Source organism: Benincasa hispida, chromosome 2, assembly GCF_009727055.1.
Source record: "Benincasa hispida cultivar B227 chromosome 2, ASM972705v1, whole genome shotgun sequence".
NCBI lineage: Eukaryota > Viridiplantae > Streptophyta > Magnoliopsida > Cucurbitales > Cucurbitaceae > Benincasa > Benincasa hispida.
The window spans coordinates 33,659,808-33,731,896 of NC_052350.1; the positions used below are offsets into that span (position 1 = coordinate 33,659,808).

Consider the following 72,089-nt stretch of genomic DNA (forward strand, 5'->3'; position numbering starts at 1 on the left):
AGAAGCCAACCAAAATTTTCGTAGACAACAGATCAGCAATTGTCTTGGCCAAGAATTCAGTCTTCCACAATTGGAGTAAGCACATTGATACACGTTATCATTATGTTAGAGTGTGTATCTAAAGAAAGCATGTGCAATTAGAGTATGTGAAGACAAATGTTCAAGTAGCTGACATCTTCACTAAGCCTCTTAAAAAAAAAGACTTCACAAGATTGAGAGATTTGTTGGGAGTAATAAAATCAAGTTTAAGAGGGGGTGTTGAAATGTAAACTTGATTTTGGGTAAGTAATTGGGCCTAACCCAAAAGAAAGCCCAAGTTCTAGAAATATCAAATATTAGAATATTCTAGAGAAATTACATGTAGGAAATATTAGAGCATTTGGTAGGATTCTCTAAAAAGTATAAGAAAAATAAGTAATTGCAGAGAATAGTCTTAATAAACATTTGTAATCATTAGATCATGAATGTGTTGGCAAAATCCTAGCCATAGATTTAGGGGAGCCATGTACTATAAATAGGAGGTATGTCTTAACATTTGTATCGAGCCAAAAAATTAGAAGTGCTCAATAACACAAGTAGCCTCTTTCTCAAATTTCTCTTCAAATTTCCTCCAACCTCCAAAATTTATTTCCAATATGCTCTTCGTGCACAAATTTCAACTTCCGTCTCTTGCCAGAATCTTGGATTTGGGGCTAATTTGATTATCTTGATAAGTTAAGGTGGGTTTTCCTAAGGATATTTATTACCCACAATTTTTTGTTTCAATTTATTAATACCCATTACGTTTTAGTATTAGACTAAAGGGTAGAGGTGTGGTTGGCTACTGTCCAACAGGTTCGAGATCGGTTTTGAGAAGATTTTTTAAGGTATGTGAGGTTTATCTTGAATGCCCATTAGCTATTAGTTTTTGTGCTGAAAATTGGACGTTAAATTCTTCCTTATCGATGTTGTGTAGTTTGGTACTACCATGCTAAGTTTGGGATCGAGTTTGGATCAAGTGACAGTTTGGGTAAGTTAGTTGGAGACATCTGAAATAAATTTGGTTAATTGGAATGAGACCCTAAAGGTTTAATTTAATTTTAGCACATGTTTTAGGATTTACTTCAAGATTTTCAAGAGCCTAAACGGAGTTTAGTTGCTTGAATAAAATATTTGGATTTAATTTTGAGGTAAGTAGTTTTACTACTGCAATGTCCTCATATCAAGCAATTAATTGATAATGTTTGTTATGTATGATGATTGAAGCATCATTTTCTTTATATGATTGATGATTGACCCAGAAATGCATGTCGTTATCACACATCCAAGGACCAAATAAATTTATAACTCCAATCTAACAACCCACTTAAGACGTAGTATAGAGCGCAAGAAAAGGATCGTCCAAAGAGAACCATCGACTAGCCTTAAAACAATTATTTAACTCCATTGTGATAGGGGGTTTTGTTGTAAAAATTGATAAAATTGTGCAAGAATGTAAGGTCTGGAATGTAAATGCATAAATGTAAAGATAGAAACTCAATTTTTAAAATGTTCTAGCCTAGTTAGGTTTCCTCCTCATTTTTCTTGGTACACATAGGCATTTAACATAATCAAGATTCTTGCTAATTATTCATTTAACCTATGCAACTTAAAAGCCTATAATTTCATAACCTCAATTTCATGATTAAACAGTTCATTGAATCCTAAGTGACACAACTAATTGGGTTCGATAGCATCCATATTAATTGTGCATTTGCATTAAGAGGGGCAATCTTGACTAAGATTGAATTAGTAGTTCGGAATGTCTAGGTTACTAATTCAATTATTCTTGAATTTAATTAATCATGCATAATTGTAAACAAGATTAATCCCAATAACCTAAATTCACAAATTTGCAATTTTTAGTTTTGTTGCCCTAAGAAATTTAATTAATTATTCATGTACCATGGGAGCTTCAAGCTATAGGTCCATGAAGTCCCCTTGATAGCTCAATAGGATTTAGTTGAGAATCAGTTTTTGAATTAATTTGAATTGTTCAAATTAATAGAGAGATTTAATTCTATATGATATAATTAAGTTCTTCCAATTATATGTGATATAATTGTCATAATATATTCGATACATTATAGCTTAATGAGAGGAAATGAGTATTTGAATGAGATTCAAATACAGTTTCTATGAACTGGATTCATAGTTGTTAAATTTAATATAAATATGATTTATATGAAATGCCATATAATAGAGAAAATAAACTATAGCTTATATTGTATGTGATACAATATTAAAACTATAGATTATATGTTATATTTGACATAACATATAATTTAATATATATATAATATGATAAGTTAGTTATCAAGTTAGTTATCATATTTATATTTTTATTATTATTATTTTAATAATAAGGAAGGGAATTATAACCAAAATATTTTTCTTCTTCTTCTTCTAAGTTGTTGGTTGGACGATTGAGAAAAAAAAATACAGAAGTACTCTATGTGTTTTTGTCTTGGGTTTTCTACAGTTCTCAATCTTCCTCCTCTACATCAAGTTTTCCCTCTTAACCAAAATAGTCAGAGCCGACCACTCCTAGGTTCTCACCTTGAGAATAACAAGGTAACTTTTGTGGTAGTGTCCGATTTTTGTTCGAGATTAATCTTGAAGAAGGTCTTCAAAGAGTTCGTGGTTTGTTCAAGAGAAAACGAGAAGAAAAGTTCTTCAAACGTGAGGTTTCTTGAAACCCTTTAATTCTTTCTAAAGGATGCTTTAATTTAGAATTAAATGTATATCTTGCTTATTGTTTACTGTAAACTTTGTATTTAATGAAAATAGAATTTGGTCGATCTACTTCCGCCCAAGGTTCTCTCCCTGTTAGAGTTCCTTCATTAAGCACTCTAATTTCATTAATTTTAGAGATTAAGCATGCATGTTCTAAAGACAAAAAATAGGATTTGAAGAGAATATCCTTTGTAGAATCTCTTCAAACCTCCAATCTCAAGCTCAAATCTCCTCTCTAACAAGATGTAGACCACCACAAGTGTCTTTTCTACTATCCTCTGGTCTTAGATTGGATTGTAGAATCCAAAATGAGAATGAAATTGAGGGATTTTTTTAGATGAGAAAGTTTGGTGTGAAGAGTTTGAGAGAACACTTTTTTCTCTACAAAACTCAATTGCATAAATTATTTTTTCAAACTAAAAACTTCTTTTTATCAAAATTAATCATGCAATTGAAAATCATTAGAAATTGATACCAAACACTTCAAAAAGAAAGTGAAATTGAAAGTGGTAAACTTGGGAGAAATCCACTTTCATTAATTTTCTAACTTAAAATGATTTTCATAAGAATCGTTAAAAATTGAAAATCAATTTTAATTTTGAAATTACAAAATGAAAATTTAGATTTTAAATAAAATTAATTCAAATAATTAATTTTAGATAAAATTAATTTTAAATAAATAATTAAATAGTTTGATTAATTAAAATAATTTAATATCAAATATTAAATCATTAAACCACTAATTCCTTATATGAATCCCTATTCATCTTTAAATCATATTCAAATATTTTTCAATACTCAAATTTCATTTAATTCAATAATTAAACATTTAATAATATCGTTAATAATTCTCGTAATTCGATTTTGAACACTTCAAATTTTCTCATCACATTATTCTAAGGTTTAGTTCGTTTATGAGATAGTAGGGGAACCTAATGGCCATACAGATTATGAGCTCCAACGATCGTGATTAATTGGCTAAACTCTTTTAACCGAATTAACCAATATTCGTTAACTATCGGGTCACTCCATTAAAGCCCGTAGCTGCACTTTCCTTACTGTAGATATATTTCTATCCACACTATTTAACAATGATCAATAAGTCAATCCTTCATAGGTTATTCATATTAACAGCTTAGTCAAAATTATTGTTTTACCCCTGTAATACATCTTGCTCCTTAAGCCTCCATTGATCCACAAATGAACAATTAGTTTATGGTCCTAACAATAAACCAAGTTCCTCTCAGTCATTGAGAGGGCGGGGCCCCTTGTTCAAGACTAGGAGTCAGTACTTAAGGCAACAACCTATCTACTATTCCTAAAGTGGGTAGGAGTGGGTTTCATCTTACAAGACTATGACCTCAGCTATCCACCCAGTCTTACCCCTAAAATGGGAGGCTTATTAAGCAGCGATGTTGAGTCACTCTCACTCATACAGATTAAAAGATAATCCCGAACAAATAGGAGGTCATATTTAACTCAGGATTGAGATCAAGTTACCTTAGGTCTAAAATAGTCAATTTTAACAGTAAACGACGTTATAAAGAAAAGTGACAATTTCGTAGTCCGATCTTATGCAAACATCTTTTGCATAGGATGCCCCCACTCACATGTCTCTACATGAACAATTTTGGGATCACATCGTTTGTATCAAATACAAAGGGGGCCGCATCCATAGTGTCTCCAGGATAAGGTATCCAAACCTATCCTTCTACTTGTAGACCATTTTGGCTATATAGTCAAACTTGATCCTCTTTGATGTCTCCACATAAAGTTTAAGTATACATGATATAGCCAGAGGTTTGTAAGTTTATTGGATTTAGACTTCACAACTGCAATTTACATGTTCAATAACAACTTTATTGAATAAACCTTAATAACAACTTTACTGTAAATAGAATATGTTTAAATATTACAAACTGTGAGTTTTAGGACATACATCCCAACAGTGTGATGGGCAAAGACATATTTGGAATGACTTCCAAATCTATCAAGAACTTCCTAAGGCATACAACCTCCTTAGCAGCTTCCCAAGCAGCTACATATTAAGCCTCTATGGTAAGTCAGCAATGCACTCTTACTTGATGGTTGTCAAACCGTTGCTCCTTCATTTAGAGTTAAACATTGATCCTAATATAGATTTTCTAGAATCTTTATCATTCTAAAAATTAGAGTCAGTGTATCCTTGAACCTACGCTACGCAAATAAAATTTGTATGTACCGATAACCCCTTATACTAACTAGTAGTACAAGTAGCAAGTCCGGAGTCGAACCACAGAGAGCCGATTTGGCTTCCTCAAAATTGGAACTTGTAGGAAGTAACCAAAAAGGGGGTTTCTTTTGTGAAAAATTGTGAAATAAAATTTCCAAAAAAAAAAAAAAAGTGCACAATGCAAACTAATGCGTGAATAATCAATCGAAAAAAAATACTTAGCTTAGGTATTTATAGTTTAATCTTTCCTCATCAATTCTATCATAGACTATTCAAAAGATGAGAATATTTGAATTAAAACTTAGCCTACTCAATTAGTATCCTAATCGGTAGTCCACAAAATCAAGTTAATTAACAGAAAGGCGAGAATTCTCAACCAATCAATCAATTAATGGGGATTAAGATTTAAGGCAAAGCTATGCCAATTAATCGATTTCCATAGTCTAACCAATTAATTGAGTGAGATTTATCTAAGTTAGAAAGTAAATGCTTGCTAAATGGAATCCCAATTTAAACTAAATTAACTAATGTTTCAATGTGACGACTACTTACGATTACAAATTAGGGTCAATCAAATAAATCAATTAAACATGTGACGTTCGCCTGACGTTGTGTTGCGTGCGTGCTGAGGTTGAATGTCCGTCAAACCATGTAGTGTTGCAACGCTCTGAAGGAGTGTTGCAACGCTGGTCTATTCTGCCCTAGAGCGTTGGAGGGCAGCATTGATGAGCGGTGCAACAGTGGCGTTGGGGTATCTCCAGAACGTTTCAACAGACCACATCGTAGTATCCTTCATTCCTTCGTCATTTGATCAATTTAGCTCCTAACTTCGCCATTTATTGCCTTTTTGTCACGAACACTTAATCTTATTGCTTGTACACTCAAGTCCTACAAAATAATCAATTTAACAGAATTAAGTAGGGACAGTTGCAAATATAGACATTAGACCCAAAGTATTAACAGATATAACATAACGTAAAAAAAATTGCAAATATGACCAAATTTAAATAGTCTATTAGTGATAGACCATATTATTGGTAGGAGTTTATCACTGATAAACTATATCACTTGTAAGAGTCTATCAACGATAGAAGTCTATTACTGATAGACTTGTCTATATTTGCAATTTTTTTAAATGGTGTTATACATTTGGTTATTATTCCTAAAAATGCTACCAATTGCAATTACCTAATTAAGTAGTTAAACAACCCTAAGTTAAATGGGAGAAGATAGTACATTTTCAGTGCTATCAAACACCCCCAACTTAATTCTTGATCGTTCTCGAGGAAATTAAAACAAGCAATCATGCAAAATTAATCAGTTTGTCAAACTAGAATGTTCCTTACTCAAGCCTCCACAATCAACTAGAATAAATTTCAGAATCGATTAGGTAATCAAAAAGAATTCCATCATTTCAACAATGGTTTGAAAATTCACTTTAAGATTTGTTATGCATGTCCAAGCTCTAAGTTATTTATTTTTAACAAGGGTGAGCCCAGAATGACCTTATGAATCTTCCATTTATTTTCTCCCTACACTGGCTCGTGGTAATTCCTAAATTCCAGAATTGGATCGGTCAAAATCTAATCATCCATCACCCTTACTACATGCTTTTCTTTCTCGTTTATTTATTATTTTTTTCTTTTTCTAAAAGCTCAAAAGAGAAACAAAATCTAGGAAATTGACTTTCGTTTTGGCTTGCCCACACGGGTGTCATGCGAGTCATCCAACTAAGGGCTAATTTCCCTTCAAAAGTGCCTAAGCTTACTCATACCCCTAGGATACTTTAGCTTAGAGGGAAACCACGAGTGTCATGGCCGCCCCAGGTTAATAATACCTTTGAAAAAGAGGAGTAGATCCCTAAAATGCATAAATGAAAATCCTCTCTACTTTTTTTTTTTTTTACTAGGCGACAGTGATATCAATTGACTACATCTCAAGCATGCATTACTAAATTGAACCGCAAAAAGACTAATATCTATCACCAAGGCCTATCGGAGTGACAACAAACTTATGGTTTCATAATTTAATTCTAAGCAAGCATATAGGGTCAAGATAGATATGCAAAGGGCTTGGAGATGTAATAAAAAAATTAAGCAGAATTTTTCAAAAATATTATGAAAATTATGAATCCTTTCATCCAACTTATTCTAATGCAAAAACAATTCATATGAGTGCGTCATAGACTAGTCATCGTAAGGAACAAAATAGCAAGACAGACTCAATCAAGCAATCATTGTCCAAGCACAGCGCTCAAGGACCCCAAATAATATCATTAAATTAAAAGAAAAAAGTTAAGCAAAAAAAGCCCAAAAAAATCAAAACATCCTTCAATTTGGTCGGTCGTCGGATTCACCGTCGCTCGTGAACTCGTGCCTATGTAAATAAAATTTGTATATACCGAACTAACCTCTTATACTAGCTAGTAGTACAAGTAGCAAGTCTAGGGTCTAACCATAGAGAATCGATTTAGATTCCTTAGAAGTGGAACTTGTAGGAAGTAACCAGGGGGGGGGGGGTGTTTGTGAAAAATTGTGAAATAAAATTGTCAAAACAAAAAATGCACAATGCAAACTAATGCGTGAATAATCAATCCAACAAAATACTTAGCTTGGGTATTTATAGTTTAATTCATTCCTCATCAATTCTATCATAGACTATTCAAAAGATGCGTGGGAATATTTGAACTAAAACTTAGCCTACTCAATTAGAATCATAACCAGTAGTCCACAATATCAAGTAATTAACAAAAAGGCGAGAATCCTCAACCAATCAATCAATCAACGGGTATTAAGATTCAAGGAAAAGCTAAACCACTTAATTGATTTCCATCGTCTAACCAATTAATTGAGCGAGATTTATCTAAGTTAGAAAGTGATTGCTTGCTAAATGGAATTCCAATTTAACATAACAAACTAACTTAACTCATGCTTCTAGGTGACGACTATTTAACGATTATAAATTAGGGCCAATCAAAGCAATCAATTAAACATACATAGCTAATTTGTCAGATTATCCCATACACGAAAATTGAAGAATATGCTCAAGATAAATTCTCATAAATTCATAATAAACTAACAGAATTACAATACAAGTCTCAAGAATCAAATTGCAACGAAATTAAACTAACTAACCCACATGTTTGAAATCGGTATAATTGGCAAAAGGATATAAATTTTTACATAATTTTGGTGAAAAAAGGGGTTAAAACTGAACTGGAACAGGGTGGCGGCGCTCAAAATCGAGTGTACTTGATATCCTGTAATTGGTTGACCCAAATTGTTCTTTTATAAAACTTTCATAGCGTCGTAATGCTAGGAGGAGTGTTGCAACAATGTGGCACAAATTGACCAAGCGTCAGGCGAGCGTCACAACGCTACCTTGACGCTGTGTTACGCACGCGTTAAGGTTGAATGTCTGTCAAACCACGTAGTGTTGCAATGCTCTGGGGGAGCATTGCAAAGCTACCTATTCTGTCCTAGAGCATTTGAGGGCAACGTTGAAAAGAAGTATTGTTGACTGAAATTTGAATAAATTGATTCGAAAATTCGTTGTATGTATTGCGCCAACAACTTGTAAGGTTGATGACATAGGCGCTTTGCGATAATGATAATATGCGATACTATGTTCTGAATTATGTATGCGGTGATGCTTAGATGCTTTCATAGTATGCATTCCTGTAGTGTGCGCGTGTCACAAATTTTCTTACGCTGAAACCAAGTATAATTCCAACGCAAGTTTCTCAGAGTGATCTGAGGTCGAACACGAGGATTACAGTGATTAATACGCTACTGATGTGATATATGCGACTAAAAAACAAAAAGAATAATGAATTGGATTTAAAAAGTAAAATGCGGTAATCGATAAAATGCGGTAATAAAGTAAAATGCGATGATAAATAAAGTGTGATAATAAAATGTGGCGATAAATAAATTGCGGTAAAATAAATTGTGGTGATAAAGTAAGATGCGGTAATAAAGTCGAATGCGGTAACAAATAAATGAATAAACAATTAAATATACAAAGTGAGGACTAGCTGTGAAGATGTGCAAAAGTATATGATGAATGCAGTGGCAAGTCTTGTGAAATGTGTCAGAAAGAGAATAGGTTGAAGGAAAAGACATCGCAAGTTCGTTAATCTTGTTGAGGACGCAACTAAGGTTCCGCTTTCCCTTGGCTTGCACCTTTCAGTGGTCAGCCACGTTCCTATATGTCTATGGTGAAACAGGGATGAACGTGGTGAACGCATGGTTGTTTCCATCTTTGGAAATACTTCTCGCTTTAGTTAACGCATTCTTCCAACCTTCTTTCGAGAGGTGGAATAACATCTTCACTTCTGCTCTCACAGGTGAAGATGTCATTGAGCATGCGTTAGCTAAACTTAGCTGATTTCTTCAACAAGTATTAACTTACTCGCTTAATCCTTCCCCTTTACCATGGGGGATTAGTTACACATGGTGGAAGAAATGGATGATGAATGTATGGTGAAGAACAGAGAGATAATGATGAATACGATAATGACATTGAAATCTAAAGATAAGCGTTTGTTACAGATAGTGAATGAAAGATTAGAGATGAACATAGTAGATGGATAGAAAATGAGAACAAATACGGAAAGAATGTCAATGTCTTGACACAGATCCCAATCGGAGACGATGTGCTTGCCGGCGTGTGGAAGGAATGGAGTGGAGAACTTCCCTCTCAGTCTTGTTTTCCAGGTAGAAGTGATCTTTGAACAGAGCTTCTTCTTCGGGAATAGGAATGAATTGCTTGCTCCAGAGACTTACCTTTCGGTCTTGTCTCGTCTTTCTCTTTGAATTTTCTTTAAGTTGTCTCTTTAGACCAACTCCACTCTTTGAATTTGATGTAGCTAGTTATAGACCTCGGCAACTTCTGCATCAGTTGTCCCACTCTGAAAAACTAATTTTTCCTACCATGGCTTACTGGAAACGTCTGTTCTGCACCACATTTAATTTGTCAGAATCATACAATAGAAAACCTGTATAATTCAGAAGTCCTTGCGAATGCATCGCTCTTTACATCTACGATCAATCGCCGTATGCGGTGTAATTTCTTTGATCTTTTTATCGATTGCCACATGTGTTACAAATGCGTTGGTCGTTTGCATCCATGATTGATCATCACATGCGCTACAATTGCATTGTTCTTTTTTTGTTCTTGATCGATTACCGTATTCAGTAATAATGCGTTGTTCTTTCTTTATCCTCGAGCAGTTGTCGCATGCGGTGACCTGTTTCCTGCAAAAAAAGACTTGGACATTCCATTTTGCCATCGCAATGGGGTTAGCGGGTGTGCTTATGTCACTTTACAATTTTTTCGTTTCTAAGCCAATTTTTATACGGTCGATGCAACTTTGCCTTTTCTTTGCCGCATAATCTAAATATAATGGTATAAATAACTTGTATTTCTACAAGTTATTAGGTACAACGGTGGCATTGGGGCATCTCCAGAGTGTTGCAACAGACGGCAAGGCAACATCCTTCATTTCTTCATCATTTGATCAATTTAGCTCCTAACTTCGTTATTTTAGCACCTTTTTGTCTCGAACGCTTAATCCAACTGCTTGTACACTCGAGTCGTAAAAAATAATCAATTTAACCAAATTTAGTAGCGAAACAACCCTGAATTAAGCGAAAGAAGATAGCACATTTCCAGTATTATCAATCCTGTAAGGATCAAATCCTTAGCTCCATACACAAGCATACAGTTCCTCATTCTCCTAAGATATTTGAGGATTGCTTTGATTGTAGTCCTACAATCAAATCCTTAGATGGATTGATATCTCTGACAATCACAACTGCATGCATATGAATGGCATACATAAGTTTGTCCACAGTTGAATCATAGGGAATCCGTCTCATATCCTATATTTCTTGAGGTGTCTTAGAACCCTGTTCATTATACAAAGAAATTTCATGCCTGAAAGGTAGCAAACCCTTCTTGAAATTCAGCATCGAATATCTGATAAGCATTTTGTCAATATAAGATGCTTGAGACAAGACTAACATTTTTTTCTTGCAATTTCTAATTATTTGAATTCCAAGAACAAATTGTGCTCCTCCTAAATCTTTTATTTGAAAATAAGCAGATAGCCAATTCTTAATGTCAGTAAGAAAATTTACATCTTTCCCAATGTGTAGGATATCATATATCTACAATACAAGAAAAGCTACAATACCTTTGTTCATTTTCTTGTATACACAAGATTCATCAATATTTTGATCAAAACCATAAGCTTTGACCGCAGTGTCAAACCTTAACTAGCTTAATCAATCAGTCATATAGTATGCATTTTAATCACATTAAAATGCACATCTCTCTTATAACCTATAGTTTTAATATGAATCATATTCATATTAATTTTGTATTTATATGAATCTAATTCATATAAATATTTGAATCTTATTCAAATATTTATCGCTCACGTATTATATAGTTTTAATTATAAATCATATCTATAATTAACTATATACTACAATGTACCATTATATGCTATACTTTATATTAATTATATTACTAATATTATATTAATATAATCAATACCTTTTAATTCTCTAAATAATTTGAACAATTCAAATTATTTCAAATACAATTATCCCTTGTTTTATCCTTAGTGAGCTAGCAAGAGAACCTTATGAACCTACAAATCTGAAGCTTCAATAATACGAGTTTAGTTAATTAAACTATTTTAATCAATATTCATTAACTGCTGATCACTTCACTAGAGACCTAGAGTTTCACTCTTGGCACTATAGATATTTTTCTGTATTCATGGATATAACCAATCAACAGTAAATCAACCCTTCATGAATTTCTTGTAACTACAGTTGGATCAAATTACCGTTTTACTCCTATAGTTACATCTAACTCGTTAAGTACTATTGATCCCTCTAATGAACAATTAATTAACATCTAACTATAAACTAGATCTCTTTCTGGCCAGTGAAAGGGTGAGGCACCTCATTATTCAAGACCCGGAATCAGCCTTTAAAGGAACAATTCATCTACTTACGCTCAAAATGGAAGGAGCGAATTCCATCTTGTGTAGCTACATTCCCAACTCTCCACTCAAAAAAATCCCCAAAATGGTAGGCTTACTTATTCGACGAATCTAGCCACTCTCACCCATATAGATCAAAGAATTTCCCTCATATGCAAGTGTTCACAACTCACGCAGGATTAAGGTCAAATTACCTATGGTCATTCTAGTGAAATGTAAGTCTCTTTATGTAACGGCATTATAAAGAAAGACTAATAATTTCGTGGTTCGGTCTTATACAAACTCTTTGTATAGAACATCTTCGCTCACATGGCTCCACATGAATGATTAGGATCAAATTGTTTGTAACATTTTACGACCATTGTAACAATTACAAAGTGAGTCGCGTCCATAGTTTCACCAAGATAAGGCACCCAACCTTATCCATATACCATAGACTATTTAGGTTATTACTTAAACATTATCCACTTGTATGTCAACAACATGCTTAGATTACAGAAAATAACTTTGGACCTTAGTTTATTGGATTAGGTTAATGCAAACTAAATTGTCAAATAAAATAACATTTTATTTTATTAAATAATTTGTGTTAAAAAAAAAAACTTACAAACTACGAAACCCACGAGATTTAGAGCATCAACCCCAACATATAGATCCATAGTTGAACTCTTATACATTGTAGGACAAGTTGTGTCCATGGATATAATCAATATATGAAAGTTGATCCCTCATAAGTTGTTCATAATTATAGTGGGGTCAAATGTTCGTTTTACCTCTGTAATTACCATTTTTCCTTTAGTATCACTGATTTCTCTAATGAACAATTTGTTTCTTATTGAACCATAAACTAAGTCCCTCTCTGGCCTGTGAGAGAATGAGGCTTATTAGCACTAAAAATATGTTATCTTCCCCCTAGCTTGTAGACATTGAGCATCTTGGAGGTAGAATTGGTTGTTATGGGCTGTTTAGGGTTAATTTGGAGCAATTAGGAGCTAAAAGAGAATTTAGGCTCCAAATGAGACAAAATGATGAAAACGCCCCTGAAGGCACAGCCTTCAACACCGCAGCGTCAGCGCTCGACACTTTTTCTAGTAGACCTTATTTTGGTGCAGTGCCACGGTGCTGTCCTGTAACGCTGCGGTGTTATGAATTTTGACCGACGCGCACGTGCCACGATGCCATCGCGACTGCTATATAAATATTTTTTCAGCTTAGAGCAAAAGAATCTACCCTCATTTGGCCTCCAGCCAAAATTTTTCCAATTTCCCTCTTCTGCTTGTGTTTTTCTCTCTTTTCTTTCTTCTTTTCATGTAATTATTGGAGATGGAGTTGGGGTTTGTCTTCTTTATTCCATGAGAAGGAAAGTTCTAGGTTTTTCTCTAGTTTCAGGAATTTTGGAATAATGTAATTTTGGGATTTTTTTTTTTTTTTTTATTGTAATGTTCATATCTTGACTATAGGTTTTTCCTCTGTTTATCTTGCTTAATCAATTATATTATCTCTTAATTATTTGACAAATTACTTGGGATTTTGTAATTTCATGCTTAGGATTATCTAGCAATACATGACATGAAATTATTAGTGAGTCCATAAGAAGTCATAGGTTAGTTAGGCTTGCAATTCGTTTTCTAAAATGAATTGTATTGTTCCTATAAACATAGAGAAAACCATAGTGAGTGTTTAGTTAGACGATGGAAATTAAACATTCATCCTTGCATAAGCCTAAACCTTAATATGGTTGGTTAATTATGTTTAATATGGATTCATTTAGGCATGTTTAGATAATTAGGTAATTAGGACAATTGGTTGGATTTCCAATCAAATTGAGCTAAGAATAGTTAAGAAATTAAAATTACATTTAGCAATTGTATGATAAAGATTACATTTAGCAATTCCAATTCCTTTAATCTAGGTCATTTCCTTTAATTGCATTTCTATATTTTACTTTATTGCACTTTATTTTCTATTCATTTCAATTGATCTAATCCATACCAAACTCCCCTCCCCCCCCCCCTTCATTTTACCACTTTAACTAAAAATGAGCTTCGAGGAACTAATCTTCTGTGTTTCCCTATGGTTCAACCTCAAATTTGCCACTTGTTCTACTAGTTAATAAAAGTTGTTTGTTTGGTGATTTATAAATATTATTTGAATGGCGAAGAGAGGTTTGTGACGCTCATTCTTCGGGTCTATTCAAATTGGCGGCATTTTCGGGGAAGACAATTAGTTCTTCTTGGTTAGTTTTTAGTTAAAATTTCTTTTTCTTTGATTTTTTTTCTTTCTTGTATTACTTGAGCATGACAGGATTTCCAAAGAAATCTTGAACATCTGAAAGTGGAGTTGTAGGTCTTGACAACGAGGTAACCGGCCTTGACTGCCATTTTGTTAACTAGACTACATTGGTTGGCCATGCGTCGGAGTGTAGTTCGTAGCAAGTAGAGGCAGTAGACTTGAGGTTGTAGCGAAGTCTAGTACCACATGGTCATTCGAGGAGGTGTATTATGGTTATTTGGACTATGAGCCTCACCATTTTTTGTGGGAGGAGTCATTTGACCATGGATACTTAGGATGGCAGCAGAGCTTGGACGACTACAATTTCACAGCACCCCATCAGTCGACTCATGCTTAGTCTTCAGGGTTTTAGAGGCTTTGGTTTTGGAGCTTGTTGATAGTACTTTTGAGCTTCAATAAGACAACCTTCGTAGGTAGCAGAAGTTTGAACGCTTCCAACATAAGAGTCTTTCACCTGAGGCAGAAGCTGGAACTGATTTATAAAGCCTGAGTAACCTTGTTAAACAGCTTGCAACTTCATTTGAGAGATCGAACAAGTCGTTGCCAAACCACTCCCTTGACTTCTTAAAGGCCCAAAACCATGAGGTAGTCCATGTCGACACGGTGGAGGAAAAGGAACAACTTTCTAGACATTCGTCCCTAGGTACAACTTTGGAGTTTTTAGTGTCTGAACTTGCTAATAGTTTTCTTCAGTTTCAGTAGGACACTCAAGCTCAGTTGCAAAGCATGGCCGACCATGTTGCCCAATTGATGGAGGTTGTGCGGAGATTAGAGAACCAACCATAGAAAACCATCATTTAGACCTCAGAGGTCGAGTTTCTTGCAGCACCACATTTCCAGTGATGATAAAGACGTCAAGCCATGCTCCCTGATTTATAAGGCTAAGAAGGATCCCGAGCCTAAACCCGACGACATCCAGGTGATATAGCTAGAGGTTGAAATACCTTGCCCTATTCTAAATCTTTGTATTTCTTATATTTTTTTAATTTTCTTCCCCAAGTCCTAGCGAGTCTGTTGAGTCTTTACTTTGTTTTAACTCTTTTGGGTCACTCAAGTCTTTTAATTCTTTCTTTTTCCCTTTTTTTCCTTATTCAAAATACAAATTCAACCTATCTGGTTCTCTTCAAAAGATGAAGAGCATTATAGCCTTACCGAGCTATATTAACTCATTTAAGAAGGGACGAGAGAGATATGATAATTTCTTTATGACTTGACAGGGGATAGGTCACATCGAGCAACCGATGTTAACAATTTGCTCTTCCTAGAGGAAGTTAGGTGAAAATTTTTATTGCTTTCCTTTGCCGCTTTCATAGTTTAGCTTCTTTTTTCTCTTTTGTAGGTTCTTTTCCACTTCCTCCAAAGAAGAAGAAGAACAATCCATGCACGAGCCCTCAAACCACCATCTCATGCATGTAAATGCCATCAAGGGAGGTTTTCCGGTCCCTTGACTCTTTTCAATTTTGGGATTAGATTAGAAATACATTGGGGACAATGTATCATTTTAAATTTGGGGTGGGGTATATTGTGATAGCTTGGGGTCCTTGAGCATTGTGCTCGGACAATGTTTGTGTGTTTGAATTGCGTGCTTGCTCTTTTGCTTGGTTTGTTATGATGAGTAATTGATGACGCACCTTCTTTGTGATTAGGTTTACATGACATTATGTTTGAAGAGCATGATCATGATTTTTAGCTCGTTTAAAAATTCTTCTTCTCTTTCATGCACATCTATGTCCTTTCTCTAACAAAATTAGGTTTTTCATGCTTAGAGTTGTACTATTTGGCTTATACTTTTATTGTCACCTCTAAAAACCTAGGTGATAAGTGTTAAGTTATTGAAAGCTCAACCTAATAATGCATGCCTATGTTTTTGCCAAACTCTTGCTTTTTATTAAGCCAAGCATTTTGTGCAGTAAAAAAAATGTTTGTAAAAGGAAAAGCATGTTGTAAACTAAAAGCAAGTTTGTATGTTATTTTTTTAAGGGGATTACTCCTCTTTCTTAGGGTTATGATTAACCTGGGGCGATGGTTATGACACCCGTAGTTTCCCTCTGAGCTAAAGTACCCCTGAGGAATGAGTAAGCTTCGACATCTTATTAGGAGATGTTGCTCAAAGTTGGATGCCTTTAACGTAACCTGTGTAGGCAAGCCATAACGAATGTGACGTGTCTAGATAAGGTTTCCTCTTTTGTATGAATGTAAGAAAATGAGAAAAAGACAAAAATAGAATAAAAGTTTGGTTCCTTAAAGTGTGTGATTGCATCGTTGAATCTAGGAAGCTTAACTCTTGAGCCTTCAAGCCAGGGTAGGAGAAAACAAATTGAGATCCTTATAAAACCATTCCTGGTTTTGCAAGCTTAACTAGTAGGGCTTGTACTCATCCATGCATAGATAGGTTTAGATCATTTTTAAACTGTGTTTCATTGATTAATTGTAATCGGATTTCAACTTTGATTTCAAATCTTATCTTAAGAGATTGGTCAGACTATAGTAACGACTCTTGCGATTGAGCAAACATATTTTTGTGTGAACGTATGATTCTACCTTGCTCCAGGATGATCAAGAATTAAGTTGGGGGTGTTTGATAGCACTAGAAATGTGTTATCTTCATCTTCTTAATTCAAGATCATTAGTACATTTAATGTGTTTATTCGAGCACCTTGAAGGTAGAATTGGCCGTTATAGGTTGTTTGGGGTTAATTTTGAGCAATTAGGAGCTAAAAAAGAGCATTCAGGCTTCAAAGGAGACAAAATGACAAAAAGGGCCCTAAAGGCGTAGCCTTAGTGCCACGACACTTTTTCCAGTATTACCAATTTTGGTGCAGCATCGTGGTGCTACAAACTTTGACAGACGCGTGCGTGTGCCTTAGCGTCGCGGCGCCATCATAACTGCTATATAAAGATTTGTTCATCTTAGGGCAGAAAAATCGACCCTCATTTAGCCTCCAGCTGAATTTCTTCCATTTTTCCCTCTTCCACTTATGTTTTTCTCTATTTTCTTCCTTCTTCTTCTGTAATTAATGGAGATGGAAATGGGGGTCTATCTTCTTCATTCCATGGGAAGGTAAGTTCTAGGTTTTTCTCTAGTTTAGGGGATTTTAGAACAATCTAATTTTGGGAGTTTTTTTAATTGTAATTTTCATATCTTAACTATAGGTTTGCCTCTGTTTATCTTGCTTAATCAATTATATTATCTCTTGATTTTTTGACAAACTACTTGAGATTTTGTAATTGCATGCTTAGGACTATTTAACAATATGTGACATGAAATTGTTAGTAAGTCCATAATAAGTCATATGTTAGTTAGGTTTGCAATTCGTTTTCTAAAATGAATCGTCCTATCAACCTAGAGAAAAACATAGTGAGTGTTTAATTAAACGATGGAAATTAAACATTCATCCTAGCATAAGCTTTAGAACTTAATTTGGTTTGTTAATCATGTTTAATATAGATTCATTTGAGCATGTTTAGCTAATTAGGTAATTAAAACCATTGGTTGGATGTCTCATCAATTGGGCTAAGCATAGTTAACAAATTAAAATTACATTAAGCAATTCGATGATCAAGATTATATTGAGCAATTCCAATTCCCTTAAGCTAGGTCATTTCCTTTAATTGTATTTTTATCTTTTACTTTCTTGCACTTTAATTTCTATGCATTTCGACTTATCTAATCCACACCAACCCCCCTCCCCCCCCTCTCCGACCCCTCCTCCCATTTTATCACTTTAACTAAAAACGAGCTTTGAGGTACTAATCTTCCACGTTTCCCTATGGTTCGACCCCGGACTTTCCGTTTGTACTATTAGTTAGTATAAGTAGTTTATGCAATTTATAAATATTATTTGACTAGTGGAGAGAGGTTTGTGGCACCCACTCTTTGGGCCTTTTTAAGGCCCCTTGTTCAAGAGCCGAAATCAACATTTAAGAGAACTACTCATCTACTAAATCTATGCGGTAAGGAGTGAATTTCATCTTGTGAAGTTACAATTCCAGCTTCCCAGTTAGTCAAGTTTCCAAAATGGTAGGTTTATTGAGTCAGTAAATTGGACAATTCTCATCCATGCAAATCGAAGAACTGACCTCATAGATATGAGTTCATATATCACTCAGGATTAAGATCTAGTCGCACATGATCATCCTATGTACTATTAATCTCATCAATTAACGAATTTAACAAAAGAGATTAAAAATTTCGCAGTCCGGTCTTGCACAAACTCTTTGTATAGGATACCCCCATTCACATGTCTCTATATGAATGGTCTGGATCAAACCATTTGTAACTATTACAAAGTGGATCGTACTCATAGTGTCACAAGGATAAGGCACCCAACCTTATCCATATACAACAGATCTTTAAGTTATTTCTTGAACTTGATTCATCTTGTATATCAACTACATACTATTCAAGACTACATATAATAAATTTGGATTTTTATGTTTAATTGATAATTTAATATTTCATAATTAATAATTGAATTAATGAACTAATAAATTATGAGGATTTAGGGCATAAATCCTAACAATCTCCCACTTGCACTAAAGTCGTGAGACATAGCTAGTGAGATATGTATCCTAGGGCATACTCTATACCGACATGTTCTCTCACTTGCCTTAGTAAAGATGAGACATGTCTCATAATCCTAGACATTCTAGGTGACCCTCAAACACTTTAGCCTAAAGAGTCATTGTATATAAATCAAATCATATGTCATAAAAAGTCATCTTGGTCACTACCATGATACTTTCTCTGAATATGTCTTACTCTAGATATTGGTGTTTACTAATATCCTTAGTTTTAGTCTTTGCACCACTATGATCTCATAAAACTGTGATAGACTAACTAAGAACTAAAACACTTTCAGAATATTAAGGATATTTAAGGAAAAACAATCGTCTTATGTACCAATCTCCACCACATAGGATAAAATTTAGCATATCATAGATTTCTCTAAATCTTTGTAAGATCCAGTATATCTTGTAAAAAAATCAAATTTTAACGCTATACAAAAAATTTCTCATTATCCATTGATACTTTGAGAAAGTCTTTTATTTTGTTCTCAATGGTCATACCATTGATATATCCTATATAAATAACAAATTGTTTGTTAAATCTCTTTTATGCATTAATTATCTCCTGGAATAGAAGGTAATTAATTATTTGTCCTTAAAACTTGAGGTATGATAGGATACTTTTCAAGTTAGAATGATACAATATCATTCTTTCTAAAGTTCTGCATTGAAGATTTGACAAACATTCTATAAATATAAAATGCTTGAGACTCACTTAGCATTATGTTCCTAATTTGTAGGTAGTCAAATGTTTATGTTATATTACAACATTCATAATGAATAATTCGTCATTAACATAAAACATAAGAAATATCCACTTGTCAATTAATGACTTTCTTGTCTACACAAGATCATTAATATTTGTTCAAAGTCACAGGTTATGATAACCCTTATCAAATTTTATATTATAAGATCTAATTGTTTAATTCATTTCTCAAATGAGCATATACAATTTTGCAAATGTTTTGCATTTGATCTTTGAAAGTTGAACTCCTCCACTTGTCAGCAGAGATGCATCATTCAAATTATTTTCATAAAAGAATTCAAACATTCATTTTACATATCTCATATACAATAGTGAACAACGCATAAAGACTCTACTAAGACAATGATTGAGAAAATTGACCCACGGTCTAATTTCTCTCAATAGGTTTCACCCTCTACCATGAGTTTGATTTTGAAGATCTAAATCTTTTTATTTAACATGGATGTCTCTTTGTAGATCTATTCGGATCCCTCGGGTTTTACCCCAGCAAGAAAATCTATAAATCCAGACTTGAGATGAAGTACATAGACTTTATCTTGAGTTCATGATTTTGACCTACCAATCCTTGTCAACATCCCTTCACACGAATTTGAGAAAATGGCATTTACTTTGTCAACAAATATGACAATTTTGATTTTCGTTAAGTCATTATAAAGGTTTAGTTATCTCATAACTCTCCCAATATGATAGCTTATCCTGTTTGATTAGAATTCATTTGACATTCAAATGTGACTAAATGGTTAATACACTTATTAACTATTTGGTGGATTTACTTGAAACAAAAATGTCAATACTATTTAACCCTAGTAAAGAATTGCAATCTTTTATTCGACATTCCTTATAAAATTAATATTGTCATACAAATACATTATTTTATTCAAGATTGCATAAAAGACCATTCTTTTTCTCCTCAATGACAACCTACATATAGGAATACCTTTAAACATGTATATTCCTTTTGGGTTTGTTTCAACGTGTGCATCTTAACATACCCATATCCTGAAATGTTGTAAACTAGTTTACTACACTATCATAATCCAAAATTATCTCCAAGACAGATTTGGAGGGAATAATGTTCACAGTGCAATCTCTATTGCACGTCCTAACCGGAGTATGGAAATGATGTGTAACTTTTTAATGATGTGACCATGTCTAACAAAGTACTCATCATTAATGTAACAAAGTCTAACAAGGTCACCTTTCTCCTCAATTTTACCTAAATTGTATATAATGCTTAAAGTTCAGATATAATCTCATTTCCTCTCAATTAGGCGTAGTACTGAAATATCTATACTTTTATGATCTGATCATAATATATCTTAATAGACTTGCCTAATTTATTTGAACTTTTGTCTAACTTCTTTGAATTCTTTAAAGAAAAACGTTAGTTGTATTAGGTAAAGATACTCATATACTAAATATTCATCAATCAAAATGTTGACATATTTACGATATTTGTTTGATTTTTACATTCACCAGACCACTTAGGTCAAAATGTGTAAGTCAAACGTATTATTTGGCCTTATAAATAAATACTAGGATGACCACTTGTAACTCTCGGTGTTATAAATAAATACGATCCAGGAGAGTACTAATTATTATATTTATAACCTATAGTTATAACCTATAGTTTTAATATTGTATCATATACAATATATAAACCATAGTTCTTTTTCTCTATTTTACAACATTTAATATACATATTTATATTAAACTTAATAACTATGAATCTTGTTCATAGAAAATATATTTGAATCATATTCAAATATTTGATCCTCCAATTGAAGAATAATGTATCAAATACATTATGTCAACATATATAATTTAATTAATTTAATTATATCATATATAATTAAAATCTCTCTTATTGATTTGAATATTTCAAATTAACCCAAAAACTTATTCTCACCTAAATCCATTGAGCTACCAATGGGACCTTATGGACCTGTAGCTTGAAGCTCCAACAGTACGTGAATAACTGATTAAAATCTTTAATCACATTATCCACCATCAATTAACTATCGGGCACTCCACTAAAGACCGACAGCTGCACTCTTCGCACTACATATATATTTCTGTAACCATTGGACATAACCAATCAATAGTACAATGACCCTTCACAAATTGCTCGTAACTTCTTAAGTACCACTGATTCTTCTAATGAACAATAGATCATAGTCCCACTATGACTAAACCCCTCTTAGGCCAAGAGAGGGTGTGGCGCCACATTGTTCAGACTCAGAATCAGCCCTTAAGGGAGCAATTTATCTACTTGCCACTGCTTTCGGGGAAGGAGTGAATTCCATCTTGCGTAGCTGAGTTCCTAGCTCCTCAATCAGACGAATACCCAAAATGGTAGGCTTGTTGAGTCGACAATCTGGCCACTCCCATCCATGTAAATCAAAGGACCGCCCTCATAGGCAAGAGTTCACAACTCACTCAGAATTAAGGCCATGTTACCTATGGTCATTCTAGTGAAATGAAAGTCTCTATTATGAACAGCATTATATAACAAGACTAAACACTTTGTGGTCCGGTCTTATACAAACTCCTTTGTATAAAATATCCCCGCTCGCATGTCTAATACATGAATGATCAGGATCAAATCATTCGTAGCACTTTACAACATTTGTAACATCTACACAGCGGGCCATACTCGTAGTGTCACCAGGATAAGGTACCCAGCCTTATCCATATACTACAAATCATTTAGGTTATCACTTAAACATGATCCACCTGTATGTCTCCACATACATTTTAAGTTACAAGGATAACCTTGGATGTTAGTTTATTAGTTTGTGGTTAATGCAACTAAAATATCATATATTTCATAGACATAGTGAATAAAATATCATATATTATTAATCACAAAAATGTTTGTTCATACAAGGTTTATAAACTACAAAACCCTACGAGATTTAGAGCATCAACTCCAATATGCCCGAGGTTGCAATGGATACCAGCACCATGTGGATTCTTCGAGAAGGGGTATTATGGTCATTTGGATTACGAGTCTCATCATCCTAGATGGGAGGAGTCTTTTGACCATGGATGCTCAAGATGGCAGCAGAGCTTAGACAACCAAGATTTCACAGCACCACATTGGTCGACTCATGTTCAGGGTCAGGCAAGTATTTAGAGGCTTTGGTTATAGAGCTTACTGATAGCACTTTTGAGCTGCAGCAGGACAATCTCCGTAGGTAATAGGAGTTTAGAGGACTAGAACTAATTTGAAAAGTCTAATTGACCTTGTTACTCAGCTTTCAACATCAATTTCGAGGTCGAACGAGTCATTGCCAAACCATTCCTTGGATTTGCTAGAGGTTCAAAAGCATGAGGTAGTCCACGTCGACACGGTGGAAGAGAAAGTGCTACTTCTTTGAAATTTATGCCAAAGTATGACTTTGAAGTTCTTAATTTCTGAACTTGCTAATAGCTCTTTTTAGTTTCAACAAGACATTCAAGCTCAACTGCTAAGGTCGTGTAGAGATTGGAGAGCATGCCAGAGCAACCCATCGTCTGTACCTCAAAGGCAGAGTTCACTGTGGAGTGCTACTTCTCCAGTGATGATGAGGATGTCACACCATGCTTCCTAGTTTTTAAGGCTATGGAGGATCCCAAGCCTAAACCCGCCGACATCCGGTGATAGAGTAAGAGTTCGAAAGACCTCGCCCTATTCAAATTCTTGGTATTTCTTATATTTTTTAGTTTTGTTCCCCTAGTCCTCATGAGTCTATTAAGTCTTTTGGTTTTTTCAACTCTTTTGGGTCATTTGAGTCTTTTGATTTTTTTTTTTTTTTATCTTTTTTGTCATATTCCACAAAATACAAATTTGACCCTTTTGCGTTCCTTTATCGCTTTCTAGTTTAACTTCTTGTTTTTCTTTTGTAGGCTCTTTCCCTTTGCCCTAAAAGAATAAGAAGATCAATTCATGCGTGAGCCCTCATACCACGATCCCGTGTGTGAAAATGTCATCAGGAGAGGTTTTCGGTTCCCTTGACTCTTTTATTTTATTGGGCTTAGATTAGAGATACATTGGGGATAATGTATCATTTAAGTTGGAGGTAGGGTATGTTGTGATAGCTTGGAGTCCTTGAGCACTGTGTTTGGACAATGTTTGTGTGCTTGAATTACTTGCTTGTCATGAGTAGTTGATGACACACCATCTTTATGATTAGGTTTGCATGCAATTATGTTTGAAGAGCATGATCATGATTTTAGCCTGTTTTTAAAAAAAATTCTTATCTCTCATGCATGCCTAAGTCCTTTGTATAACAAAATTAGGTCTTTCATGCTTAGAATTGTATTATGTGGCTTGTACATTTGTTGTCACCCCGAAAGGCCTAGGTGATAGATGTTAAGTGACTGAAAGTTCAACCTAGTAATGCATGCCTATGTTTTTTTTTTTCCAAACTCTTGTTTTTTATTGTAAAAGCCAAGTGTAGAGTAAATAAAAAGAAAGTTTGTAAAATGCAAAGCATGTTGTAAAGTAAAAGCAAGTTTGTGTTATTTTTAAAGTCACTCCTTTTTCTTGGAGTCATGATTAACCTGGGGCGGCTATGACACCCGTAGATTCCCTCTAACCTAAAGTACCCCAAGGAATGATTAAGCTTTGGTACCTTGTTAGGATACGTTGCTCGTAGTTGGATATCTTTCACAGAACCCATGTGGACAAACCAAAACGAAGGTGATGTGTCTGGACAACGGTTCCTCTTTTGGGTAAAGTAAGAAAATAAGAAAAAAAAAACAATAAAATACAATAAAAGTTTGGTTTACTTAAGTGTGTCATTGCATTTTTGAATCTAGAAAGCTTAACTCTTAAACCTTCAAGCCATAGTAGGGGGAAAACGAACTGAGAGCCTATAAAACCATTCCGAGTTTTTTGGGCTTAATTAGTAGGACTTTGGACTCACTCATACATGAATAGAGTAGAATCGTTTCTAAAATGTGCTTCATTGATTGATTGTGACCGAATTTCATTTTTTATTGCAAATCTTATCCTTAGAGACTATTGAGATTAGAGTAGCAACCTTTGAAATTAAGGAAGCATATACTTTTTGTGTGAATGTGTGATTCTACCTTGCTCGAGGACGATCAAGAATTAAGTTAGGAGTGTTTGACAACACAAAAAATACGTTATTTTTCTCTTCTTAATTCTAGGTCGTTACTATGTTTAATGTGTTTCTTTAGTGTTTTTATAGGTGTCGAGCATTTTTGGAGGTGGAATAAGTCATTACGAGTTGTTCAGGGTTAATTTAGAGCAATTAGGAGCTAATTTGAGCAATCGGATTTCAAAAAGATGTGAAAGGACAAAAATGACCTTAGACGGAGCATTATGCAACGCTACAAGGCAGTAGCGACTTGATGCTGGAAAATAGGGCAGCATGGCAATGGTATGTGTAATGTTGCAACGCTCCGATTATTAAGAAAAGCCTCGCACATGTTGTCTGTCGCAACATTGCAATGCTGCAATGCCTGATATATATTTCTCCTTCGTTTTAGGGCAGAATTATCACCCACACTCGGGCTCCCAACCCTTTTTCCCTTTCTTCTCTCTTTCATTTTCTTTTTGGGTGTTTATTTTGTAATTAATCAAGTAGACTCCAGGTTGTAGCTTCCCATTCTCCATGGGATTTGGAGGAACTCAATGTTATTTTGAGCGATTCTTAATTTATGATGTATATGATCTTGCTTATGGATTCTCACTCTGAATTTATTGATTATGTACTACATTTCCATGTATTAGATTGACAACCAATACTTGTTTATGTAGTTTCATGCTTAGGTTTAACCTTGATTAAGACAATGAACCATAGGAAACGAGAGATTAGACTAACGTGCTTAGTTGGTGAATCATGTTCATTATAGATTCATTTGAGCATGTTTAGCTAATTAGATAATTAGGACCATTGGTTAAGATTCTATCAAATTTGGGCTAAGTATAAGCAAGGAGATTAAGTCATATGTTATGGCTCAATGATCTTAATTGCATTGGGTGAATCCATTCCTCTAAGCTAGGACATCTCGATATATTGTTGCCACTCCACCGCCCTCCCCCATTTTACCACTTTAACAAAAATGAGTTTCAATGAACTAATCTTCCACACTTCCCTTTGGTTCAACCTCAGACTTATCGCTTGTACTATCAGTTAGTATATGTTGTTTGTTCGGTGATTTATAAATTTTATTTGACTAGCAAGGGTTTATGGGTGACGATAAACACCAAGCTATCAGCCCCCTTGCTAGCTCACTAAGGATAATACAAGAATCATTTAGTTTTAGATTAATTTGAATTGTTCAAATTAAAGAAAGGAATATAAATTAATTATAGGAGATACAATTAATATAATGTATATAGATACATTATAATATAATGTTAATTTTGAATGAGATTCAAAATTAAACTTTATATCATAAGAGAGATATGTGTTTGAATAAGATTCAAATATTAATTATATGAATGAGATTCATAGAAAACTATAGGTTAAAATTAATATGAATGAGATTTATATTAAAACTATAGGTTTATGAGACAGAATTATATTTGAATATGATTCAAATATAATTTTATTTAAATATGTGATATTTAACTTATGTTGAATTGATGCCCTAAAACTCATGGTTTCTTAATTTGTAAATTTATTTATACAAATAGATTATTTATTTAATAAAATAGAGTGTTATTTTATTTGATATTTAGTTGCATTAACCCAAAACCAATCAACTAAGATCTTAGGTTATTTAATGTAGCTTAGATATGTATGTGATGATATACAAGTGGATCATGTTTAAGTAATAACCCGAAAGGTTTGTACTAGTTGGTTAAGACTGGATACCTTATCCTAGTGAAGCTATGGATATGACCCACTTTGTAATTGTTACCATTATCGTAAATTGTACAAATGATCTGATCTTGATCATTCATGTGGAGACATGTGAATGGAAGTATCCTATACAAAGAGTTTGTATAGACCAGACCATGACATCATTAGTCTTTCTTTATAACACCATTATTTGAACGGACTTACATTTCACCAGGATGACCATAGGTGACTTGACCTTAATCCTGAGTGAGTTGTGAACTCCTGTCTATCAAGGCAGTCCTTTGGTCTATATGGGTGAGAGTTGTCAGATTCGCCGACTCAATATACCTTCCATTTTGGGGATTCATCTGAGTGGGGAGCTGGAAATACAATAACACAAGAAGAAATTCTCTCCTTCCTATTACATAGAGTAAGTAGATAAATTTCTCTCTTAAGGGCTGATTCCAAATCTTGAACAATAAAGCACCTCACCCTCTTGCTGGCCAAATAGGGGTCTAGTTATAGTTGGACTATGACAAATTTTTCATTAGAGGGATCGGTGGTACTTAAGGAGTTAGATGTAACTACAGATGTAAAATGGTAATTTTAACCCAGTTGCAATTATGAGCAATGTGGGAGGGTCAACATACTTTTAATTGGTTACATCCAATAGTCATAGAAATTATCTACAGTGTGAAGAGTGCAACTATAGGTCTTTAGTGGAGTGACTGGTAGAAAATGAATGTTGATTAATTTAATTAAAGAGTTTAATTAATTAATCTCGTATCATTATATCTTCTAATCTGTAGATCCACAAGGTCCCCTTGCTAGCTCAATAAGTGTTAATGAGAATCAATTAATTTTTTATTAATTTGAATTGTTCAAATTAATTATAGTGAATTAATTATATGAGATACAATTAATAAAATGTATATGGATATATTATAATATAAAGTTTAATGAGAGAGATTAATATTTGAGTATGATTCAAACATTAATTATATGAATGAGATTTATATAAAAACTATAAGTTAAAATTAATATGAATATAATTCATATTACAACTATAAGTTATATGAGAGAATATAAAGTTAGTTTATACTATATGTGGTATAATATAAACTACAGGTTATGTATTATATATGATATTTTATATAGTTTGTTTTAGTTATATTAATATTAATATAATTAAAGTTAAAAGTAAAATAACTCCAAATGGAGTTATCATCTCTATAGAGAATATAAATTTATGAGATATAACTAAGTTACAAGGGAGTTATTTTACGTGTTGAGAGAGAGTTATCATCTCTCATATAGGAAATATATTGCAAAGGGGTTAAGTGTAAGTGGTTCATAACATGAAAGAAGATCATATTTTTTTCTCTGCATCATCTTCTTCCTGTATAGAAATGTTCTCTCAAAACTTTTCCTTCTCCCTCACCCAAAATTAACAAGGAAGGCTCACACTTCTACCTGATTTCTCACCTTGAGAATAGTGAGGAAGCTTCTGTGGTGGTGTCCAAGTTTCACTGCTTTCCTACTATGTTCGTGATTGACGTGTTTGAGAGGAGGAAAAGTGTTCATGACCAACGGAGAGAAAAACACAAAGAAAAACTTCTTCAAGGGTAAGTTTATTTCTCTTTCCCTTTCCTCTCTGTCATTTTAGAAAGCATGCTTAATGTTAGATGTTTATCATTCTGTTTTTTCTTCTCTATTTTAAGTTATTCCAAAAAAAAATCTTAGACACAAGTGATCACTCGCTTCCACATCGAGAATTTGATTCCTACAATTGGTATCAGAACCAAATCATGTTTTTGAATTTTTTTTGGAAATTAAAATCGGAGAACTGTTAGGTTTTACGCTGCATTGTGGATGTGGTTTGCAAAATTGGAAGTTTTCAAAAATTGAACTTAGATTTACTACTTTAAAATGTTTAAAGTTGTAAGGGTCTCTTGTTTTTAGCATTCAAATTCAAGCCATCGAGTCTATAAATCCATGTTGTTCGTGGTGAAGAGTTTGCCATGAGCAAGGCTTCAATTCTATGCATTTCTGGTGAAAAACGAAGAAGAATAGTAGCATTTTGGCTCCGAGCACAGCTGCACCCTTGTGCAGCGTCACAGCACTCGGGGAAAATTGTGTAAAGTGGCGCAACAGTTCTCATAGAGCACAACAACGTTGTGTAAGTTTTTACCGAGTGCAGCTATGCTCTTGCCACAATGCCACTGTGCTCTGGAAGCAAAAGCCAGAGCGCAGCAGTGCTGTCCAACAGCGCCAATGCGCTCCGAGACGTACGTGCGTGCACCTAACAGTTTCCAATTCTTGGGTTCGAGACTGGGAGCACATTGGGAATTTTATTGTATTTCTGTTTTTTTTATGTATTTTATTGGTTTTAATTAATAAAATTAATATAAGTGTTATATTAATTTAATTTATTCTTAAGGGTGCCAAATTTTTTTCCAATTTTTACTGATTAATTAGTTTTACATTTGATGCATGATTAATTTTAATATATTCCATAATCTATGCCATATAGTTTAAAATCCCATCATAGGATAAACATTTTGGCATGCATCATATTTAATATAATTGTTCATATTACATAGTTCCATGATTTATAATAAGCATGCTCATGCATCATATTAAATATAAATGTTATATTATGTGATTGCATACATAATTAACATGTCCATGCATCATACTATAGTATAAAAATTATTTTATATAGTTTGTATGATGGACGTGTTTAATTTTCATTAGTTTATAATATAAGTGTTATATTATATAATAAAAATGGAAATGGATTTAGCATGACATTACTTAGTAATAGGAATGGCAACGGGGCCAAAGCGGGGTGGGATGTACTCCTCATCCCCGTCCCCATTGGAATTCTTAATTCCCATTCCCGCCCCATTCTCCGTTTTGGGGGTTGGGGTCCGGGTCAAAATTCCCATTCGGGATTCAAGTGCCTATGGGAAAATTCCCCGTTTTTATTTTTTTTTATTTATTATTTTAAATTTAACTAAATTTAGTATTTACATTGAAATTGTACATTTTATGTAAGAAATTAATGCTATTATTACTATATTTTGTTTAAATCAACAATTAAAAAAAATTTTATTGTTTTTTTATTATAAATTAATAAAAAATAAATTTATTATATTAAAAAATTAAAATTAAAAAAAAAAAAAAAGAAACAGTAACTAAGCTACTGTTTCAGTAGTTATATATATATTATATATATATATATATATTATATATATATATCAACAATTAAAAAAATTGGGACGGGGGTGGGGATCGGGTTCAGGGTTGAGGACGGGGTGGGGATCCCCTCCCCGTCCTTTCCCCATCCCTGACTAGGGAACCGATTTAAAATCTCCTGTTTGACCCTTGTACCGATCAAACCAGGGATTCCCTGTCTCAATCGGGTCGGGGAGCCGCGAGTAATTTTGTCATCCCTACTTAGTAAATATAAGTGTTATATTTAATTAATGTCATTAAATGCATGGTTATAGGTTTTATTAATTTTTATTAATTTATGAGTGTTATAAGATTAATGAATTAGACATAAAATCTATAATTAAGAGTTGAATGCTAATATAGGTTAAAATTAATTTTAAATGGTTTAAAATTGATACACCTACACCTATGATGAAATATTTCTAATATGATTAGAAATAAGTTAATCTTTTATTTTCTTTTTAATAGGATTAAATTGGAAATAATAAAAGATTAAATTTATAAAATAATTGTCTACAAGGGACATTTGTCGAAGGAAGTTATGTCTATGCTTGGGTATTTAAGTTGACTAAAATGGAACACCCCTACTTGAGAACTGACCTGGAAGATGAATTAGACAAGTATTTTATAAGGATGTAATACGTGATTAGGTTTATTAAAGTGTTTAATAAACACGAATTATATATTGTTAAACTATTTAATATAAGAGTTATATTGGACCAATTTAACAATACACTTAGATAAATTGTTAACCGGATTTATCTAAATAACGAACCCTAGGTTTAAAACACTTAGTGGGAGAAAAATGATGTATATGATATGTCAATTTCCTTTCACGTTCTCCGTAATAGTTCACACCATGAGATCTATGCTCGATCTCGTGGAACCATTTGCTTAGGTCCCCCTAAGGAAGATGTTTGCATAGGTCAATATCAAGGAGAATGAAAGAAGTGTTTATAGTAGGTGGAAGAGGGATGGTGTCAACACATCCCATAGTTTCCTTCATTAGTTTCAATAAAGTTTCATGCTCGGCCCGGTCGCACCTTTGATTGTGTCCTCCTAATGAAGGTATTTGCATGAAATTTTACTCAAACTCCAGTATTGGATAGGATTGCTCTAGTTTTTTGCCTCAATCGATTTTCCTACAGTTGGCTCATTGGGGAGGAACTCTAGAATCTAAAATGAAAGGTTACACTTACGAGAAATTGTTAAGTAAGATAATAATTTCTTGACCAAACAATGGTGACTAATCATTATAGGAGTAAGAGTTATTCTAGTGTAATGATTGGTTGAGAATGTCTCAATTCAGTGAAGGAGTGACAGGCCACCCAATGGTGGCTTTCATCCTTACTCACTAAAGCATCATTGCAAAATTTGATGTCACATAAAGTACATTAGAATTTTGCTAAAATTAATTGGTTTTCATGGGTAATGTTTAATAACTAATATAAATAATTTGTATGGTTTCAACAACCTTTAACATGACTAGTGCTACATATTATCTTTTAAGTGTTGATAAATTAAATGGCGGCAACTATACAAATTGGGAACATACAATTAACATTGTGTTAATCATCGATGACCTGCGATTTGTCCTACTAGAGGAGTGTCCTCAAGTACCGCTCAAAATGCAGCCCAAAATGTTTAGGATGCTTACGATAGATGGGTGAGGGCAAATAAAAAGGCCTGAGTGTGCATACTTATTACTTTACCTGAAGTTTTGGCAAAGAAGCATGAATTCATGGTCACTATACACAAGATCATAGGATCATTGTAAGAGATGTTTGACAACTGTCCTCACAGATCAAACATGACGCTCTTAAATACATTTTGAATGCCCGTATAGAAGAAAGGACATCTGTCAAAGAACACATTTTCAACATGATGGTCCACTTTAATGTGGCTGAAATGAATGAGATCATCATCGATGAGGCCAGTTAAGTTAGCTTTATTCTGGAAATTCTACCAAAGAGTTTCCTGCAGTTCTATAGCAAAGCTGTTAAGAACAAGCTTGACTACAACACGACCACCTTCCTTAATGAAATATAGACTTACCAATCCTCGATGAAAGTCAAGAAGCAGAAAGAAAAGGTAAATGTTGTCACTTCCTCTAAGAAGTTCTATAGTGGTTCAACCTTTGGAACTAAGTTTATGTCTTCTTCATCAGGCACCACAAAGTGGAAGAAGAAGAAGAGAGATCAAGGGAATAAAGCTAACCATATTGCAGCCCAAAGGGGCAGGAAGGCCAAGGTTGCCAAATGACCCTTTTGAGCAATTGGTTATAGCTACTTGACTCAATAAGTGATCATAGGCAAGCATTTATATAGTTATACACTAAGCAAACAGGATTAACCCTTAAAGATTCAACTTAGCTCATGGCATTAAACTTTCCCCTTACCCCGTGGAAATTAGTTACCCGTAATAAATGAAAAAGTGATGGTACAGATGGAGGATATAATCAAAGTAGTCATGATGATATATAGATAGAGATAGAATTGTTGTTTACAAAATGAGTAATCTCTTAAAGTCACAATGTAATACAACAGTGAAAGATAAGAACAAAATAATGAAAAGGCAGTTTTCAGCAATTTCTTGCTTCCAACAGATGTAGCGTTAAGGTTGTTGGCGATAAATGGCAAGAATGTTGTGGAGAAGGTTCTCTCAAACTCTTTGCTCTGGTGAAGTTTCGATGGTAATTTGGAGGGGAGTTTTGAAGTGGAAGTTCACATAAATGTTTTTGGTTGTGCTCTTTGCTTGTGGTGTAAGTATCGTGTCTAAGGGTGTTCTTAGGCAAAATCTCGACACCTTGTCATGCTCGCCAGGGCTCTATTTATAGAGCCACCCACTGACATCTTCGAGGATTTAGAAATGGATAGTCACCATCTCTGACTAGGTTGGTGAGAATGTCAACGTTGTTATCATGCTCAACATTCTGAATCAATGGCAAAATATCCACTGGGATTGTGTCAGAGATCCCAATACATACGATCAATTATTTATTCATCGTGTAGGAGTTCGACATATGCGAATAGATCCTACGATCAACTGCAAAATATACACTTTGACACTGTATTAACTCATGATATGTGGTCAGTGGGGATTTTAAGTGTAGTTCAGGCAAGTATAATTTTAAACATGAATTCCTAGTATTATTATCGCATATTTAGCCTATCTAACCTTATTATTCTAAGAAAAAGGCTACAATAACATGTATTTCTACAAGTTATCACACCCCTAAATTTAGAACAATGTTTGCCCTCAAGTATATCTTATACTAAGGAAATTCAAACTTACTCTACACCTCTAAGTTATACTGAGTAGCTTCTCAGAATGCTATTCACTTGCACTCCTTTCATAATCCCCACTACTCTCTTAAGCTTATTCAATTTTTTAAAGAAATATTTTCTAAGTTTAAATCCAACAAACATCCACTCAAAAGCCTTTTTCTCACTTCAAATAATTTTCTTTCCTTTTTTGTTTTGGATAATGCGTTTGTTTAAGAAAGACACTTTTGACAATTTACGATTACTTATTTGAATTATAGATAGGGCATGGATGCCTATAAATAGAGCCAAGAGACTTCATTTTCTTAGATCACAACTCAGAAATACCGTAAAAGAGTAGGAGAGTGGAGCAAACTTTGCGTTAGAGCCAAATCCATGTGTTAGATATAGAGGACGCATTGGACAGTGAGGTCTGAGAAGAATGCATCAACTTGGGACGAGGAGTTCTCCCAATTTACTCATGCGTTTGGAGTGATTCTAAAGCCACCTGAAAGCTCTGAAATTCTAGTTTTTAGGGTAAGCTGCCTGAAGAAAACCTCGAAGGGATCGGGCTGGAAACGGAAAAGAAGACAAAAGGGTCAGGCTGTCGAATCAGTTTGGGTCAGTCTTGAAGATTCTGTGATTCCGGCCAAACCACGAGAAGTTCTGAGCTCAACTTTTAGGGTAAGCTTCCTGAGAAATTTTAGAATATGTTTTTAGAAGGAAGTATCTCAAAATAAGGTCTAGAACTATGAGTAATCTAAGCTGTTGTAAGTTGAATCTGAATTCTAGGGGTGAAAAAGGAGCCCAAGGTAGAAAAGGGAGCTACTAAAGTGAAAAGCTCCTAAGCAATCAAGGTGAGTGGCTAAAACGTTTTGACTAAAACATTTGCTTATAATGTTTGATTACAACATGTTATAGAAAGCATGTTTTAAATTATTCTCATGCCAGCTAGTTTTACAAAGTGATTCCAAGCAAACCATGAGTTATGTTTTAAACGCATGTATGTGTGAGAAATTGTTGAAAAGCAATTTATATGTGTTAAATATACTCAGCATGTGTTAGTACCTTTAAAGCCATGTTTTTATATGTGTTATACATTACATGCTTCAAAGAGAGAAAGTCATTTATGACTAGTTTTACTTAAAACGCGGTACTGAAGGACATTTTGAGACGGTATCCGCCCAACTAGATACTGAAGGACATTTGAGAAAATATCTATTGGTACTGAAGGACGGTTGAGAAGGTATCTAAACAGAAGTACCTAAGGTATGACGGTACTTAGTATGGCCATGTACACGTAGGTAGTTAGAGTCAGAGATTGAGCAAAAGGGTTCTCTCTTGACTAACAGTTGGTGTTGGGATTGTTTTATCCACAGTAAGGGTTATTCTCAACTTAGAAATAGTTTTACTTTTTTATGATTAAAACAGCTTTATATGTTTGATACTTGGAAAATGTTTATACTGCAGTACAAGTAATGTAGAAGCTTATATTTCAATTAAACTCTTTATTGAGATTTTGCATGAGAATCAATTATCTTCCTTAAGTCATAGCTCACCCCGTTTTCAAATGTTTTATTTCTCCCTCCCACAGGTAGTGGTCAAATCCTCTGAAGATAGCTCTGCATCTGCTCTGCCACTAAAGGATCAAAAGATTTGTAACCCGTCTGTTATGTGGTTACTGATAATATTGTACACATGTTACTGTTGTTCATATAGGGACTAGGGTTCGTGGGTTTTAGGACTTGTAAATCTAATGTTCTAATGACTCTAAATATGTTATGTTTCTAAATTAATAAATTGTGGGCCTAAAGGCATTCTGCTGTACATAAGTTATATTTTGGTAGCAGAGTTATTCCGCAAAAGTTATTAGGCAATAAGTGTCAGCCACAAGGTTGATAAAAGTGACTTATTTCTTGGTCCAATCATATGCAAACTCATTACATAGGATACCCCCACGCCTCATGTCAATACATGAACGAATCAGGATCACTTCATTTGTAGCACCTTTACAACAACTTGTAACAACTACAGAGTGGGTTGCATCCTATAGTGTCACCAGAATAAGGCACCCAACCTTATTCATATACTATAGATCATTTTGACTATTTACTCGAACTTGATTCACTTTTATATCTCCACATAAAGATTACGTATTCATATAATAGTCATGGGTCTTAGTTTATTGGATTTAGACTTTATAAGTGCAATTTATAGATTCAATAACAACTTTATTGAAGTAATGTCGAATAACATCTTTATTGATAATAGAATATGATTACTTTACAAACTACGAGTTTTAGAACATACAACCTAACAATACTCCTACTTGACTAAAACTTCAAGGGATAAATATATACAAATAATGTTGAGTGAGAGAATAAAAAGTATAAATACAACAAACTAGGGCATCAGATACCCATAAATTCTCTCACTTGCCCTAGTTATAAGTATCTTGTAGACCTAGTCCTACTAGGTGACCTTCAAACACTTTAGCTGAGATGGCCTTCATAAATGGATCAACTAAGTTGTTTTGTGAGGCTATCTGCGTGACAATCATGTCTCTTCTGTGTACAATCTGCCTAATGAGATGGTACTTCCGCTCAATGTGTTTTCCATGTTTATGGCTTCGAGGTTACTTTGAGTTTCCAACCACGTTTATGGTAATTCATTTGCTGCTTCACTTGCAGCTACATACTTAGCTTTCATTGTGGAGTCAGCAATACAACTTTCCTAGATACTCCTCCACACTACTACTACTCCATTCCGACTGAATACTAACCCTGAAGTTGATTTCCTTGAATCGATATCTGTCTGGAAGTCAGAATTAATGTATCCAGTAAAATCTCCGAAGATACTTGAGGAAGTTCTTAACGGAAGTCCAATGATCATATCCTAGATTGGACTAAAATCTACTAACTATTCCGACTACATAGCATATGTCGGGATGAGTACACAACATGGCATACATTAAGCTCCGTACTACTGATGCATATGGAATTCGATTCATAACCTTAACATCTTGAGGTGTCTTAGGACTTTGTTCCTTAGACAAATGAATTATGTAGGATTGTATCAACAGCAGTGGAAGCACAAGGATCATCTAAGCACTCAAATTCACTAATTTTGGCAAAATATAAAGCATGTTTTTGCAGAAAAAGGTGAGTTTCAAGACATACCTATTGTAGAACTTCTTCAAAGCTCCTTCTCCAGCTGCTATCTTCTACAAATCTTACTATAGATCACCTCAAGACCTTCCCCACTATTCTCTTGGTGCTCTAGATTGAGTTGTGGGACTCAAAACAAGCTTGAATCAAGGGATGAAAGAGAAAAGCTCACTGCAACAACCTTGTTGAAGAACTTTTCTTCAAACCGAATTTTCTCTAAAATTCTCTATAGACTCCATACCCAATTTTCACTCCAATCTCTTCATTATATTGCAAATCAACATGCAAAGAGAAGAGTTGCATGAGTTGCAGCTCATGCTTGGAAAAGATAAAGCCAAGACATTGCTTCATGTGTGAGCTACTTAGGTGATGGATAATGGAAAATTCCTTTTTTCCATTTAGTGTGTTTTGTTGCAAATTTTTCCAATCTTATCTAAAAATAAAAATTTGATTTTATAAATCTATTTTGATTTTAAAAATGAAATTTAATTAATTTCATAAATTAACTATTAAATAAAACTTAATTAATTTAATATCAAATATTAAATTAATTTTAACACATATCCATCTTTATATATTTAAATCATTTTTAGATATATAAATTCTCCTATTTCGTTTAATTCTAAAATTAAACATACAATTATATCTCATATAACTACTAATTCCCTTAATTCTAATTTGAACGTTTCAAATTAACTTATCACGCTATTCTAAAGCTAGTCTGTTACGAGCTAGTAAGGGGACCTCGCGGACCTACAAATCATGGGCTCCAACGATCTGAGATTAATTGGCTATACTCATTAGACCAAATCAATCCTCATTCGTTAACTAATGGGTCACTTCACTAAAGCCCATAGTTGTACTCCCCTCACTGTAGATACATTATGTCCACATGATTTAACCATAATCACCAAGTCGACCCTTCATAGGTTGTTCGTAATAATGGTTGGGTCAAATATTTGTTTTACCCCCGAGATTACGTCTTATTTCTCAAGTTCCTACTGATCCTCTAATGAACAACTGGTTTGTGATCCAATCACCAAACCAAACTCTCTCAGCCCAGTGAGAGGGTGGGACCCCTTATTCAAGATCTGGATTCAGTACTTGAGAGAACAACCTTTCTCCTATCCCTTAATCGGGTAGGCGTGAACTCCGTCTTGCATCCTATATCTCCAACTATCTATCCGGTCTTACCCGTAAAATGGGATTCTTATTGAGTCGGCGATGTTGAGCCAACCCTCAACTATGCAAATCTAAGGATAATCCCAAATAAACAGGAGTTCATAGTTAGCTCAGGATTAAGATCGAGCTACCTAGGTCATCTAGGTGAAATATTCAGTCTTAAACAATAAACAGCGTTATAAAGTAAGAGTGACTTATTTCTTGGTCCTGATCTTATGAATACTCATTGCATAGGATGCCCCTACTCCTCATGTCATAACATATACGAATTTGGATCACATCGTATGTAGCACTTTACAACTCTTTGTAACAACTACAAAGTAGGTCGAATCCAATGGTGTTACCAGAATAAGGTACCCAACCTCATTCATGTACCATAGATCATTTTGACTATTTACTCGAACCCGATCCACTCTTATGTCTCCACATAAAGTTCAAGTATGCATACAATAGTCATGGGTCTTAGTTTATTGGATTTAGACTTTCATACAATTTATAAGATCAATCACTAGTATATTGATAATAGAAAATGTTTATTATTTTACAAACTGCGAGTTTTTAGGACATAAAACCCAACAAATTCCATGTTTGAAAGGCAACATACCTTTCTTGGAATTTTGCATTTGATATCTAGACAACATCATGTCTATATAAGATGCCTAAGAAAATGCTAAATTTCTAGTCCTTAAGAAAATGCTAAATTTCTAGTCCTTTAGTTCCGAACTATTTGGATCCCAAGAACATACTGCGCTTCACTCAAATCTTTCATTTGGAATTGCATAGCAAGCCATCTCTTGACGTCAGCCAAAATTCTACTTCATTTCCTATGAGTAGAATATCATCAACATATAGAACCAAAAAAGTGACAGTTTTATTAACGATTTTCTTGTAAACACAAGGTTTGTCAACATTTTGTTCAAAACCATAAGATTTAATCGCAGTATCAAATCTCATATACCTGGATCGAGACGCTTGTTTCAACCCATAAATGGATCGATTAAGCTTGCAAACTTTTTGCTCTTGACCTTGTTTTATAAATCCTTCTGGTTGAGACATATAGGTACTCTCCTCAAGATAGCCATTCAGCAAGGTTGTTTGACATCCATTTGCCAGATTTCATAATCATAAAATGTAGCTATGGACAAGAGTATTCTAATTGACTTTATCATGGCAACCGGAGAGAAAGTTTCTTCATAGTCCACTCCTACTCTTTAGGTAAACTCTTTTCCCATAAGCCTAGCTTTTTAGCTCTGTACCTTTCCAGCTTGGTCTCGTTTTCTCTTGTAGATTCACTTACAACACGATGGATTTTACCCCTTCTGGTTGATCTACAAGGTCCCAGACTAAATTGAAGTACATTGACTACATTTCAAGATCTATGGCTTTAACCCACTATTCTTTGTCCACACCATCCATTGCTTGTTTGAAAGTTAATGGATCCTATAAGCCATCATCAGGTATGATGACTTCAGTTTAAGTTAACCCCATGTACCGATCAGGCTGTTGCACAACCCTTCCACTACATCGAGGCATTCTCAACTCTTGAGAAGGACGTAGAATATCAGTTTCATCAACAACTTTTCTTGATGGACCTGTGCGATCTACAACTCTTGTTGATGCATTTGTCATTTCTCTGGTCATTTCTTCTATTACTAGCCTACTGCGAGGTTGGTGATTCTTGATGTGGTTTTCCTTTAAGAAAGTTGCATTTTTCGATACAAATACTTTAACTTCCTGGGGATCATAAAAATAACCACCTTTTGTTTCTTTGGGGTAACCTATAAATAGGCATACTTTTGAACGATGTTCCAGTTTCTTAGGATTTTGCACCAACACGTGTGTTGGAAATCCCCATATCCTAAAGTGATGTAAACTACCTTTACGTCTTTTCCAGAGCTCGTAAGATGTTTCAGAAACACTTTTCGAAGGAACTATGTTCAAGATATATACTGCAGTCTGAACTGCGTAACCCCAAAAGGAACTTGGTAACTGGGCATAACTCATCATGGAACAAACCATGTCCAACAAGGTTATTTTTCTCCTTTCTACCACATCATTTTGTTGAGGTGCACCAAGTGCTGTGAGTTGGGACTGGCTTCCATGCTCTATCAAATAGTCTTGGAATTCCAAGTCCATATACCCATCACCTCGATCTGATCGAAGTGTTTTAAGCTTTTACCTAATTGGTTCTCAACCTCAGCTTTATATTTTTTGAACTTTTCAAATGTTTTGGATTTATAATGCATTACGTAAATATGCCCATACCTCGAATGGTCATCAAAAAAGCTAATAAAATATTCATACCCTCCTCTAACTTTAACATTCATAGGACCACAAAGATCCGAATGTACCAGCTCTAAGGGCTCTTTGGCTCTAAAACCTTTTCTAGAAAAAGATCTTTTAGTCATTCTACCCTCAAGACATGATCCACGCGGTGGTAATGAGTTGTCTTCTAACTGATTTAGATAACCATGTTCTTCACCAATCTCGCAATCCTGTTGAGATTTATGTGACCAAGTGTCAAGTGTCAAAGATAGGCATTTAGAGAAACTTTCCTTTTCTTATTTTGAATCTCAGCTGTTTTAAACATCTCTATGTTCAAAACGGCTTTTATCTCAGTCAGTTTTAACATGTACAGGCTATTTTCTAATTTTGCAGAACAAATATTAGTGTCTTTCGAAGTAATGAATACTTCATTATTTTCAAAAGAAACTTTAAAATTTCGTTCCAGCAAACATGAGACGGATATTAAATTCCTTTTCACAAAAGGTATATAATAAACATTTTCAAGTAAAATGTTCCTATCTCCTATAAATAACTTCATATCTCCCAATGCTTTAGTTGAAACAACCTCCCTGATCCCTACCTTAAAGGTTGCTTCACCTTCTGTAAGTTGTCTCCAGGAACTAGATTCCTCAGAGAAAATACAGATATGATTAGTGGCACCTAAATCTATTATCCAGGTCTATTTATCATTTTCCACTAAGCATGTTTCAATGACAAGTAAATCAATCTTGTTGTTCGAATTTTTCATTCTTATCTATATTGTTCAAAACTTTAGATGAGTTGGAAGATAGAGGACAATCCTCTGTTAAAACCTGTTTTGAATCATCATTTGCTAGTAATTTTCTTGTCGAATTGTTATTATCGTTAATTAAAGCGGAAGTGAGTATTTTAGAAGAATTTGACATGCTGAAAATTTAAACATATTCTTATTGGTAATTGCAACTAGATCCAAATCAAGTTTTAGCAAAAAGTAATAAGGTACCCATAACTATTATTTATTTGCAACGATACTATAGTGAGTCAGAATAAGTGCTACCGAGGGGCAGTCAAATACTCCTTCACTAAAGCAAGACAATCTTGATTAAAATACTATCTCCAAAATAACTCATATTTTGATAGTCATTTAGCTACCGTTTTTTTGTCAGAACTTACTAACACTTTAGTAATTCTGTAAATGTAACCCGCCATTTTCAGACCTCAGTGGTCGGCCCCAACGATGCTATCGAATTGGAAAGTCAAAGTTGGAAAATGACCTAAGAAATCCTATCCATTTATGGAGTTTGAGTTGTTCCGAATTCTATGTTACAACCCTCTAAGGGGATAACCATCATTAAATGACTAGCAAGGCCGATTTAAAGACGACTAGCAGGCGCAACATAGGAATCTCACGATCTAAACAAATTCTTCTTGGCAACTTAGAGATTCTAAAAGAGTTTTAGAATTTAAGTCCTTAATTCTCTCTCAATTTCTATTCTAAATTCATCCCTAATTTAGTCACTCATTGGATCCCACGATCCCATTCTAAGGTCGCAGAATAGTCAGGAAGACTCTCGTGGTGGTTCACAACCGGTTCATGAGAAGATTCAAGCGAAATTGGTGGTCAATTTGGAGCTACAAAAGTTGTATCTCAAACCCTAATTTCAAAGTTATTTGCATGCATGTTTTATCTATAAAATTAATGAAATTTAGAGTGCTTAAGATCCAAATTGTTTTCGCATGCACATTGTTTATCCTTACACAACAATCACAGACATTCCAAGTGGTATGAGAAAAGTAATTGAAAAGATGAAAGGATACCATCTTCATAATGGAAATCAAGATTCATTATAAAGTTCAAAGAGAGACTTGATCAGTTTTGTAGGAATAAATCCATCATTTTAACACAATATTTCAGTTTATTGATGGGATGTTGGAATTCCTTTGTGGACAGTAATTTCTCTTCAAATAGTGGTGTTATAAATGGAGTTATAAAGAAAGATTATATAATTCTCTTTGGGGTTACATGGTTATCGTTTTAAATATAGTTCTCTTCAATTAACAGTGTTATAAAGAAAGAATATATTTTGTGGTACGATCTTATATAGACTCACTGTATAGGATACCTCCACTTACATGTCATCACACGAACGATTTGGATTAATTTCTGTAACACTTATAATTGTTGTAACATTTACAAAGTAGGCCGTATCTATAGCGTTATCAGGATAAGGTACCTAGCCTTATCCATATACCTATAGGCTTTTCAGGTTATTCCTTGAATACGACCCAGTTGTATGTCAAACACATATTGTTCAAGTTACAATAAATTGTTGGGTTTTATGTCCTAAAACTCATGGTTTATAAAAAATAAAACTTATTCTAAAAATTCAATAAGTTGTTATTGATATATGTATTGCTTATTTTGTATTAGAAATTCAATAAACTAAAAGACCCATGACTATTACATGAGTACTTAAACTTTATGTGGAGACATAAAAGTGGATCAGGTTCAAGTAAATAGTCAAAATGATCTATAGTATATGAATAAGGTTGGGTGTCATATTCTGGTAACACTATCGGATGCGACCCATTCTGTAGTTGTTACAAGGAGTTGTAAAGTGCTATAAACGATGTGATACTAATTCGTACATGTTATGACATGAGGAGTGGGGGTGTCCTATGCAATGGGTTTGTACAAGATCGGACCACGAAATCAGTCACTCTTACTTTATAACGTTGTTTAGTGTTTAAGACTGACTATTTCAAAGCCATGACCTAGGTAACTTGACCTTAATCTTGAGCTAACTATGAACTCCTGTTTATTTAGGATTATCCTTAGATTTGCATAGGTAAGGGTTGGCTCAATAGCTCCGGCTCAATAAACCTCCATTTTAGGAGTAAGACCGATAGATAGCTGGGGACATAGAATGCAAGATGGAATTCACTCCTACCCACTTTTAGGGATAGTAGAGAGGTTGTTCCCTTAAGTGCTTTCTCCGGGTCTTGAACAAGGGGCCCCACCTTCTCATTGGCCTGAGAGGGACTCAGTTTGCTGATCGGATCACAAATAAATTGTTCATTAAAGGATCAGTGGAACTTAAGGAACAAGATTTAATCTCGGGGGTAAAACAGATATTTGACCCAGCCATTATTATGAATAATCTGTGAAGGGTTAACTTACTAATTATGGTTATATCAAGTGGACATAATATATCTACAATGAGAAGATTGCAACTATGGGCTTTAGTAGAGTGTCATATTTTATATGGCGAAGGCATAGTTTTCTTTTTTGTCGCTAGCGCACTACGGCTTACGCAGTTGATCGGATCAGATAGCCGGCTCAAATTCTGATCAACAAGTTGGAGGTAAGATAAATAAAATTATTTTTTTCTTCACCCATTAGTTAACAAATGAGGGTTAATTCGGTGTAATGAGTTTAGCCAATTAATCTCGGATCGTTGGAGCCCATGATCTGTAGGTCTGCGAGGTCTTCTACTAGCTCGTAAATGGATTAGCTTTAGAGTAGCGTGATAAGTTAATTTGAAACGTTCAAATTAAAATTAAGGAAATTGGTAATTATATGAGATATAATTACGCATTTAATTTTGGAATTAAACAGAATTGGAGAAATAATTAATATTTAAATATGATTTAAATATTAAATTCATGAAGGTGGAATTTGTGTAAAATTAATTTAATATTTGATATTAAATTAATTAGAATTAATTAAATTGTTTAATTAATTATTTATTAATTTTATTTAGAAAAATTATTTGTGAAATTAATTTTATAAAATTAATAAAGTTTTAAGTTTTGAAAAACAAAATTGATTTTAGAAATCATTTTAAAAATCAAAATTGCAAAAAACACAAAATGGAATTATGGGTTTTTCCATTATCACCTTCAACTAGCTCTCTCAACTTCCACTTAACTCAAGCTTCAATACTTCAAGCATGAACTGCATCTCATGCAACCATCTTCTTTGTATGAGAGTCCTGCAATAAATAGAGAAGATTGGAGTGGAATTGAGGCATGCATCAATAGAGTTTTTGCTAAAAAATTCAAGTTGAAGAAGTTGTTCTTAAAGTGGGTTGTTGCAGTGAGTTCTTCTCCAAGTTCCCTTCATTCAAGCTTATTTTGAGTCCCCACAACTGAATCTAAAGCTCCAAGAGAATAGTGGGGAAAATCTTGAGGTGGTTCACAAGAAGATTTGGAGAAATTTTGCAACTGAGAATTAAGATTCAAGAGGTTCTACAAAGGTATTGCTTGAAACCCTCTTATAATTGTATGAGCATGTTTTATTGATAGCCAAAATTAATGAAATAGAATGCTTATTGATCTTTGGTTCTTCTTCTACATGCTGTTATACTCCTACACAAATAACCTTGGATCTTAATGTATTGGATTTTCAATTATGCAAAATAAAGTAAGAATACTTCATTCATTAAATAAACATTTATTTAATAAACACTTTATTTATTTATAATAAATTTGTTTTAAAATTTACACAGGCTACAAGATTAGGACATAAATTCGAACAATCTCCTCCTTGTCCTAAAGCTAGTGGGATGTACAAAAAAAGTCAATAAACTAGGGCATACAATACACCCAGTCATATCTCCCACTTGCCATAGTTTAAGTGATACATATCCCGTAGACCTAGATCTTCTAGATGACCCTGGAACACTTTAGTCGTGAGGGTCTTGGTAAATGGATCGGCAATGTTGTGCTCTGATGCTATTTGTGTGATAATCACGTCTTCTCGTTGCACAATCTCCTATATCAAATGATACTTCCGTTCTATGTACCTTCCTCGCTTATGGCTCCAAGGTTCCTTCGAATTTTGCACAGCACCACTATTGTCACAGTAAAGGGTGATAGGCAAAGACATATTTGGAAAAACTTCCAAATCAATTAAGAACTTTCTCAGCTAGACAGCTTCGCAAGCAACTACTATTCTATCTACATAGTTGAGTCCACAACACAACCTTGTTTTATGTTACACCATACTACAACTCCTCCATTAAGAGTGAACATTGATCCTGATGTGGATTTCCTAGAATCCTTATCAGTCTGAAAATCAAAGTCAGTGTATCCTGTAAGGATCAGATCCTTAGCACTATACACAAGCATGTAGTTCCTTGTTCTCCTAAGAATATTGAGGATTGTCTTTACTGTCGTCCAGTGATAAGATCCTAGATTAGATTGATACCTACTAACAATCCTAACTGCATGGCATATTTCTGACCTTGTACACAGCATGGCATACATAAAGCTACCCACAGTCGATGCATGTATGGAATTCGTCTCATCTTCTCAACTTCTTGAGGTGTCTTAGGACATTGTTCCTTAAACAAGGTAATTCCATGTCTAAAAGGTAAACTACCTTTCTTACAATTTCGCATTGAATATCTGACAAGCATTTTGTCAATAAGATGCTTGAGACAAGGCTAACATTCTATTCTTGCGATTTCTTATAATTTGAATACCAAGAACATACTATGCTTCTCCCAAATCTTTCATTTGAAATTGAGCAGATAGTCAATTTTTAATGTTGGTAAGAAATCCTATTTCATTCCCAATGAGTAGGATATCATCTACGTACAACAATAAAAAAGCAATAGTACTTTAGATGATTTTCTTATAAACACAAGGTTCATCGACATTTTGTTCAAAGCCATAAGATTTGACTGCATTGACAAACCTTATGTTTCAAGATCTGGATGCCTACTTCAATTCATAAATGGACTATTTTAGCTTACAGACTTTTTGTTCCTGACCTTGCTTTATGAATCCCTCAATTTGATTCATGTAGATGTTCTCATCAACATTGTCGTTTAGAAAAGCAGTCTTGACATCCATTTTTCATATTTCATAGTCATAATATGTGGTAATGGACAATAGAATGCAAGAAGATTTTAACATGCCAACAGGAGAAAAGATTTCTTCATAATCAACCCCTTCTACTTGAGTATAACCCTGCCACAAGCCTTGCTTTGAAGGTTTAAACCTTTCCATCTACACCTATTTTCCTCTTGTAGATCCACTTACAATCTATAGGTTTTGCCCCATCAAATCGATCTACAAGATCCCAGACTAAATTGGAATATATAGATTCCATTTCAAGATCCATAGATTTAATCCATTCATCTTTGTCAACATCTTCCATTGCCTTTTTAAAAGATAATGAATCCTCAATGCCATCATCAGATATGACGACATAGGCTTCTATTAAACCTATATATCTTGTAGCATGAGAGATAACTCTCCCACTATGACAAGGCTCTATCAACATTTGAGAAGGATTTTAACTGATGTACTGGCACCATCAACAATTCTTGTTGATGTACCAGCATTGTCAACATCTTTCGTCGAAATACTGTTATTTTCATTGGAAATTTCACTCAAAATTAATCTATTGTGCGGTTTGTAATCTCTTATGTGATTTTCCTCCAAGAATGTGGCATTTTTCGATATGGTACCTTTTTTTCCTTTGGATCATAAAAGAGACCACTCCTGGTTTCCTTGGAATAGCCTACAAATAGACATACCCTTGAATGCAATTCCAATTTCTTTGGATTTGATGTCAGCACATGTGTTGGACATCCCTAAATTCTAAAATGTTGTAAATGTTGGGAATATATTAAAACTTGTAGTTTGTAAACATTAAACATATTCTATTCACAATAAAGTTATTATTAAAATTTTCTATCAATAAAGGTGTTATTGAATTGTATTCTTTTATAAATCCAATAAACTAACCCACGGCTATAATATGAATACTTAAACTTTATGTAGAGAAATAAAAAAGATCAAGTTTTAGTATATAACCAAAAAGATCTATAAGTATATGGATAGGGTTGGGCACCTTATCCTGGGGATATTATGGATGCGGCCCTCTTTGTATATTGATACAAATTATGTGATTCCAAAATTGTTCACGTAGAGACATGCGAGTGGGGGCATTCTATGAAAAAGACGTTTGCATAAGACCGGACCATGAAATAGTCACTTTTCTTTATAACAATCGTTTAATGTTAAAACTGACTAATTCAAATTTGATGACTTAAGGTAACTCGATCTTAATCCTAAGCTATTTATGAATTCCTATCTATTCGGGATTATCCTTTAATCTGCATAGGTGAAAGTGGTTCAACATTCCGCTCAATAAGCCTCCCATTTTAGGGGTAAGACCGGATAAATAGTTGGGGATGTAGTCTTGCAAGACAAAATTCACTCCTACTCGTCTTAGGGTCCGCAGATAGGTTTTTCCCTTAAGTACTGATTCCTGGTCTTGAACAAATGGGGCCCCACCCTCTTATGGTATAGAGGGATTCAGTTTATTGGTTGAACCATAAACCAATTGTTCAATAGAGGTTCAACGGAGACTTAAGGAGCAAGATGTATTACAGGGATAAAACGGTAATCTTGGCCTAACTGTAAATACGAATGACCTATGAAGGATCGACTTATTGATTATGGTTAAATCAAGTGGACAGAAATATATCTACAGTGAGAAGAGTGTAACTACGAAGCTATAATGGTGTGTCTTGGTAGTTAACGAATAGTGATTAATTTGGTTTAAAGAGTTTACTAATTAATCTCAAATCATTGGTGCTCATGATCTGTAGGTCCAATAGGTACCTCTACTAGCTTGTAAAAGGATTAAACCTTAGAATAACTTGTTGAGAAAATTTTGAATATTCAAAATCAATTTAAGGTTTGGATTATTATATTTGATATAATTAATGTTTAATTAACAAATTCAACATTGCGGTTTTAGAGAGTTGATAATATTTAAATATGATTTCAATATTTGATGAGGTGTTTTATTAATTTAATATTTGATATTAAATTAAACTAATTAAATTGGTTTAATTAACTTTCTAAATTTTAATTTATTCAAATTTTGAATTTATGAAATTCAAAATTATGAAATTAATTGAATTAAATTTTTTATTTATGAAGTTGAAATTGTTAAATTTTATTTAATTAAAATTGATTTTGAAATCAATTTTATTTTTAAAATTAAAATTCATTTTATGTTTTAAAAAAGAGAAAAATTGGAAAATTAATTGAAAGTGGGAAAAACCAACTTTTCCCACTTTGAATTACACATCATGTCGTTATTCAAATAGAAAATGAAGTAGCAATCTCATATGCAATCTGATTTGCATGGATTAGTGCTTTATATTGAGGTTTAGAGATCAGATTTGGGCCATGCAACCTGAAAAATCTGAGATGATTAGAGAGAAAAATATGTTTTTCTTTTCTTCTTCAAACTTCCAAATTTCATATCAAATTTCCTCCAATATGAAGACCACATTTCAATCTAAGGCCTGAGATTAGTAGAGAAGACACTTGTGGAGGTCTACTACAAGAAATTCAAGGTTAATTTCATGGAGGTTACTAGGAACAAGTGAAAATCATCAAAGGTATTCAACCTGAAACCCTACTGTTGGAAACTATGAACATGCATGCTAATTAACAAAAATTGATGTAGTTAGAGTGCTTAGGTCCTTAATTGCTTCCGTTTGTTGAATATCAACTCCATCAATAAACTCCCTTTACATCCTTTCCATGATTCAAAAAGTGTTTTAGAAACATTTTTTTATGGAACATTGTTCAGGATAGATACTATAGTCTCTATTGCATAACCCCAAAAGAAATCGGGTAAATGAGCATAACTCATTATAGACTGAACCATGCCCAATAAGGTTCTATTTCTCCTTTTCGATACACCATTCTATTGAGGTGTACCAGGTGCTGAGAGTTGGGATGTGATTCCATGTTCTATTATATAGTCTTGGAATCTCATGTCCATATACTCTCCACCTCGATCAGATTGAAGTGTCTTAATTGTTTTACCTAATAAAGTTTCAACTTTAGTCTTATACTCTTTACACTTTTCAAGAGCTTCAAACTTGTGTTACATTAGGTAAAGATAACTAAATCTCATTTATAAAAGAAATGAAATATTTAAAACCTCCTCTTACTTGAACAATCATCGGACCACAGAGGTCTAAATGTACAAGTTCTAAAGGTTCTTTGGCTCTATAGCCTTTTCTAGAAAAAGGTCTTTTAGTAATCATGCCTTCAAGGCATGACTCACATGCTGGTAATAAACTTTCCTTTATCTCATTTAGAAGTCCATTCTTTACCAATTTCTTGATCCTATCTAGATTTATGTGACCTAGTCTTACGTGTCAAAGTTGGGCATTTTCTTTATGAGAAAGCTTCTATCTTTTATTTTTAGTCATTTTATTTTGAATAATTCAGTATTGATGAGCATTTTTTATGAAAATGGTCTTAGCACATATAAATTATCTTCTAAAGTTGTTGAACAAATCTTAACATCATTTGTAAAAATAAATAATTTATTTACAAAAAAATGAAATTGAATACATTTGTTCGATAAGACATGCAACGGAAATCAAGTTCCTTTGGTACCAGGAAACATAAATACATTATATAAAATAAAAAGGATTTATAGAAATATAATTTTATGCTTCTGAGAAAACTTCTCTAGTTTGATCCTCACGGTCATCTCACTAGTTTTCAGCTGCCTCCATGAACAAATTCCCTTAAAGAAGAACATACATGATTAGTGGCTCCTAAATCAATTATCCAGGAAATATTGTCACTTTCCACCAAACAAGTTTCTAAGACAAATAAATCATACTTACCTTCTTTAGTTTCTTCTTTTCAACCATGTACTTTGGGCAGTTCCTCTTTCAATGTCTATCTACATTGCAATGGAAATAGGTTCCCTTTGTAGGCGGCCTTCTTGACCTTTTGGGCAGCAGCAGGAGGGACAGCTTTATTCTCCTTTCCACCCTTTTTCTTCTTTCACTTCTTTGAACCAGAAGAAGGTCTAGGTTTAGTTCTAGAGGTTGAACCTCTGAAAGCTCCTAGAAGAGCTGACAACATTTGCTTCCCCATGCAGCCCTTTGACTTTCATCAAGGACTCATAGGTTTGCAGCTCATTAAGAAGAGTAGTCAGGTTGTAGTCTAGCTTGTTCATAACAGTGTTACTATATAATTGAAGGAAACGTTTCAGAAGAGTCTGTAGAATAAAGCTAACATGGCTGGATTCGTCAATAATCGACCAATTTATCTAAAGCACATTGAAGTGGACCATCATGTTGAGAACATGTTCTCTAATAGATGTTCCTTCTTGCATCTGAGCATTAACGATGAATTTGAGGGCATCGTGCTTGATTTGTGTGGATGACTGTTCAAACATATCATGCAACGATTTCATGACCTCTTGAGCAGAGACCATGTTCTCGTACTTCTTGGCTAAAACTTCAAACAAGTTGGCCAAGACATATACACGAGCCTTTTCGTTGGCCTTAATCCATCTTTCATATGGCTCACAAACATTTTATGCAGCATTGGAGGCAATATTTGAGGACATTCCTCAATAAGACAAATATTACGTCGTCAATTACCACCACAGTATAAATTGTGTTTTTCCAGGTTATGTAATTATCGTAAATAAGTTTGTCAGCAGATAGAAAATTTATTATTGCATTGGTCATTTTTTGTTGAAATAAACAAATTTTAATATAAGTTAGATAATAGCATAACTTCTTAAAATCCAATCTAGCTTAGCAAGAATCATAATGAAAAGCCTTAAACTTATATTATCTTGCAATGATACTTTAGTGAATTAGAACAAAAAACCACCAAATAGTAGTTAGTTATTCCTTCACTGAACTGAGACACTCTCAACCAAACAATACTCTAGAATAACTCTTATTCCTATAATGTTTAGTTACCATTATTTTAGTCAAAAAAATTAATTGCTTTAATGGTTCTTGTGAGTGTAACCCTCCATTTTAGATCCTAAGTTCTGCCCCAATAAGTCAACCGAATGGAAAAACCATTTTGGTGCAAAAACTAGGGCGACCCTATCCATTACTTGAGTTTTGCCTTGTTTTTGACTCCATACAAACACCTTTCAAAGGGAGGATGCGCCTAGGGCACCACGAGGTTGAGTATGAATTCTCACTTTACAAACTAATGAAGGAGACCGTAGGAATGTTGACACATATCCTTCTCCCACTCACTATAAATATTCTCTCCATTAACCTTGGTATTGACCCATACAAACATCTTCCGAAGGGAGGATGCATCCAAGGCACCACAAGGCCGAGTATGAATTTCATGGTGTGAACTTTTAACGGAGAACGTGAGAATAAATGTATATCCAATATACTTTTCCTCCCACTGAGTATTTTATGAATTAGAGTTCATTACTTTGTTAAACTTAGGCTAAGTTGTTTATCTAATTGATGTTTAAGTTTGTCCAATATAACGCTTATATTGGATAGTTTAAGATAATATTTTAATTCATCAAGCATTTTATTGAATTAATGCATTATTTCATGCTTATAAAATGTTGACTAATTCACTTTCTAGATCGGTTCCCAATTCGGGGTATTCTATTTCCGTTAACTAAATATCTCAATCCTTAGGCAGAACCTTCCTTAGACAAAGGTCCCTTATAGTCAATATTTTATGAATTTAATCTTTTATTAACTTATTTTAATCTATTAAAACAAGTAAAAGATACTCGTAGTTCTATTCTTATTATAAACATTTTAGCATAAGGTTTTAATTTCCACTTTTAAAAAATAAAACCCTATGTTTGCATGCAAATCTAAATTATAAATTTTAATTTCTAATTCATTAACCACATAACTATTACAAATTAATGAATTATTAAAACCTATAACATGTATACTAATGATATTAATTGAATATAACAGTTATGTTACCTAAGTAATGTCATGCTGCTTGTATTTCCAATTTCATTAACAAACATAATATAACAATTATATTAAGATATTAATAGACTATATAGTAAACATATTTTTAATCATATATTAAACGAAATAATATAACACTTATAATATAAACATGCATACTATATTATATACATCATGCATGTGCATACTTTAGGAATAACTTAAACTTTAAATATAATATTTATATTTAAATATGATGCACGATTATGCTTAACCTATGGTGGGATTTTAAATATATATGACATACTATATCAACATATAAATAATATAATTTAAACATACATGACATGCACATTAAACTATATTACAAGCATTAATAGACCGATATTTAGCACCCTAAACAAAAAAATTAATATAATCAAATTATATTAATTTAATTATAAAATAACTAAAAATACATAAAAGAAAATAAAGAAGAAAACGGCTACTGAGGCTCGACCTCGCGACCAACACCTCACAAGATGATCATTCATTGGTCTGATGAATATGCAAAATGCATTAATCTGTTGTGATGATCATGTGTTCCTGTCACAAGTTTTCTTACTCTCTCGCCAAGTATAACGAGATCACAAGTTTCTCGAGATTATTTGAGGTCGAATATGGGGACTTGCAACTAAGAGATGATTGTAAAGTAATGCGTTTGAGGCAGAGAATAAAAATAAAATGAAAGAAGCTGATAACTATGCGCTACTCCTACTCCTAGTTAAACAGACCGAACAATTGAAGTTTAACTATGAGAACCGATAGAGATGCGGCAACTGTTAACGCGTAGTAAGATGCATGGAGAAGTAGAGTTGTGGAGGAGATATCACCAAGTCCTTAAGATTTGGTCGCAAGAGTAATCCCAGCTCGCCACACTAACGCATCGCACACCTCTCTGTGGTCACCCACATGTTTTATATCTCTATAACACATGGTTGCGTTGAGCATAAGGTTATTCCTATCTCTAGAAACACTGCTTACTTTGCTTAGTGAGTTTCACTACTTATCCTTTCAGGCAGTTGGTTATAGCTATTTCACTCATAGACAAGCATTGTGATAGCCTCGCACAAAGCAAACAGGATTGACTCACTATACTCGCACAACGCACACCTCTCAATGGTTTTCTACATGCGTCATATCTCTATGCTGCATGATTGAGTATGCGATAACTCTTGCAATCTACACTTAACTCATTGCGGTGAAAGAAAAAGATGATAAAGTAGAAGAAGATGATGAAAATGATGTTAAAGGAATTAAAGAGATGCATTGATTACAAAATGTATTAATGTCTTAAGCCAAAATGTAATACAATATAGAGGTGAGAAGAGAGATGGATGGCTAGATGTAGGCTATCTCTTGCTTCCATCAGATGTGTGTCAAGGCTGTCGGTGGTGCAATGGATGGGTGGTGGAGTAGTCCCTCTCGAGATCTATCTCCGATGAAGCACCGGTCGTCAATTGGAGGAAGTTATGGAAGTGAAGAAATCTCAAAGACTTTCTTGCTCATGCTTTTATCTGTGATCACAGGATTCTACCCAAGGTAGAAGTCCCAGATACTTTGAATTTGGGCTTCAAGGCTTTATTTATAGAACTCAAACGCCGACAGCTTTGGTAATCCCGCTCTGAATCACTGCCATTCCTGTCGCGGTAGGTGAAATGTCATCATGATCTTATCTCTTCCGAGGTATGCATTCATGATTGTTTTTTCTGAAGTATCAATGCATTCCACCCATTTTGCGATCATTCTCTTATCATGGTTATCACTGTAGTTGCGGAATTTCATGTGACTAATTTGTCATCATTAAAATCAACGCATGCGTCAACTTTGTTATGATTTGGGATCAACGCATGCGATCGTTCCTGCGACAACTACAAAATAGATATTTTGACACAAAATAATGCATGATATAGAGTTAGCAGGGATTTTTAAGGCTGATTAATGCAAGCTCATTATTCCACATGAATTCTTAGCAAAATTAATGCATGTTCTGCCCATCAACTCTCACTATTCCAAGTAAAAGGCTGCAATAGCTTGTATTTCTACAAGCTACCAATGGTGTTGTACCCTAGCGCCGTGATGCTATGGAAAAAACTTTTCGTTCTACTCGAGTCGAAATGTTGCAGTACTGTTATCGAGAAACCTCTAGAAATCTTCAATTCTGCATTTCGCCCTTTTGAAATCTGGTGAACTCCTCAGTAAACAACCATCATGAATGACCCAGACAACAAATTACAAACTCAATTGCATAAAATAAACGCCTAAAACAAATGAGCCCTTACAAATTGATAAAACCAAAAGCAATACATATCTATATGCCAAATATCGAAAACATCTATAATGCCTAAACCCATATTAAATTCATAGGAAAAATCACATGAAACCAGGATTTGAACCCACCATAATCATTTTTCGATTACCTTTAACCAAAAACAAAGACAATTTAATGGCTCTGATACCAAATGAAGGGGTTAAATCCCAATGCAGAAGCGTTATCGCTTTTTGTCTTTGAATTGGGATGGAAAAATCACATAATTGATTTTACAGAATTAGAATAGGTTAAGCATATAATTTTAAATATGCATCTCTCACATAACCTATAGTTTTAATATGAATCTTATTCATATTATTTACAACGTATAGTTTTAATATAAATCTAATTTATATTAATTTAGTGTTTGATTCTTATTCAAATATACTTTCATGTTATATAGTTTAATTTTGAAACAAATTCAAAATTAACTATATATTATACTAATTGTATCATAAATATATTATTTTTGTATCATATACAATCAATTTCCTTTTCAATAATTTGAACTCTTCAAATTCTTTCCACTTAAAACCCTTGTTTAATTGGGAGCTAGCAGAGGCACCTAATGGACTTACAGTTATAAGCTTCAATGATTCATGATTAATTAGTTAAACTATTTAATTAAGTTAATCATCATTTATTAACTATAGGACACTCCACTAAAAACTCATAGCTGCACTCATATAAATTGTAGTATATTTATATGTCCATTGAATTAACCATATTTTATAAGCCACTCTTCACAAATTGTTCGTAATTACAACTGGGTCAAATTATCGTTTTACCCCTGTAGTTACCTCTTGTAATTACTACTAGTCCTCTAATGAACAATTCTGTTTATGGTTCTAACATAAACAAAGTCCCTCTCGGGCCAGTAAGAGAGTGAGACCTCATTGTTCAAGTCCCGGAGTAAGCATTTAAGGGAACAATTTGTCTACTTTACCTAAAGTCGAGAAGGAGTGATGTCCATCTCGTGTAACTATGTTCTCAACTCCTCACTCGATATCGTTCACAAAATGGTAGGCATATTGCATCGGCAGCTAAGGTCAATCTCACACATACAACTTTAAGAACAACCCTTATGAACAAGAGTTCATAACTCGCTCAAGATTAAGATTGAGTTACATGGTTATCGTTTGAAATATAAATCTCTTCAATTAGCAGTGTTATAAAGAGAGATTATATTTCGTGGTCCGATTTTATACATACTCATTATATAGGATGTCCCCACTTGCATATCATCACATGAACGATTTGGACCAAATCGTCTATAACACTTACAATTGTTGTAACATTTACAAAGTGGGTCGTATCCATAGTGTTACTAGGATAAGGTACACAACCTTATCCTATACTATAGACCTTTCAGTTTATTCCTTGAACATGATCCAGTTGTATGTCAAATACATACTATTCAAGTTATAATAAATAATCTCGGATCTTAGTTTATTGGATTTTTAATTATGCAAACTAAAGTAAGAATACTTCATTAATTAAATAAATACTTTATTTATTTATTAATAAATTTGTTTAAAGATTTACATAAACTACGAGATTTAGGACATATATCCTAATAGGAATAACCACAAGATTACAAAACTCTCATGATCTTATGAAATGATCAACAGGTAGTTGAAGAAAGTTTCTAATAAGTGTTATCTTGAAAACAATTATTTGCTTTGTATGGATTGCAAGCAGACTACAACGATTGTCTTAGCCGAATACAACGGCTAATTCTGGTATAATAGCAACATTTGAAGTACACATATCTAGCAAAACTCTTGGATACTTTCTCTCAACTTGACTCAAGATCAAAAAGAAAGAAAGAAAAGAGATAAGAACTCTTCAAATTGGAATGGGATACATCAAATGAAAAACAAATTGTTATTTATAGGCTAGCAACTTAGTATCACTTCAAAATATAAAATAAAATAAAATACAAAATTGAAATATTCGTCAAATATAACTTAAGTGAATTGTTACTTGACTAGATTCAAACATAACTCATCGAAAGGAACATCCATATATGTTAAATTAGTAAATGAAAAATCATCTTATTTTTATGGTTTTAATCCAATTTACAGTTTATAATCATGAATTTAGTTTACATAACTAAATCCATTTTTTATTATTCAATATTCAATTCACTTTCTTTCCTAAACCTATAAAATCCAATAGTTTTTTTCATCACAATCCATTTCTTCCACATTCCCTATTGGTTTACCTAACAAGAATGTCATATATATTTTCATTTTGCCATCAATCAAATATATTATAAATTTTCACCCAAAAAATTGAATGTGTAAATACCAATGTACTTAAATTATCAGTAGCTTTTGGATAAACAACAAAAATTAGAACCTTATCAAAAGTCGAAGGAATGTGTAAATGCCAACGGTCTTTAGAATTTTTCTCCAAAATTTTAACATAAATAAGTTTTCTCCTACAAATTCAATTTTAGAGTCCTTACGAACCCTCTAGATTGATTTTATCACTCCCTTAAAAGGGTATTTGGCCCAATCTGACATTTGAAGCCAAGCCCATGTTCGGACACTTCAAACAATATTTTCGGGATTAAGAAACTAAAATCATGGGTTTACAATAGGGTTTTTTAATAAATGTCATGGGTTTGAGAAAAAACTTCCTTCATCTCATACTTCTTATTACCGATCGTTGGTAATCATCAGCATCAATCATCAACATCACTCGTCAATCGACCATCCGTGATCGTTGATCGATCGTGTGACTGTCAATTGATCATATGTTTATCGACCGAGCATATGATTGATAGTTAACCACTAACCATGTGACTATTGATGATTGATTGTGTGACCATCGACGACTAACTAACGTGATCAATTACGACTGACAATGCGATCATAAGCAACCATCCACATGACTATAGATGACTGGCCTCCGTGACTGTTGAAGACCGACAATCAGTCGTCCTTGATCGACTGCGACTAACAACTAGCTGCCATTGATCTTTAGCAACCACTACCAGCCAACCGATAGTGATCATTGATTGTATGCAACTTTTGTTTCTTTCTCTCTTCCCTCCTTCATTCATTTCCATTTCTTTGTCCCCCCACCCCTTGGATTCCTCATTTGTTTCTCCTTCTTCATTTTCAAAAACAAAAAATAAACAAAAATGAAGTCGCTTGTTTTAGGAGCTTCAACACTGAGGATTGCGATTAATATATCCAAAAATCTAGTTCAACATAGTCATAATAAACATATTGACATCAACATCACTTTATTCGAGACCTTGTGGAGAGTAAACAGATCATGTTGGAGCATATCAGTACAAAAATTAAATAGCAAACATTTTTACAAAGGATTTAGATGCAGTTCGTTTTAAGGCCCTAAGAGCAACTATGGACCTTTATGTTCTGAAGGCATAGAAATTATCTCAATGGATCGGTCTGAGATGTCACTTGGCCCATCAAGCATGGAAACCCAAGCAGTTAATTAATGTTAAAATCATATTAATTTCGATTGATGAAGACATAAGGAAGTTTAAATGGCTTTTAATTTTAAATTTTCTTTTGAATTTGAATCATCTTTAGTTAAAGTGTGATAGGTTTCTGCTCGAAATTGTGGGTGTCCTTTGCTTCCAGTCATTCTAAAATATTTCCTTGCTTACGATTTCTATGATTTCCCCTCAAATAGTTAGAACTAAACAAGGAAAACATACTTTCGATAGAAAAATGGTGAGATACAAAGAAAAGACTAAAAGGAAGATGTTTGTTGAAGAGAATATTGTGGTTCCAGGTACTTCTGAGTTGGAAAAGGAGAGTTTACTTGTGTTTGATGAGGGTGTTTTACATGATTCGATTGATAAAGTAGTTTCTGAGACGATTGCTTATTTATCCATTTTGCCTGTAATTAGTCCTTCTGAAAACACTATTGAGAATGTTGATCTTGTTGTTTCTCCTAAAATCGTGAAACCTGGTGAGGAGGTTGTTAATGTTCCTCTTGAGACAAACACCATGAATGATCAAGGAAATGTAGATGATAAGTTTGTTGGTAACCCCTTAGCTATAAATAATGATGATAATTTGACTCTAGTCCAAATGAACGGAATCCTGAAAATTCCCCTATCTCTGCCTATGCTTCTAATGAAGACAACGATATTAATACTCCTCTTGCTGCGTTTCAATCGAAGAGACCTGAGGATGTTGGTGCTGGTGTTGGTACTAGTATTGCAAATGATTGAGCTAACGTTGGATCTAATGATAATGCTTCACATGAGACATCCAAAAATGATTATGAAAAGTCTCCTTCAGAGGATGGTTCTAATTGGGGTCTATGGAGTAGCTCTAACAATGAAGACTTTGTTTCTGTCTGTGTCATTCGTACAATAGCTAAAGGCAAGAGAAAACAGGCTACTGGGTCTAATGTTCCTCCTGCTTCCTTAGATGAAATGTCTTTCCATACTAAGGAGAGTGCCAATTTGTGGAAATATGTTGTGAAGAGAAATATTGTCGATAAAAAAGAATTGTCAGAGCATCTTCAAGAGTTTCTAGACCTTATGGAATTGTTGCTTAGTGTTGAGCTTGAAAGGATAGTGTTGAGTTTGGGGCCTTATTATTCCCAACTTTTTTGAGAATTTGTTGTAAACTTGACCTCTAATTTTTTTTATCCAGCCAATCCTGACTTTTAGAAAGTCCATGTCAGACGACATCCTTTTGTTATATCTTCTGCAATTATCAATTAGTTTCTTCATGGAAATGTGCCAGAGAATGTAACTGAACAACACCCATCTTTAAGGGATCTTGTGTTTGAATTAACAGGGGGTGCTTGGTCTTCATGGCCTAGAAAGTGTCAACTTCCCACAGCAGTGCTTAATGTTAAATATGCCCTTCTTCACAAGATAAGCATCTCAAATTGGTATGTTGCTTCCCATAAGTCTGGCCTTTCTGTTTTTCTTGCTATGTTAATCTATCAGATTGGAACTAGGTATTAAATCAACTATGGGGCATTCGGGTTGAATCAAATCAAGCCACATAGTGGGTCTAAAGCCCTTCATTTGCCTATTTGCTACTCGAGGTTATTTTGTGGGATTCTCCTTTCTCAGAAACGTAATCTGATTGCACCTACTGAACCCATTGGCTCACCATCTAGTCATTTTATCATATATTTAAGCTCGTGCAAGGACATCATGTTCTTGATATAGACACTACCACCACGGACTCTCATATTGATGGCCCTAGTTGAGCTTTCATTGAACCTTATTTTGGTAGTCATGTTCTACAAGTGTTATCTAATAAGTCTCGAGACATTGAGACCTTGATGCATAGTCTACAGGCAAGAAAGTCTGAAGTTGATGGGGGTGTTGCAAGTCATGCGGGCTGTACTGTCCAAGTTTAGATAGGATTTTTCTTCCTAGAGGTGTGCTTGTTTTTTCTTCAGCCAAAAAGGGGGAGAATTGGTGTTGTGGTGGTATGTTGATCTGATTTGAAGGGAGCTTGTTGAGCTTGAGCCTGCTCTTAGTTTTTTTGGTTTTGGTGATTGTTTTGGTTGTTTGGTTGTTTGTTGTTGTTTGGTTCTATGGTTGGGTAACAAATTGACTTTGTTTGTTTGTTTATTTTCTATTGTAAAGTCTTCTGCTTATCCAATTGTTACTAATGATTTTTCGACTCTATTTCTGACATCCATATTGTTGATTTGTTGTTAAATATTCTGTCTTAAAAAAATATCAACCAAAGGGGGAGCTTGTTGGAGATTTATTGATAGTCTTTATATTTTTCCTAATGCGATTTCTGGAGGTTTTCACAATTATCTCAAATAAAGTCTTAACATCTGCCTCAGACAAGTCATATTTCCTGCAGAATATTTTTCTTTCCTAATCTGGAATTTATATGCAGAATATTTTTTATTCCTAATCTGAGAAATTTCAACAAAAGCATATTGATCGATATTTTCCTTTTTTTTATGGTGGATCATATTTTGACAAAAACGGAAATATTTTTCTGGAAATTATTTCCTTATTTGGCCTCGCTTTTAAAAGAAGAATTTTGGCCCACATTTAGAGTTGCTGCTTTTGTTATTTGAACAAGACGTTTCTGTTTTGTGGTAGAACTGTGCAACATTTTGTTTTTGCTCTTTGCTCACTATATTTCGCTGTGCAGGTTCTTCATTCGTTTAGTGCAACTCGTTAAAGATAATCACGGTCTTAGAGGGAGTCTAAGCCATCACTATCGAGAAAGGATTCTTATGGTCTTAGAGGAAGCCTAAGTCATTATTGTTGGGAAGGGATTTTTAATCTAAGGAAGAGCCTAAGACTCAGCTACGAAGAAGAAGTCCATCTTAGGGGGATCCTAAAATTCAACAGTGAAGGGAGTTCGCTGACTTGAAGGAAAGTTAACAACGTTGAGAGGAGTCTCCCACATTTTCGGAAGCCGAAATGTTCAACACTAATATTTTCAAACATAGATGGAGCTTAGTGCATTTAAGAGGGAGTCCCACATCTAAGGGAGCCTAAGTTATCAATGAATTGAGCTTTACGTGAGTCACTTTATTAGTCGTGTATTACAAATAAATACTGTGTTGTAAACTGTTTAATTTATTAATATTAGTGGATTATCTTTCTCAGGCACACTGCTCCCTAGATGTAGGTAGATTTCACCAAACTGGGTTATCAACTTATGTGTTTCATTATCTTACTATTTATTATTAGTATATTGTTGTCACGATTGTTGTCTATGTTTTTCGTTTAACATATCTGTATGAGTGACAAGTCACCTCAGTGCTTTTTCAACAACAGAAAGAGATAAATTAAGAAATTAAAGCAAAACTAAATTTCTGATAAATGTGATAATAAACTAATTTTTGAACTTTGTTAAGTTATCAAAAGATGAATTTGTTATAAAAAAGAAGATAAATTAGAAATTTTAAGCAAAACTTAATTTGTTAAGAATTTGTTATAAAACTAAATTTCAAAGTTGTGTTACTTTGTTACCAAAAACTAAAATTGTTATAATTAAATAACTAAATATTTATCATTCCTACCAATAGAGCAAAGAAATTACTTTAGGAATATAAAATACATAGTTAATATAAATTTTATTTTAAAATGAATATGTTAAATGTTTCATTCAAAATTATCATAAAAACTAACCCATGGTAAACTAGAGGTTATATATTCCACAAAGCAAAAAAGAGGAAGACAAAAAATTCAGATTACCAAACGCAAACATAGATAACTTACACCTCAAACATAGGCTTTAAAAACCCAAGATTCCAAACCCTATACTCCAAGCACAGTTTTAGCATCGTTAAAGTGTTATTTTTTCTACCTTAATTCGGGCTTGTTCTAGAATATTACACATTTATCCTGTGATTTTATAGGTATTGAGCAACTAAGAGGAAGAATTTACAATTGAAGTTGAAAAAAAATGGAGCTCCGGGACATCAACCATGAAGAGAAGAAGCAAAATAACATATTTGCCCTTGGTATCTGGCGTAGCAGCAAGAGGTGAACATTTAAGCTAGCTTCACAGTGCTTCGGATTTTAACAATTGAACAAACGGGTCACGCGCATCACAGCACCTCACCCTATGTGAGGCCTACGCTTCGAAAAGGGCCCTCAGCGCTCTGGTGGTAGAAGACTTCTATAAATATTCATTTGGCTGATTAGGTTAGATCAAACCTCGATTTGAGCACCTCAAGCACTATTTTCTTTGTATTTTTCATTATTAGTTTTTATCTTATCATACCTAGCGTTTATATCAACATCGAAGCTCATCTTACCACATTATGAGTAGCTAAGGTAAGTTTTCTCTAGCTTAAGGATAAGAAAAGTGTTGGGTTTTATGTCCTAAAACTCGTGGTTTGTAAACAATAAACTTATTCTGAAATTCAATAAAGTTATTATTGAAGTTTGATTCAATAAAGTTGTTATTGAATTTATGAATTGCTTATGTGGAGACATAAAAATAGATCAGGTTCGAGTAAATAGTCAAAATAATCTATAGTATACAAATAAGGTCGGTTGCCTTATTCTGGAAACACTATCGAATGCAGCCCACTCTGTAGTTATTACAAGGAATTGTAAAGTGCTACAAACGAAGTGATCTTGATTCGTTCATGTGGTGACATGAGAAATGGAAGCCTCCTGTGCAATGAGTTTTCATAAGATCGGACCAAGAAATAAGTCACTCTTACTTTATAACGTTGTTTACTGTTTAAGACTGACTATTTCATAACGATGACCTAGGTAACTTAACCTTAATCCTGAGCTAACTATGAACCACTATTTATTCGGGATTATCCTTTGATCTGCAAAGGTGAGAGTAGTCCAACAGCACTACTCACTAAGCTTCCCATTCTGGGGATAAGATCGGGTAGATAGTTAAGGACATAGGGTGCAAGATAGAATTCATGCCTAACTGATTTAGGGATAGGAGGAAGGTTGTTCTCTTAAGTGCTGAATCCAGGTCTTGAACAAGGGGCCCCACCCTCTCATTGCCCGAGAGGGATCCGGTTTAGTGATTGGATCACAAACCAATTGTTCACTAGAAGATCGGTGGAACTTAAGGAGCAAAACGTATTTTCGAGGGTAAAACAGCATTTGACCCAGCCGTTATTACAAACAACCAATGAAGGGTCAACTTACTGATTATGGTTAAATCAAGTGGACACAAATATATCTACAGTGAGGAGAGTGCAACTATCGAGCTATAGTAGTGTGACTCGATAGTTAATGAATATTGATTAGTTTGGTCTAAAGAGTTTTAGCTAATTAATCTCAAATCGTTGGAGCTCATGATTTGTAGATCCATAAGATCCCTCTACTAGCTCGTAAAACATGAACATCTTGAATTAGTAAATTGAGTGAATTTGGAATAATATCAATTTGAAGTGTTCAAATTGAATTTCAATTTGAAATGTTCAAATTAAGGAATTAGAATGCTCAATGATTCTGTTTTCTTCCGCTGCATGTTTCTGTAAACCAACTTTGGTATCAAAGCATCATTTAAACATTCAATTCGAGTTAATTTTGACTTGGTGGGTGTTTTTCATAAGTTGTATGAAAATGGTGAACTGATATGGTTTTTCTGAGTTGTGGCATTGAATTCTCTTAATTTATGTTATAATTCTTGTAATTGGCTCTTGATTGATGGGTCTTAATGTGTTATTAAGTGTCTGTAATTTGATTGTAGTCATTAGAGTTGAAATTAGGTTGTAATTGAAGAAAGAAGTGAAGAAGGTCGAGCAGCAGAAACTGGTTTTGTAGGCACTGTTCTTCATACTTAGTACACGATGCCATACTCGATGATACTCGATGGCATTTACTTGATAGTATTTTGGTAAATACTCAATGCATGATTCCATACTCATGGTACTCGATGGCATTTACTCTATGGTATTTTGATAAATACTCGATGCACGATGGTACTCGATTACTTGATGCTTGTTGGCATATTCTCGATGACATACTCAATGCTCAATGGCATACTCGATGCTCAATTACATACTCGATGTTGATGGCATAATCGATGCTCGTTGGCGTACTTGATGCTCATACTCAATGCTTGATGGCATGCTCGACAGTATTCGATGCTTGATGGTATTCGATGGTTTTTTGCCTGGTTCAGCCCAATTTTGAGCATTAGAGGTCCAGATTGAGAGGTTCAGGTCTGGGTTTAGGGCTGTTTGAGTGGTTCATAAGTGTTTCGGAGCCAGTTTTCATTATTATTGTGTCTTTTGTTTGCTTGAAAATGCAAAAACTAAAATTGTATCAGGTTGTGTTTAATTATTTATGCATGTGATGTATGTTATAATTAAATAAATCTTGTATGTGCATATAGTATGTCATGTAGTTTTAAAATCCTACCATAGGAAGCATGTTACATGCATTGAAAATATGTTCTAAAATGTTATAATATATAGTATGTATGTTTAGGGTTTCAATTGTTTTAATATAAATGTTATATTAAATCGTGAGATATCTTATGTATGTTATGGATGCAAAAGCATGTCTAAATTTTTATAAGTTATTATAAAATTGGGTTAGACATTAAAATCCATAAATAAGTTTCATGCTCACGTAGGTTAACTACTTGTTTTAATAGTTAAAATAGGTCGTTTTCTTATAAAACTTGGGTAACAAACTCAACCAGTATATAATCTTGTCTAAGGCTGGGGGTATTTAAGTTGATGGTCTACGAAACACCTCCTACCTGGGGATTATGGCCGAATAATTGGGCGTTGTTAATTAGTTTTATGAGCAATATGTGAGCAATGAGAGGTTTTAAAATTGGTTTATCACCTAGACATCGTAGGTTAAATCTAAATATAAATGTTATACTTGGATAAACACCTAGACTTAGGTTATTTAATTAGCCAGAATAAACCTAAGTAAAAGAATACCCGAACATTTAGAACATTCAATGGGAGATTAACAACATATTCGATATATCGTTTTTAGCTCTCACGTCCCCAAGAGTTTACACTGTGAGATCCATGCTCGGCTTCATGTCACTTTTACCACGACTGCTCCATTTGGAAAGTGTTTGCATGGGTCAATAACAAGGTGAATGGGGAAGTAGTTCATAGTAAGTGGGTGAAGAAAATGTGTCAACATATCCTATAGTCTCCTCCATTAGTTTGAACCATGAGATTCCTATGTTGTGCATGTTGTCGTTTTTACGTGATACTAGCTAGTCGTTAACCACGGCGATCCCTTCGGAGGGTTGTAACATAGGATTCGAAACAACCCAAGCTTTAGAAATGAATAGGGTCTTATAGTTCCGTCTTGAACATTGACTTCCAATTCGGGGGCATGTTCATACCATTCTATAAGATCTGAAAATGGCGGGTCACACTTACAGAATTACTAAGTGTTAGTAAGTTCTTGACCGAAAACAGTAGCTAAATGACTATCAGAATATGAGTTATTCTGGAGATAGTATTTAGGCAAGAATGTCTTGCTTTGACTACCCCTCGGTAGCACTTATTCTGACACACTATAGTATCGTTGCATATAAAATAATGAAATTTGGGTATATTATTACCTTTTGCTAAAACATGATTTGGGTTTAGTTGTTATTTACTAATAAGAATATGTTTAAATTTCAACATGTCAAATTCTTCTAAAATACTCGTTTCCACTTTAGTTAATGGTAATAACTATTCAACATGCAAATTACTAGCAAATGATGATTCAGAACAAGTTTTAATAGAGGATTGTCCTTTATCTCCCAACTCATCTAAAGTTTTGAACAATATAGATGAGAATGCAAAATTTGAACGACAAAGTAAATACGATTTACTAGTCATCAAAACATTCTTAGTGGAAAACGACAAAAAGACCTGGATAATAGATTCAAGTGTCGTTAATCATATCTGTATTTTTCCTTAGGAAACAAGTTCCTGGAGACAACTTACAGAAGGCGAAGCGACCTTTAAGCTAGGGACAGGGGAGATTATTTCAGCTAAAGTAGTGTGAGATATGAAGTTATTTATAGGAGATAGGTACATTTTACTATAAAATGTTATTGTATTCCTTCTATGAAAAGGAATTTAATATCCGTCATATGTGTGCTGGAACAAAATTACAAAGTTTCTTTTGAAAATAATGAAGTGATCATTACTTCGAAAGATATTTGTTCCGCAAAATTAGAAAATAACTTGTACATGTTAAAACCGACTGAGGTAAAAGTCGTTTTGAACATAGAGATGTTTGAAACAGCTGAGACTCAAAATAAGAAAAGGAAAGTTTCTCCAAATGTCTATCATTGGCACTTGAGACTTGCTCACATAAATCTCAACAGGATTGAGAGATTGGTGAAGAGCGGTCATCTAAATCAGTTAGAAGACAGTTCATTTCCGTCGTGTGAATCTTTTCTTGAGGGTAAAATGACTAAAAGATCTTTTTCCGAAAAAGTTATAAGAGTCAAAGAACCTTTGGAGCTGGTATATTCAGACCTTTGTGGTCCGATGAATGTTAAAGCTAGGGGAAGGTATGAATATTTCATCAGCTTCATTGATGATTATTCAAGGTATGGCCATACTTACCTAATGCATCATAAGTCTGAGACACTTGAAAAATTCAAGGAATATAAGATTGGGATTGAGAACCAACTAGGTAAAAGGCTTAAAACACTTCGATCAGATCAAGGGGTGAGTATATGGACTCAATATTCTATAATTATTTGATAGAACATGAAATTTAGTCGCAACTCACAGTACTTGGCACACCTTAACAAAATGGTGTGGCAGAAAGGAGAAATAGAACCTTGTTAGACATGGTTCGTTCTATGATGAGTTATGCCCAGTTGCCAAATTCTTTTTTCGGGACACGCTGTTGAAACTACGGTGTATATATTAAACATGGTTCCCTCGAAAAGTGGTTATGAAACACCTTACGAGTTATGGAGAGGATGTAAAGGTAGTTTATGTCACTTAAGAATCTGGGGATGCCCAACACATGTGTTGTTGCAAAATCCTAAGAAATTGAAATGTCGTTCAAAGGTATGCCTATTTGTAGGTTGGCCTAAAGAGACAAAAGGTGATTCCTTTTATGATCCTCATGAAGATAAGGTATTTGTATCGACAAATGCAACTTTCCTAGAGGAAGACCACATCAAAAATCACCAACCTCGCAGTAGGCTAGTAATAGATGAAATGACCAAAAAAACCACAGATGCATCGACAAAGGTTGTTGATCAAGCAGGTCCATCAACAAGAGTTGTTGATGAAACTGGTAATTCACATCTTTCTCAAGAGTTAAGAGTGCCTCGACGTAGAGGAAGGGTTGTGCGATTGATACATGGGCTTAACTTAAACTCAAGTCATCATTCTAGATGATGGCTTAGAGTCTCCATTAACTTTCAAACAAGCAATGGAAGTTATGGATAAAGAACAGTGGGTTAAAGCCATGGATCTTGAAATGGAGTCAATGTACTTCATTTAAGTCTGGGATCTTGTAGATCAACAAGAAATGGTAAAACCCTCGGTTATAAATGGATCTAGAAGAGAAAACGAGACCAAGCTGGAAGGTACAGACCTACAAAGCTAAGCTTGTAGCAAAAGGGTTTACCCAAAGAGAAGGGTCGACTATAAAGAAACCTTCTCTCCGATTACAATGATAAAGTCTATTAGAATACTCTTATCTGTATTTGCATTTTATGATTATGAAATCTAGAAAATGGATGTCAAGACAGCCTTCCTAGATGGCTATCTTGAGGAGAGTATCTATATGTCTCAACCAGAAGGGTTTATTGAACAGGGTCAAAAGCAAAAGGTTTGTAAGCTTAATCGATCTATTTATGGATTGAAACAAACGTCTCGATCCAGGAATGTAAGATTTGATAATGATCAAATCTTATTGCTTTAAACAAATTGTGGATGAACCTTGTGTTTACAGGAAAATCATTAACAAAACTGTCACTTTTCTGGTTCTGTATGTTGATGATATTCTACTTATAGGAAATGAAGTAAAATTTTTAGCTAATGTAAAGAGATTTCTTGCTACGCAATTCCAAATGAAATATTTGGGTGAAGTGCAGTATACTCTTGGGATCCAAATAGTTCGGAATCGAAAGAACAAAACTTTAGAATTATCTCATACATCTTATATAAACAAAAGGTTGTCTAGATATAAAATGCAAAATTTTCAAGAAAGGAATGTTACCTTTCAGGTATGGAATTCATCTATCTAAGGAACAAAGTCCTAAGACACCTCAAAAGGTTGAGGTTATGAAACGAATTCCATATGCATCAACAGTAGGGAGCTTAATGTATGCAATGTTGTGTACTCGTCCCGACATATGCTATGCAGTTGAATTGTCAACAGATTTCAGTCCAATCCTGGATATGATCATCAGTCGGCCGTTAAAAAAATCCTCAAGTATCTTCAGAAAACGAGGGATTATATGCTCGTGTATGGTGCTAAGGATCTGATCCTTACTGGATACACTGATTCTGATTTTATGACCGATATAGATTCTAGGAAATCTACTTCGGGGTCAGTATTCACTCTGAACGGAGGAGCTATAGTGTGGAGGAGTATCAAGCAAAGTTGTATTGCTAACTTCACCATAGAAGTAGAGTATGTACACTAAGGAGACGTGATTTTCATGCAGATTGCGTATGAAGACAACTTGGTTGATCCATTTCCAAAGGCCCTCTCGGCTAAAGTGTTCGAGGGTCACCTAGTGAAACTAGGACTACGAAATCGATAGAACTAGGGCAAATAGGAGAAATACTGGGTCTTCAATGTCCTAGTTTATTGTCTTTATTCTCTCATTACTCAACATTGCATATATATTTGTATATATATATGTAAAAATCCACCGGAGTTTTCCAAGTGGGAGCTTGTTGGATTTTATGTCCTAAAACTTGTGATTTGTAAATAATAAACTTATTCTGAAATTCAATAAAGTTATTATTGAATTTTGATTCAATAAAGTTGTTATTGAATTTATGAATTGTTTATTTCGTTTTAGAAATAAATCTAATAAACTAAAAAGATTCATAACTATTATATGAGTACTTGATCTTTATGTGGAGACATAAAAGTGGATCAGGTTCGAGTAAATAGTCAAAATGATCTATAGTATACAAATAAGGTGTTGGGGTTGATGTCCTAAATCTTGTAGGGTCCTATAGTTTGTAAACCTTGTATGAACAAACTTGTATGTAATTAATAATATATAATATTTTTTCACTTTGTCTATGAAATATATGATATTTTAGTTGCATTAACCACGAACCAATAAACTAACATCCACGGTTATCGTTGTAATGTAAACATGTATGTGGAGACATATACAAGTGGATCATGTTTAAGTGATAACCTAAATGGTCGGTAGTATATGGATAAGGTTGGGTACCTTATCCTAGTAACATTACGAGTATAGCCCGTTTTGTAGATGTTACAAATGTTGTAAAGTGCTACAAATGATCTGATCCTAATCATTCATGTATTAGACATGCGAGCAGGGATATTCTCTACAAAGAAATTGGTATAAGACCAGACCACGAAATGCTTAGTCTCATTATATAACATCATTCATAATAGAGACTTTCATTTCACTAGGATGACCATAGGTAACATGACCTTAATCCTGAGTGAGTTGTGAACTCCTGCCTATGGGGGCGGTCCTCTGATTTGTATGGGTGAGAGTGGCCAGATCGCCGACTCAATAAGCCTACCATTTTGGGGATTCGTCTAATTTGTGAGCTGGGAACTCAGCTACACAAGATGGAATTCACTCTTTCCCCGAAGCAGAGGCAAGTAGATAAATTGCTCCTTTAAGGGCTGATTATGAGTCTTGAAAAATGTGGCACCACACCCTCTACTGGCCCGAGAGGGGTTTAGTCATGATGGGAATATGATCTATTGTTCATTAGAGGGATCAGTGGTACTTAGGAGTTAGAGGTAAATATAGGGGCAAAACGGTAATTTGGCCTAACTATACTTACGAGCAATTTATGAAGGGTCATCGTACTGTTGATTGGTTATATTTAATGGACACAGAAATATATTTGTAGTGCGAAGAGTGCAGCTGTCGATCTTCAGTGGAGTACCAACAATTAACGGATGGTGGAAAATGTAATTAAAGAGTTTAGTTAATTACTTACATATCGTTGAAGCTTTAAGCTACAAGTCCATAAGGTCCCCTTGGTAGCTCAAAAGAATTTAGTTGAGAATCAATTTTTGGGTTAATTTGAATAGTTCAAATTAATAAGAGAGAATTTAATTATATGTGATATAATTAAATTGATTCAATTATATATGATATAATTAAATTGATTCAATTACATATGATATAATTGACATAATGTATTTGATACATTATAGTTTAATTGGAGGAATAAATATTTGAATATGATTCAAATATATTTTCTATGAATGAGATTTATAGTTGTTAAATTTAATATAAATATGATTTATATTAAATGCCATAGAATAGAGAAAAATAACTATAGTTTATATTGTATATGATGCAATATTAAAACTATAAGTTATAAATATAACATGATAAGTTGATTATCATATTTATTTATATTATTAATTATTTAGATAATTAATCTTTTTTCTCTCTAACCACCTTAGTGGAAGGTTAGTTGTTTTTTTATGACAAATGGAATAAATAAAATATGATTTTATTATTCCAAACACAATCTACACGACTTATGAAAGATTACACGATTTGTTCAAAGCCTATATGATAGACTTTGTTCTCTATACGATTGAAGATCTCTCTATGCGATAGTGTTGTTCTTCCTCAATCGTCTTCCTCTTCTATAGTCAGAAACTCCCTCCTAATCGAAATAGTCAGAGTCCACCACTCTTGGGTTTTCATTCTGAGAATACAGAGGATACCAAACGGTAGTGTTTTCATCACTTTTGGTTCGAGTTCTATTGCTGTTTGTTGGAGGAGTTCGTGTATGTTCAAAGAGTTCGTGATAGCACGAGACATTTACACGAAGAACTGTTCTTCAAAGGTATATTACTTGAATCCTTTTGTTGTTCAAAAGCATGCTGTAATTTTAGTTAAGATGCATAATCTGTATGTTTGTTGTAAATGTTTGTTTTCAATCAAAATGGAATTTGGACGATCCGTTTCCGCTCATGGATCTTGTAAATCAAGTTCCTTCATAAGGTTGGGTGTCGTATTTTAGTAACACTATCGGATGCAACCCACTCTATAGTTGTTACAAGGAATTGTAAAGTGATGCAAACAAAGTGATCCTGGTTCGTTCACGTGGTGACATGAGAAGTGGAGTGTCCTATGCAATGAGTTTGCATAAGATCGGACCAAGAAATAAGTCACTCTTACTTTGTAACGTTGTTTACTGTTTAAGACTGACTATTTCATAACGACGACCTAGGTAACTTAACCTTAATCCTAAGTTAATTATGAACTCCTGTTTATTCGAGATTATCCTTTGATCTGCATAAGTGAGAATAGTCCAATAGCACTGCTCAATAAGCCTCCAATTTTAGGGATAAGACCGGGTAGATAGCTGGAGACATAGGATGCAAGATGAATTCACGCCTACCCGATTTAGGGATAGAAGGAAGGTTATTCTCTTAAGTGTTGAATCCAGGTCTTGAACAAGGGGCCACACCCTCTCATTGACCCGAGAAGGATTCGATTTAGTGATTGGATCACAAACCAATTGTTCATTAGAGGATCAAGGCACTTAAGGAGCAAGACGTAATTTCGGGGGTAAAACAGCATTTAACCCAGCCGTTATTACGAACAACCTTTGAAGGGTCGACTTACTGATTATAGTTAAATGAGGTGGACACAAATATATCTACAGTAAGGATAGTGAAACTATCGAGCTATAGTGGTGTGACTCGATAGTTAACGAATATTGATTAATTTGGTCTAAAGAGTTTTAGCCAATTAATCTCAAATCATTGAAGCTCATGATCTGTAGGTTTATAAAGTCCCTCTACTAGCTCGTAAAACACGAACACCTTGAATTAGTAAATGGAGTGAATTTAGAATAATATCAATTTGAAGTGTTCAAATTGAATTTCAATTTGAAATGTTCAAATTGAATTTAGGGTTTGAATTTGAATAGTTCAAATTCAAATTAGGGCTTGTATAACTATATTTGATATAATTAATTAACGTTTAATTTATCAAAATTAAACGAAATTGGGGAGTTTATAATATTTTATTTAAATATTAATTACATGAATATGATTCATGTTTAAAATTAGGTATGTGATTAATTCAATATTTGATATTAAATTACTATTTAATTAATTAAAAACCCAAATTAATTTTCATTTTTATTTCAATTTCATAACTTTAAATATTCGTTTTGATTTTAATAAATTTCGAATTAATTAAAATTAAAGATTAAAAATGAAAATTGGAATTTTGAAACTTGGTAGTGGACTTTTTTACATTTTGGTGAAGTAAGGAGGTGTTTCTCCTAAATTCACATACATTGCCCATTAATTCCATGCATTTGAAGTGGCATCAGCTAGTTTCTTGAGTGTCTGCATGAAAGGGAATGATCAAACTCTTCAATTTTGAGATTGAAATAAACTCAAGGCTGAAAACTAGTTTATGCAGAAATGGTTTTTCCCTCTCTTCAAACCCACACCAAAACCTTTGCAAATTCAACTTAATTGTGATTTCCACAACTCAAATTCAAGGCTGAGAATAGTAGAGAAAATCTCTTGGTAGTCATTGATTTCAATTGGAGAAGATTGCAGCTCAAATTCGTGTTTCAGGAGGATCTTCAAAAGTATGTGTTGAAACCCTCTTAATACCCTATGAACATGCTTATTTTGTTGTCAAAATGAAGGAATTAGAATGTTTAATGATCATGTTTTCTTCCGCTGCATTTTTCTCTAAACCAACAAAAAGTTCATTTTACTTGGTTCTTAAACTTGTAATTTATGGTTTACTGTTAATTTTCTATAGATTCTTGATATATTGCATGGGTAAAAAATGGGGTTT

General features: G+C 33.9%; 1 long non-coding RNA gene across 1 annotated transcript; it reads left to right on the plus strand.

Annotated features, from left to right (window-relative positions):
- The first annotated feature begins 570 nt into the window (after positions 1 to 570).
- On the plus strand, positions 571 to 1,890 carry LOC120072294. The gene is made up of 4 exons (XR_005480406.1): positions 571 to 719; positions 835 to 866; positions 956 to 1,009; positions 1,096 to 1,890. It is a non-coding gene; the product is annotated as an uncharacterized LOC120072294 (long non-coding RNA).
- The last annotated feature ends 70,199 nt before the right edge of the window (positions 1,891 to 72,089 follow it).